Consider the following 72,089-nt stretch of genomic DNA (forward strand, 5'->3'; position numbering starts at 1 on the left):
TACGAGTATTCCACTGTAATCCCAATATACCAACATTGGTAGCGGTAAGTTAATCAGAAATAATGTCACGAATAAATGGGATTGAAGTTTGAGAGTAGTTGAAAGATTGAGATGAGAATGTCAATTAATCGAATCAAAAATATTAATAGAGTTCAAATGATCAGCTGTAACCTGCTGATGAGTTTACTTGTAGAGGTTACCAATTTGCTTGTAGAATGTTGTGAGTTCCGCAACAAAATCCACATTCGATCTTGGTCTCGGCACGAACATTATGTGGTGGGTGAGATATAGTTGCGTTGTATAGAGTAATAGACATCCATGAGACAAAGTCAGAACCCTAGTAACGATTGGCTGATTTGTAGATAACGTGGTTATTGTCTCCACGTCCGTCGGCGTCTAGTCGTTTTAACCCAGCAATTCGTTTACTGAGAAAATTTATAGTTTTTTTGTTATTGCAAAACCTAAGTATAAAGTCTAGTTTTTAGCGAGAGTCGTGGGTATTTCAGAATCGAGACACTTAATTTAAATTGCGGAGACGTTCATATGTTGTTACAGTGGTCAACAGACGATGGCTTGATAGAGGGTCCGTCATTAATGACACTGTTTATCTTACGTTGCGTGAAAATCATAAAATGGCTGTTGCTTCAACTTTGTACTGTGGAATGCAACATTTTATTTCAATTGTGGAAGGTTGAATTTGACGACTTAAATTAAGTTGGACCATAATAAAAAAACTAAATGTATCAAAGTTTAGGGTTGCATTTATTTGCAAAGGTCGTTACTGTTGGCTATTTTTGTGACCTAAAAAAACATAAATAGTTGTGGTGTTATGCAAAACGATGCTTGGTATGATAACGTGCACTAATTGCAGGCGAGGTGACCTGGCACTGCAAACCGTATTCAGTCATCAGTTTAGTTCACACGCTAATAATTTGCTGAAATTTACATTCGGAGTTGCTTGTGAATATTCAACATATCAGTTAATATATCAGTTTAGTAAATGCCTTCTGAATACGAGACTGTGAGGGCATTTTTAAATATCCACATGAGGAGAGGGATTAGAAGTTAGAGTTTGATTACCGCCGTTCCAATTTTCTAGACTGCTATGTCAAAAAAATAGTTTAAATACATGCACTCTTTGTTCTACAATATGAGCACATTTTTTTTATGGAGAGAGTCATATTTGTTGTTGACAAAATAGCTTTGACACATTGTACGTTACTTTTTTTGCGAGAGTTACTATAGGCTGATTTGCAGTACACTTGGTCACTGTCTCCATGTCCGTTGGCGTCAAGCTGTTTCTACCCAGCTTTTTGTTTTATAGGAAAATGTTTAGCATTTTGTTCAAAGACCTAAAAAAAGTCTTAGTTTTAGTTAATTTAAGTCAATTTGATCAAGGGACCGTCATTAATAACACTGTTTTATTACGTGGCGTGAAAATCAGAAAATGGCTATTGCTTCAACTTTATACTGACATATAACATAGTATAGTGTGACAATACTTTAGTGCAATTTTTGTTTGTGGTGTCTCATCTGAATATTTGTATTTTCTTGAATTGGCCAAATCTGTCTTTCCGCAGTACCATTTATACATTTTCACAATCCTTTCGATTTAATCGACTACATTTTTACCCTGACTGCCATGATTGTAGTAAATTAATTCAAATTCATACACTGTTTGTTCCATGATATAAGGAACATATTAGGAGAATTACACCTCCTCTCTGTTCGCAGAAATTGTCATAGATGTTGTTGTTAAAACAAATCACCATGGACACAATGTTATGTCACCTATTATGAGGGTTACGATTGGCTAATCTGTAGATAACGTGGTCATTGTGTCCTGGTTCGTTGGCGTCGAGTTGTTTCTACCCAGCATTATGTTTGCTGAGAAAACTTTAAGCATTTTTTGCCTAGTTTTCGCGAAAATGGTGAGTATTTCAGATTAGAGACATTTAAATTGCAGAAGATTTCATACGGCTGTTATCGGCATTAATGACACTGTTTATCTTACGTGGCGTGAAAATCAGAAAATGGTTGTTGCTTCAATTTTGTACTGACAAATAATTAAAGTTTAGTGTGATAATTCTTTAGTGCAAGTTTTGTTTGTGGTGTCTTATCTTATGTTTATACAATTTTACCATTCTTTCGATTTAATCGACTTTATTTTACCTATACTGCCATAATAGTAGTAAAGTAATTTATCTTCATACACTGTTTGTTTCATGATATAAGCAACATATTCGGAGAATTGCACCCCTCTCTGTTCGCAGAATTCGTCATGGTTGTTGTTTAAACAAATCACCATGGACACAATTGTACGTCACCTATTACGAGCGTTACGATTGGCTGATTTGTAGATAACGTAGTCATTGTCTCCAGGTCTGTTGGCGTCGAGTCATTTCTACCCAGCATTGTGTTTTCTGAGAGAATTGTTAGCATTTTTTTATAAGACTTAAGTAGGAAGTCTAATTTTCGCGAGAGTGGTGAGTATTTCAGAATAGAGACATTTACTTTAAATTGCGGAGAAGTTAATATGGTTGTTATAGTGAACTACAGACAATGGCTTGATTACGGGTCCGTCACCAATGGCACTGTTTAAATTACTTGGCGTGAAAATCAGAAAATGGCTGTTGTTTCAGCTTTGTACTGACATATAACAAAGACTAAAGTTTAGTGGGACAATTTTTTAGTGCAATTTTTGTTTGCAGTGTCTCATCTGAATATTGTTATTTTGTTATTGAATTGGACGAATTTTTTTATGCAGCACCGTTCATGCAATTTTACCGTCCTTTCGATTCAATTAACTACATTCTTAGCCATTCTTAGCATTTTTAAAAGACCAAACTTAGAAGTCTTAGTTGTCGTGAGTATTTGAGAATAGAGATAATTAATTTAAATTATGGAGTAGTTTATATAGATGTGACAGTGCACTACACAAAATGTTTTGATCAAGGGTTCGTCATTAATGGCACTGTTTATCTTACGTTTATCTTAACATCCTTTCAATTTAATCGACTGTAATCTTACCCAGACTGCCATGATAGTAGTAAAATAATTTATATTCATGCACTGTTTGTTTCATGATATAAAGAACATATTCGGAGAATTACACCTTCTCTCTATTCGGAGAATTTGTCATGGTAGTTGTTTAAACAAATCACTATTAACACAATTGTACGTCACCTATTACGAAGGTTACGATTGGCTAATTTGCAGATAACGTGATCATTGTCTTCAGGTCCGTCGACGTCGAATAGTTTCTACCCTGCATTATGTTTTCTGAGAGAATTTTTAGAATTTTCTTTACAGAACTCAAGTAGTAAGTCTAGTTTTTGCGAGAGTGGTGAGTATTTCAGAATAGAGACATTTAATTTAAATTGCTGAGAAGTTCATATGGTTGTTATAGTTGGCTACAAACAATGGCTTGATCAAGGGGCAGTCACTAATGGCACTGTTCAATTTACGTGGCGTGAAAATTAGAAAATGCCTATTGCTTCAACTTTGTCTTGACATATGACATAGACTAAAGTTTAATGTGGACATTCGTTTTCGCGATTTTTATTTGCGGTGTCTCGTGTTTTTCTTGAATACGCAAAATATATCTGAATATTTTAATTTTTTCTTGAATTACACAAATCTGTCTTTCCGCAGCACCATTTACGCAATTTTACCGTCGTTTCTATTCAATTGACTACATTCTTACCCAGACTGCCATATTAGTGGTAAACTAATTTATATTCATACACTGTTTGCTCCACGATATGAGGAACATATTCGGAGAATTGAACCTCTTCTTTGTTAAGAAGAATTTGTCATAGTTGTTGTTAAAAAACCCACCATGGACTCAATTGTACGTCACCAATTACGAGGGTTTCGATTGGCTGATTTGTAGATACTGTGGTCACTGTTTCTAGGTTCGTTGGCGTCGAGTCGTTTCTACCCAGTATTTTGTTTTCTGAGCGATGTTTTAGCAATTGTTTGACAAGACTTAATAAGGAAGTCTAGTTCTCGCGAGAGTGGTGAGTATTTCAGAATAGAGACATTTAATTTAAATTGCGTGAAAGTTCATATGGTTGTTATGGTGGACTATAGACAATGTATTGATCAAGGATACGGTCACTAATGGCACTGTTTAACTTACATGGCGTGAAAATTATCAGAAAATGGCTGTTGCTTCAACTTTGTTCTGTAGAATGGCGACATTTCGCCTAGGACACAAGAAGATAGATGACAGACTCGAGTCCGAATACCGCCGTTTCAACCTTCCAGACTGGTACGGCGAAGTTGAAAAACTGTAGTTGCATGCACTATTTTTTCTACGATATGAGTAAACTTCTGCTGCAATACGGGGGAGTATGTCATAATTAGTGTTAACTAAATGAACTTTGACATAATGTACGTCACTTATTACACACGTTATAATTGGCTGAACTGTAGATAACGTGATTTTTGTTTCCAGGCCCGTTGGCGTCGAGTCGTTTCTACTCAGCCGTGTTCTTAATAGAATTATTAGTAGCTTCCCTGTTACACTGAATAAGTGGACAAACAACAAGCAAGTATATTTCATTGTACACTGGTGAGTATTTGAGAATAGCGACATTTACTTCAGTTGTTGAAGGGAGAATTTTACCATTTAAATTAAGTTGGTCCACAATCAAAAAAACTAATTGTATCAAAGTTTAGGGTTGCATTATGTTTGCAAAGGTCGTCACTGTTGGCTATTTTTGTCACCTGAAACCATAAATAGTTGTGGTGTTATGCAAAAAAATGCCTGGTATGATAACATGCACTAATGCCAGACGAAGTGACCTGGAAGTACAAACTATAGTCAGTCATGAATTTAGTTCACCCGCTAATGATTTGCTCAAATTTGAGTTTGGAGTTGCTTGTGAAAATTAAAAATATCAGTGAATATAACAGTTCAGTAAATGCCTTCTGAATACGATACTATGAGGGCATTTTTAAATATCCACATGAGTAGAGGGATTAGAAGTTAGAGTTTGATTACCGCCGTTCCAATTTTCTAGACTGCTATGTCAAAAAAATAGTTTAAATACATGCACTCTTTGTTCTGCAATATGAGCACATTTTTTTATGGAGAGTGTCATATTTGTTGTTGAAAAAAATAGCTTTGACACATTGTACGTTACTTTTTTTGCGAGAGTTACTATAGGCTGATTTGCAGTACACTTGGTCACTGTCTCCATGTCCGTTGGCGTCAAGCTGTTTCTACCCAGCTTTTTGTTTTATAGGAAAATGTTTAGCATTTTTTTCAAAGACCTAAAAAAGTCTTAGTTTTAGTTAATTTAAGTCAATTTGATCAAGGGACCGTCATTAATAACACTGTTTTATTACGTGGCGTGAAAATCAGAAAATGGCTATTGCTTCAACTTTGTACTGACATATAACATAGTATAGTGTGACAATACTTTAGTGCAATTTTTGTTTGTGGTGTCTCATCTGAATATTTGTATTTTCTTGAATTGGCCAAATCTGTCTTTCCGCAGTACCATTTATACATTTTCACAATCCTTTCGATTTAATCGACTACATTTTTACCCTGACTGCCATGATTGTAGTAAATTAATTCAAATTCATACACTGTTTGTTCCATGATATAAGGAACATATTAGGAGAATTACACCTCCTCTCTGTTCGCAGAATTTGTCATAGATGTTGTTGTTAAAACAAATCACCATGGACACAATGTTATGTCACCTATTATGAGGGTTACGATTGGCTAATCTGTAGATAACGTGGTCATTGTGTCCTGGTTTCTTGGCGTCGAGTTGTTTCTACCCATCATTATGTTTGCTGAGAAAATTTTAAGCACTTTTTGCCTAGTTTTCGCGAAAGTGGTGAGTATTTCAGATTAGAGACATTTAAATTGCAGAAGATTTCATACGGCTGTTATCGGCATTAATGACACTGTTTATCTTACGTGGCGTGAAAATCAGAAAATGGCTGTTGCTTCAATTTTGTACTGACAAATAATTAAAGTTTAGTGTGATAATTCTTTAGTGCAAGTTTTGTTTGTGGTGTCTTATCTTATGTTTATACAATTTTACCATTCTTTCGATTTAATCGACTTTATTTTACCTATACTGCCATAATAGTAGTAAAGTAATTTATCTTCATACACTGTTTGTTTCATGATATAAGCAACATATTCGGAGAATTGCACCCCCTCTCTGTTCGCAGAATTCGTCATGGTTGTTGTTTAAACAAATCACCATGGACACAATTGTACGTCACCTATTACGAGCGTTACGATTGGCTGATTTGTAGATAACGTAGTCATTGTCTCCAGGTCTGTTGGCGTCGAGTCATTTCTACCCAGCATTGTGTTTTCTGAGAGAATTGTTAGCATTTTTTTATAAGACTTAAGTAGGAAGTCTAATTTTCGCGAGAGTGGTGAGTATTTCAGAATAGAGACATTTACTTTAAATTGCGGAGAAGTTAATATGGTTGTTATAGTGAACTACAGACAATGGCTTGATTACGGGTCCGTCACCAATGGCACTGTTTAATTTACTTGGCGTGAAAATCAGAAAATGGCTGTTGTTTCAGCTTTGTACTGACATATAACAAAGACTAAAGTTTAGTGGGACAATTTTTTAGTGCAATTTTTGTTTGCAGTGTCTCATCTGAATATTGTTATTTTGTTATTGAATTGGACGAATTTTTTTATGCAGCACCGTTCATGCAATTTTACCGTCCTTTCGATTCAATTAACTACATTCTTAGCCATTCTTAGCATTTTTAAAAGACCAAACTTAGAAGTCTTAGTTGTCGTGAGTATTTGAGAATAGAGATAATTAATTTAAATTATGGAGTAGTTTATATAGATGTGACAGTGCACTACACAAAATGTTTTGATCAAGGGTTCGTCATTAATGGCACTGTTTATCTTACGTTTATCTTAACATCCTTTCAATTTAATGGACTATAATCTTACCCAGACTGCCATGATAGTAGTAAAATAATTTATATTCATGCACTGTTTGTTTCATGATATAAAGAACATATTCGGAGAATTACACCTTCTCTCTATTCGGAGAATTTGTCATGGTAGTTGTTTAAACAAATCACTATTAACACAATTGTACGTCACCTATTACGAAGGTTACGATTGGCTAATTTGCAGATAACGTGATCATTGTCTTCAGGTCCGTCGACGTCGAATAGTTTCTACCCTGCATTATGTTTTCTGAGAGAATTTTTAGAATTTTCTTTACAGAACTCAAGTAGTAAGTCTAGTTTTTGCGAGAGTGGTGAGTATTTCAGAATAGAGACATTTAATTTAAATTGCTGAGAAGTTCATATGGTTGTTATAGTTGGCTACAAACAATGGCTTGATCAAGGGGCAGTCACTAATGGCACTGTTCAATTTACGTGGCGTGAAAATTAGAAAATGCCTATTGCTTCAACTTTGTCTTGACATATAACATAGACTAAAGTTTAATGTGGACATTCGTTTTCGCGATTTTTATTTGCGGTGTCTCGTGTTTTTCTTGAATACGCAAAATATATCTGAATATTTTATTTTTTTCTTGAATTACACAAATCTGTCTTTCCGCAGCACCATTTACGCAATTTTACCGTCGTTTCTATTCAATTGACTACATTCTTACCCAGACTGCCATATTAGTGGTAAACTAATTTATATTCATACACTGTTTGCTCCACGATATGAGGAACATATTCGGAGAATTGAACCTCTTCTTTGTTAAGAAGAATTTGTCATAGTTGTTGTTAAAAAACCCACCATGGACTCAATTGTACGTCACCAATTACGAGGGTTTCGATTGGCTGATTTGTAGATACTGCGGTCACTGTCTCTAGGTTCGTTGGCGTCGAGTCGTTTCTACCCAGTATTTTGTTTTCTGAGCGAAGTTTTAGCAATTGTTTGACAAGACTTAATAAGGAAGTCTAGTTCTCGCGAGAGTGGTGAGTATTTCAGAATAGAAACATTTAATTTAAATTGCGTGAAAGTTCATATGGTTGTTATGGTGGACTATAGACAATGTATTGATCAAGGATACGGTCACTAATGGCACTGTTTAACTTACATGGCGTGAAAATTATCAGAAAATGGCTGTTGCTTCAACTTTGTTCTGTAGAATGGCGACATTTCGCCTAGGACACAAGAAGATAGATGACAGACTCGAGTCCGAATACCGCCGTTTCAACCTTCCAGACTGGTACGGCGAAGTTGAAAAACTGTAGTTGCATGCACTATTTTTTCTATGATATGAGTAAACTTCTGCTGCAATACGGGGGAGTATGTCATAATTAGTGTTAACTAAATGAACTTTGACATAATGTCCGTCACTTATTACACACGTTATAATTGGCTGAACTGTAGATAACGTGATTTTTGTTTCCAGGCCCGTTGGCGTCGAGTCGTTTCTACTCAGCCGTGTTCTTAATAGAATTATTAGTAGCTTCCCTGTTACACTGAATAAGTGGACAAACAACAAGCAAGTATATTTCATTGTACAGTGGTGAGTATTTGAGAATAGCGACATTTACTTCAGTTGTTGAAGGGAGAATTTTACCATTTCAATTAAGTTGGTCCACAATCAAAAAAACTAATTGTATCAAAGTTTAGGGTTGCATTATGTTTGCAAAGGTCGTCACTGTTGGCTATTTTTGTCACCTGAAACCATAAATAGTTGTGGTGTTATGCAAAAAAAATGCCTGGTATGATAACATACACTAATGCCAGACGAAGTGACCTGGAAGTACAAACTATAGTCAGTCATGAATTTTGTTCACCCGCTAATGATTTGCTCAAATTTGAGTTTGGAGTTGCTTGTGAAAATTAAAAATATCAGTGAATATAACAGTTCAGTAAATGCCTTCTGAATACGATACTATGAGGGCATTTTTAAATATCCACATGAGTAGAGGGATTAGAAGTTAGAGTTTGATTACCGCCGTTCCAATTTTCTAGACTGCTATGTCAAAAAAATAGTTTAAATACATGCACTCTTTGTTCTGCAATATGAGCACATTTTTTTATGGAGAGTGTCATATTTGTTGTTGAAAAAATAGCTTTGACACATTGTACGTTACTTTTTTTGCGAGAGTTACTATAGGCTGATTTGCAGTACACTTGGTCACTGTCTCCATGTCCGTTGGCGTCAAGCTGTTTCTACCCAGCTTTTTGTTTTATAGGAAAATGTTTAGCATTTTTTTCAAAGACCTAGAAAAGTCTTAGTTTTAGTTAATTTAAGTCAATTTGATCAAGGGACCGTCATTAATAACACTGTTTTATTACGTGGCGTGAAAATCAGAAAATGGCTATTGCTTCAACTTTGTACTGACATATAACATAGTATAGTGTGACAATACTTTAGTGCAATTTTTGTTTGTGGTGTCTCATCTGAATATTTGTATTTTCTTGAATTGGCCAAATCTGTCTTTCCGCAGTACCATTTATACATTTTCACAATCCTTTCGATTTAATCGACTACATTTTTACCCTGACTGCCATGATTGTAGTAAATTAATTCAAATTCATACACTGTTTGTTCCATGATATAAGGAACATATTAGGAGAATTACACCTCCTCTCTGTTCGCAGAATTTGTCATAGATGTTGTTGTTAAAACAAATCACCATGGACACAATGTTATGTCACCTATTATGAGGGTTACGATTGGCTAATCTGTAGATAACGTGGTCATTGTGTCCTGGTTCGTTGGCGTCGAGTTGTTTCTACCCAGCATTATGTTTGCTGAGAAAATTTTAAGCATTTTTTGCCTAGTTTTCGCGAAAGTGGTGAGTATTTCAGATTAGAGACATTTAAATTGCAGAAGATTTCATACGGCTGTTATCGGCATTAATGACACTGTTTGTCTTACATGGCGTGAAAATCAGAAAATGGCTGTTGCTTCAATTTTGTACTGACAAATAAGTAAAGTTTAGTGTGATAATTCTTTAGTGCAAGTTTTGTTTGTGGTGTCTTAACTTATGTTTATACAATTTTACCATTCTTTCGATTTAATCGACTTTATTTTACCTATACTGCAATAATAGTAGTAAAGTAATTTATATTCATACACTGTTTGTTTCATGATAAAAGCAACATATTCGGAGAATTGCACCCCCTCTCTGTTCGCAGAATTCGTCATGGTTGTTGTTTAAACAAATCACCATGGACACAATTGTACGTCACCTATTACGAGGATTACGATTGGCTAATTTGTAGATAACGTAGTCATTGTGTACTGGTCCGTTGGCGTCGAGAATTTTTGTTACAGAACTTAAGTAGGAAGTCTTGTTTTCGCGGGAGTGGTGAGTATTTCAGAATAGAGACATTTAATTTAAATTGCGGAGAAGTTCATATGGTTTTTATCATTTCCAATGGCACTGTTTATCTTATGTGACGTGAATATCAGAAAATGGCTGTTGCCTCAACTTCTTACTGACATATAACTAAAGTTTAGTGTGATAATTCTTTAGTTCAATTTCTGTTTGTGGTGTCTTACCTTATGTTTATACAATTTTACCATCCTTTGGATTTAATCGGCTATATTCTTATCCAGACTGCCATGATGGTAGTAAACTAATTTATGTTCATGCTCTGTTTGTTTCATAATATAAGGAACATATTGTGCGAATTACACCCTCTCTCTGTTGGCAGAGTTCGTCATGGTTGTTATTCAAACAAATGACCATGGACACAGTTGTACGTCACCTATTATGAGGGTTACGATTGGCTAATCTGTAGATAACGTGGTCATTGTGTCCTGGTTCGTTGGCGTCGAGTTGTTTCTACCCAGCATTTTGTTTGCTGAAAAAAAATTAGAATTTTGTTTACAGAACTTAAGTAGGAAGTCTAGTTTTCGCGAGAGTGGTGAGTATTTCAGAATAGAGACATCTAATTTAAATTACGGATAATTTCATACGGTTGTTGTCATCATTAATGGCACTGTTTATCTTACGTGGCGTAAAAATCAGAGAATGGCTGTTGCTTCAACTTTGTACTGACATATAATTAAAGTTTAGTGTGATAATTCTTTAGTTCAATTTCTGTTTGCGGTGTCTTACCTTATGTTTATACAATTTTACCATCCTTTGGATTTAATCGGCTATATTCTTATCCAGACTGCCATGATGGTAGTAAACTAATTTATGTTCATGCTCTGTTTGTTTCATAATATAAGGAACATATTGTGCGAATTACACCCTCTCTCTGTTGGCAGAGTTCGTCATGGTTGTTATTCAAACAAATGACCATGGACACAGTTGTACGTCACCTATTACGAGGGTTACGATAAGCTAATTTGTTGATAACGTGGTCATTGTCTCCATGTTCGTTTGCATCAAGCCAATACTACCTAGCCTATTGTTTTATGAATAACTTTTGTAGCATCTTTTAAAAGACCTAACAGAGAAGTCTTTGTTTTCGCGTGTATTGGGAAATCGAGACACTTAATTTAAATTGCCGATAAGTTCAAACTGTTGTTATAGTGCACTACACAAAATGTTTTGATCAAGGGTCCGTCATTAATGACCTTGTTTATCTTACGTGGCGTGAAAATCAGAGAATGGCTCTTGCTTCAACTTTGTACTGACATATTACTTGCAGAATTCTTCATTGTTGTTGTTTAAACATATCACCATGGACACAATTGTACGTCACCTATTACGAGGATTACGATTGGCTAATTTGTAGATAACGTGGTCATTGTGTCGAGGTTCGTTGGCATCGAGTCGTTTCTACCCAGCATTTTGTTTTCTGAGAGAATTTGTAGCATTTCTTTTACATGACTTAAGTAGGATCTTGTTTACGCGAGAGTGGTGAGTATTTCAGATACGAGACATTTAATTTAAAATTGCGGAGAGTTTCATTCGGTTGTTATCATCATTAATGGCACTGTTTATCTAACAAGGCGTGAAAATCTGAAAATGGTTGTTGCTTCAACTTTGTACAGACATTTAACATAGCATAACGTTTAGCATTACAATTCATTAGTGAAAATTTTGTTTATGGCGTTTTATTGAATATTTTTCCTGAATTGGCCAAATTTGTCTTTTCCGCGGTTACCTTTATGAAATTTTACCTACGTTTCGATTTAATTGACTACATTCTTTTCCAGACTGCCTTGATAGGAGTAAACAAAATTATATTCATACACTTTTTGTTCACGATATACGTAACATATTTGGAGAATTACACCTCTTTTTTGTTACGGAGAATTTGTTATAGTTGTTGTTAAAAAATCGAAATGGATAAAATTGTATGTCACCTATTACGAGGTTTACGGTTAGCTGATTTGTAGATAGCGTGGTCCTTGTCTTCACGTTCTTTTGCATCGAGTCGTTTCTACCCGGCATTTTGTTTTCTGCGAGATCTTTTGGCATTTTTTAATAACGAGGAAATCTAGTTTTCGCAAAAGTGGTTAGTATTTGTGAATCGAGAAACTTAATTTGAATTGCGGAGAAGTTAATGTGGTTATTATAGTGCATTAGAGACTATGGTCTGATCAAGGTTCGTCACTAATGGCACTGTTTATCTTACGTGGCGTGACAATCATAAATTTGATGTTGCTTCAACTTTGTACTGACATATAACATAGAGCGTAGTTCAGCGTGACAATTCTTTAGTGTTGTTAAAACAAATCACCATGGACACAATTGTACGTCACATATCACGAGGTTTACAATTGGCTAATTTGTAGATAAGGTTGTCATTTTCTCTAGGTCCGTTGGCGTCTAGTAGTTTCTTCCCAGCTTCTTGTTTTCAAACAGAATTTGTAGCATTTGTTTACAAGAACCAAGTAGATAGTCTTGTTTTTCGCAAGAGCGGTGAGTATTTTGGAATCGAGACACTTAATTTAAATTGCGGAGATGTTCATATGGTTGTTATAATTGGCTACAGAAAACGGCGTGATCAAGGCTCCGCCAATAATGACACTGTTCAGTTTACGTGGCGTGAAAGTTAGAAAATGACTGTTGCTTCAAAATTGTACTGACATATAATGTAGACTAAAGTTTAGTGTGACAATTCGTTTGCGCATTTTTTATTTGCGGTGTCTCATCTGTATGTTTTTCTTGAATTGGCAAAATCTGTCTCTCTGCTTACTGCAGCATACTTCACGCATTTTTTCCCTCGCTTCAAATTAATCGAGTATATTCTCAACCTGACTGGCATGATAATATTAAACTAAATTATATTCATACACTTTTTTGTCCATGATATAAGTAACATATTGGGAGAATTACACCTCTTCTTTTTTACGTACAGTGTATCATAGTTGTTGTTAAAAATCACCATGGGCACAATTGTACGTCACCCATTACGAGAGTAACGATTGGCTGATTTGTAAATAACGTTGTCATTGTCTCTAGGTCCCTCGGTGTTGAGCCGTTTTAACCCAGCATTTTGTTTTCTAAGAATATGTTTAGCATTCTTACAAGACATAATTATGAGGTCCGGTTTTCGCGACAGTAGTGAGTATTTGAGGAGCGAGGCAGTTAATTTAAATTGCGGTTGAGTTCATATGTTGTTAAAGTGGACTAGAGACAATGGTTGATCGAGGGTTCGTCACTAACGGCACTGTTTATCTTACGTGGCGTAACAATCATAAATTGGGTGTTGCTTTAACTTTTTCCTGACATATAACATAGACTAAAGTTTAGTGTGACAATTCGTTAGTGCATTTTTTGTTTGTGGTGTCTTATCTGAATATTTTTTTTTTTGAATTGGCCAAATGTGTCTTTGTTTTTCGGCAACACCCGTAATGCAATTTCACAGTCGTTTAAATTTTCTCCACTACATTCTCACCCAGACTGGCATGATATAAAATTGCAGCTGTTACTTTAATTTTGTACTGACATAAAACATAGACTAAAGTTTATCCTGACAATACTTTAGTGAACTTCTTGTTTGCGGTGTCTTATCACAATATGTTAATTTTTCTTGAATTGTACAAATCTGTTTTTCCGCAGTACCATTTATGCAATTCTACCGTCGTTTCAATTTAATTGAATATTTTCTTACCCAGACCGCCATGTTAGTAGTAAAGTAATTTATATTCAGACACCGTTTGCTCCACGATATAAGGAATATATTCACCTCTTTTTGTTACGGAGGATTTGTCATAGTTATGGTTAAATAAATCACCATGGACTCAATTGTTCGTCACCTACTACGAGAGTTACGATTGGCTGATTTGTAGATAATGTGGTCATTGTCTCCACGTTCGTTGTCATCGAGTCGTTTTTACCCAGCATTATAGTGCATTAGAGACAATGGTCTGATCAAGGTCCTTTACTAATGGCACTGTTTATCTTACGTGGCGTGACAATCCTAAATTGGCTGTTGCTTCAACTTTGTTCTGACATAACATAGTCTAAAGTTTAGTGTCACAATTCTTTAGTGCATTTTTTATTTACGGTGTCTTATCTGAATATTTTTCTTGAATTGGCCAAATCTGTCTTTCTGCAGCACCGTTAATGCGATTTCATCGTCGTTTCGATTTAATCGACTACATTCTCACGCAAACTGGCATATATATTTGCAGTTGATGCTTTAATTTTGTACTGACATAAAACATTGACTAAGTTTATTGTGAAAATACTTTAGTGAACTTTTTGTTTGCGGTGTCACATCTGAATATTTTTTTTTTCTTGAATTGCACAAATCTGTCTTTCCGCAGCAGAGTTCGTGCCATTTTACCGTTGTTTCGATTCAATTGACTACATGCTTTCCCAGACTGCCTTCATAGACGTAAACAAATTTATATTGATACAATTTTTGTTCACGATATACGTAACATATTTGGAGAATTACACCTCTTCTTTGTTACGTAGAATTTGTCATAGTTGTTGTTAACAAATCGAAATGGACAAAATTGTATATCACTTATTACGAGGTTTACGGTTAGCTGATTTGTAGAAAATGTGGTCCTTATATTCGAGTTCGTTTGCATCGAGTCGTTTCTACCCAGTATTTTGTTTCCTGCGAGATATTTTGGCATTTTGTACAAGACATAACGAGGAAATCTAGTTTTCGCAATAGTGGTCAGTATTTGAGAATGGAGACACTTAATTTTAATTGCGGAGAAGTTAATATGGTTGTTATATTGCATTAGAGACAATTTTCTGATCAAGGTCCTTTACTAATGACACTGTTTATCTTACGTGGCGTGACAATCATAAATTGGATGTTGTTTCAACTTCGTACTGACATATAACATAGACGAAAGATTAGCGTGACCATTATTTAGTGTTGTTAAAACAAATCACCATGGACCCAATTGTAACGTCACCTATTACGAAGGTTATGATTGGCTAGTTTGTAGATGCCTTCTGAATACGAGACTATGAGGGCATTTTTACATATTCACATGAGGAGAGGGATTAGAAGTTAGAGTTTGATTACCGCCGTTCCAATTTTCTAGACTGCTATGTCAAAAGATAGTTTAAATACATGCACTCTTTGTTCTACAATATGAGCACATTTTTTATGGAGAGTGTCATATTTGTTGTTGAAAAAATAGCTTTGACACATTGTACGTTACTTTTTTTTCGAGAGTTACTATAGGCTGATTTGCAGTACACTTGGTCACTGTCTCCATGTCCGTTGGCGTCAAGCTGTTTCTACCCAGCTTTTTGTTTTATAGGAAAATGTTTAGCATTTTTTTCAAAGACCTAAAAAAGTCTTAGTTTTAGTTAATTTAAGTCAATTTGATCAAGGAACCGTCATTAATAACACTGTTGTATTACGTGGCGTAAAAATCAGAAAATGGCTATTGCTTCAACTTTGTACTGACATATAACATAGTATAGTATGACAATACTTTAGTGCAATTTTTGTTTGTGGTGTCTCATCTGAATATTTGTATTTACTTGAATTGGCCATATCTGTCTTTCCGCAGTACCATTTATACATTTTCACAATCCTTTCGATTTAATCGACTACATTTTTACCCTGACTGCCATGATTGTAGTAAATTAATTCAAATTCATACACTGTTTGTTCCATGATATAAGGAACATATTAGGAGAATTACACCTCCTCTCTGTTCGCAGAATTTGTCATAGATGTTGTTGTTAAAACAAATCACCATGGACACAATTTTATGTCACCTATTATGAGGGTTACGATTGGCTAATCTGTAGATAACGTGGTCATTGTGTCCTGGTTCGTTGGCGTCAAGTTGTTTCTACCCAGCATTTTGTTTGCTGAGAAAATTTTAAGCATTTTTTGCCTAGTTTTCGCGAAAGTGGTGAGTATTTCAGATTAGAGACATTTAAATTGCAGAAGATTTCATACGGTTGTTTTCGTCATTAATGACACTGTTTATCTTACGTGGCGTGAAAATCAGAAAATGGCTGTTGCTTCAATATTGTACTGACAAATAACTAACGTTTAGTGTGATAATTCTTTAGTGCAAGTTTTGTTTGTGGTGTCTTATCTTATGTTTATACAATTTTACCATTCTTTCGATTTAATCGACTATATTTTACTTATACTGCCATAATAGTAGTAAACTAATTTATATTCATACACTGTTTGTTTCATGATATAAGCAACATATTCGGAGAACTGCACCCCCTCTCTGTTCGCAGAATTCGTCATGGTTGTTGTTTAAACAAATCACCATGGACACAATTGTACGTCACCTATAACGAGGGTTACGATTGGCTAATTTGTAGATAACGTAGTCATTGTGTACTGGTCCTTTGGCGTCGAGCATTTTTGTTACAGAACTTAAGTAGGAAGTCTTGTTTTCGCGGGAGTGGTGAGTATTTCAGAATAGAGACATTTAATTTAAATTGCGGAGAAGTTCATATGGTTTTTATCGTTTCCAATGGCACTGTTTATCTTATGTGGCTTGAATATCAGACAATGGCTGTTGCCTCAACTTCTTACTGACATATAACTAAAGTTAAGTGTTATAGTTCTTTGGTAGAATATTTGTTTGTGGTGTTTTATCGTATGTTTATACAATTTTACCATACTTTCGATTTAATCGACTATATTCTTACCCATACTGCCATGATAGTAGTAAACTAATTTATATTCATACACTGTTTGTATCATGATATAAGGAACATATTCAGCGAATTGCACCCCTCTCTGTTCGCAGAATTCGTCATGGTTGTTGTTTAAACAAATCACCTTAGACACAATTGTACGTCACCTATTACGAGGTTTACGATTGGCTAATTTGTAGATAACGTGGTCATTGTGTACTGGTCCGTTGGCGTCGAGTCATTTCTACCCAGCATTTTGTTTGCTGAAAAAAAATTGAATTTTGTTTACAGAACTTAAGTAGGAAGTCTAGTTTTCGCGAGTGTGGTGAGTATTTCAGAATAGAGACATCTAATTTAAATTACGGATAATTTCATACGGTTGTTGTCATCATTAATGGCACTGTTTATCTTACGTGGCGTAAAAATCAGAGAATGGTTGTTGCTTCAACTTTGTACTGACATATAATTCAAGTTTAGTGTGATAATTCTTTAGTTCAATTTCTGTTTGTGGTGTCTTACCTTATGTTTATACAATTTTACCATCCTTTCGATTTAATCGGCTATATTCTTATCCAGACTGCCATGATAGTAGTAAACTAATTTATGTTCATGCTCTGTTTGTTTCATAATATAAGGAACATATTGTGCGAATTACACCCTCTCTCTGTTGGCAGAATTCGTCATGGTTGTTATTCAAACAAATGACCATGGACACAGTTGTACGTCACCTATTACGAGGGTTACGATAAACTAATTTGTAGATAACGTGGTCATTGTCTCCATGTTCGTTTGCATCAAGCCAATACTACCTAGCCTATTGTTTTATGAATAACTTTTTAGCATATTTTAAAAGACCTAACTAAGAAGTCTTATTTTCGCGTGTATTTGGAAATCGAGATACTTAATTTAAATTGCCGATACATTCATACAGTTGTTATAGTGCACTACACAAAATGTTTTGATCAAGGGTCCGTCATTAATGACATTGTTTATCTTACGTGGCGTTAAAATCAGAAAATGGTTGTTGCTTCAACTTTGTACTAACATATAACTAAAGTTTAGTGTGACAATTCTTTAGTAGAATTTGTGTTTGTGGTGTCTTATCTTATGTTTATACAATTTTACCATCCGCTCGATTTAATCGACTAGTCTTCCTCAGACTGCCATGATAGTACTAAACTAATTTGTGTTCATACACTGTTTGTTTCATGATATAAGGAACATATTCGCGAAATACACCTCCTCTCTGTTCGCAGAATTTGTCATGATTGTTGTTTAAACAAATCACCGTGAACACAATTTTACGTCATCTATCATGAGGGTTACGATTGGCTAATTTGTAGATAAAGTGGTTATTGTGTCCAGGTCCGTTGGCGTCAAATCGTTTCTACCCAGCATTTTGTTTTCTGAGGGAATATTTAGTATTTTTTTTACATGACTTAAGTAGGAAGTCTATTTTTCGCGATAGTGGTGAGTATTTCAGAATCAAGACATTTAATTTAAATTGTGGAGAAGTTCATATGATTGTTATATTGGACTACAGACAATTTAATTGATTATATTTTAACCCAGACTGGCATTATATAAAATGGCTGTTGCTTCAACTTTGTACTGACATATAACATAGCATAACGTGTAGTGTAACAATACTTCAGTAATTTTTGTTTGTGGCGTCGTATCTGAATATTTTTATTTTTTCTTGAAATGGCCAAATCTGTCTTTCCGCGGTATCTTTATGCAATTTTACAGACGTTTAGATTTAATCGACTACATTTGTAGATAACGTGGTAATTGTCATTAGGTCGAGTCGTTTTTACCGAGCATTTTTTAAAGCATTTTTAGTACATAAATAGGAAATCTAATTTTCGTGATAATGGTGAGTATTTTAGAGACATTTTATTTAAATTGCGGAAGAGTGAATTGAACCATATAAAGTTATTTGGTTCATATGGTTGTTATAGTGCTCTACATTCAATGGCTAGATCAAGTTTCCGTCACTATTGGCAAGGTTTGTCTTATATGGCGTGACAATCAGAAAATATGCTTCAATTTTGTATTGACTACTAGTATTTACATTGTTCAACGTTCAATGTGATAATTATTCAGCACTACGTTGTCATAGAGTTGTTTCTATCCATAAGTTGCCTAACAACGAGAAAGTCCAGTTTTCGCTATTATCTCTTTTGTTCTCATCGAACGTATTCAATGTACAATTTAAAGCGTCAACACACGCATAACTTTTTTCATAGTGCGCGATTTATTTTTATAATTTGCCACTACATAAGACATGATAATAGTATATAACCAGTCGTGATTGTACATGTAATTCAATACTATTGAATTAAGTGGGAATACAACACAAGAATACGATGTGGTGTTTACTGTTCACTTCTTCTATAATAAAAAAGTGACCTGAAAGAGTTGTATTATTTTTTAAATAATGTTTTTCCGCCAGGCGACAGTTACGGTCATTGAATATCAGTGTTGTTATTCTCGAGTTGTTTAAGTGCAAATAGCAAGGACTAGTGATGACATATGGTGCATTATTGCTACAGATGCCATATTCATGTTTGGAACTACAAGACAGGGCTAAACGGTCATCATTCTATCAAATTGCAATTTAATTTAGTGCAAACAAAATGATTCAAATGAAGATGTGCGAAATTTTAAGACAAATTTATTGCATAATACAAATATATCAGCTAATATATTAGTTTAGTAGAAGCCTTCAAAATTCAAGAATGTGCGCAAATGTTGAAGTATTACCACCGTTTCAATTTTACAGACTGTTACGGGAAAGTTGAAAAAAATAGTTACATGCACTGTTTATTCTACGATATGAGTCCCCCTTTTCTGCATTACGAGGAATATGTTTTAGTTATTGATAACTAAATTAACTAAATGTACGTCACTTATTACAAACGTTACGATTGGCTGAACTGTAGATATCGTGAACTTTGTTTCCAGACCCGTTGGCGTCGAGTCGTTTCTACCTGGCCGTGTTCTTAAGGGAATTGTTAGTAGCTTTTCTATTACATTACATAAGTGGACGAACAATAAGATCGTATATTTTATTGTACGTTGGTGAGTATTTGAAAATAGCGATATTTTAGTTCAATTGTGGAAGGGTAACTTTTACCATTTCAATTAAATTGCTTCATAATGCAAAAACTAAATGTATAGGGTTGCATTATTTCGTCACTGTTAGCTATTTTTGTCACCTGAAACCATAATTAGTTGTGGTGTTATTCGAAACGATGCTTGGTATGTTAACGTTCACTAATGCCAGACGAAGTGACCTAGCATTGCAAACCATAGTCAATCATAAATGTAGTCCACTTGCTAATGATTTGCTGAAATTTAAATTCGGAGTTTTTAGTGAATATTCAATATATTAGTGAATTCGAGACAATGAGGAAATTGTTAAATATCCACCTAAGACATGAGAAGAGAGATGCAAAGTTACAGTTTGATTACCGCCGTTTCGATTTGTTAGACTGTTATGTCAAAGTTAAAATAATTTAATTACATACACTGTTTGTTGAACGATATGAGTACCCCTCTTCTCCGTTAAGAGGGATATGTCATAGTTGTTGATCTTTGACACATTGTACATCGCTTATTACGAGAGTTACGATTGGCTAAATTGTGCATAACGTGTCCAGTGTTTCAAGGTCCGTTAGCGTCGAGTCGTTTGGTGGTTCATAATCATTGTACCTATCAGTCAAAACAGTTTATTTTAGGCAGTTTTTGTTTTGCTTCTGCATGGCTAAAGTTGTGATTCACTCCAGTAACAAGCGGCAGAACAAAGGTTGCCGTGACCTTCTGGAATTTTTCAATCAAACTTTTTAAGTCAAGGCTTAAAACGGGTCATAAATAGTCACGAGTACTGTTATAAATCGCTGCCTAAGTTTAACAGTACGTAGAAATTGGAGAATTCCTTGTTTCACATTCAGGATAACGCATTTCATTTTTTGCGATGAATACGCTGGAAGGTACATTTTTACGATGAAATGAAACTAGCTTGCCGGAGTCAAGAAAACAATTAGTTTTCTTTTCATGGTAAATATTGTATTTACTGACGCGCACTTAGACAAGGGTACAGACAAGTTTAGATAACACACAAGAGCAAAGCGGGTTATCTGCACACACACACGTTTTGTTTTGATTTTCTTTTGATATGGGGCAAGGGATTTGATACCTTAAGTAGGAATCGGTGTCACCGACCAGCTTACAGGGTTTCAAAGAGTTGTTTGTACTGTTAGTGATAGTCTTTTAAAATAAAAAAATGCATAAATTCAATATTAGTAACACAAATGATATTCGCAATGAGCTACATTTTAATAACCCTAATTCCCATAGAAAATGAACCTTTTGCGCTCAGCCACTCTATTGATGAGGGGATAACCATATAAGTATGTGATTTATTCACAGAAACGAATAAAACTTGTTGAAGGCCGATGATATGTCATAAAATTAAAAACCATTCTGAGCGTGAGCGTATTCTTCAACTCAGTACCAATATTATTCACCATTCTATGCCCAACGAATGAAAAGATACCACCAACATGGGAAGTTTAATCAACCACATTTACATCATAACTTTACTGAACTTTTCTGACGAATTTGCCACTATTTAATTTGAAAAGTTCTCAACCTGCTTAGTCTGTCCTAAAATCCTAAACCTAACTACAAGAATTGCTATGAAGCCTCAGCCACAGTCATTCCAAATGATGGGGATATACGGTGACGCATTTCCCGTTGTGCCTTTCCAATATAAATTGATGCCAACTATTCACCACCCTATCGTTCAAAATATTTTATTTTTACCCAGGCACAAGGTCTATTTTTCGTTTTTGCATATTTGGCTAAGGCTGCAATTCAAACAAGCCGTCGTAATAAGAGGCAAACAAAGACTCGAGTGATCCTCTGGAATTTGTTATTCACAGTATCAAGTCAAGGCATGAAACAGAAAACGAGTGTTCCTGTATCATGAACCAGTTGCCTGAATTTGAGATTATATGGACGGTAGAGGATGCACTATGTAAAATCCAGGATAACACACTTCGCATTCTACTGTAAATGTGGCATGTACGAATTATTGTGGAACAGTAGTACGCCTTGTCCTGTTGATAAACACCGATATAAACGAACACCAATTTTTCAGCTAATTTAGCACACGCACAGGAAACTCTCAGTGGGTTATCTTGGCATACACTTGCAGCAATGCGTAATTGTTTTATATTGATTGTATTGTGATTTTAATGTTTTAAATTACCCTTGCTATTTGGTAGGGGATAATACGCCCTTAAGTGCTAGCTGCTATCACAGGCCAGCATACATGTTTCAAGGCATATTTGTACTGTTACATGATCGTATTTTATTTTATTTTTCGCGTGAAGCAAAACCAGTGCGTACAATATAAACGGAATTTAAACATTCCCAAATTAGTTCAACTAATCTTAACCTGTACATATTTAAATGCAATATAAAAAATTTATTTCATTTTTCTCCTTTTTATTTTGTATTCTTAGATAGTCATAACATACATCATTTTTAAGTGACAAAAACAGACAATGGCAACTTCACCTTGTGACCCCTTCAAGGATTTTTTAAACACGTTGGCAGGCGATATTGGTAAAGATGGTAAGTGAACACATATTTCATAATCATTTTTATAATACTATAGAAAAAAGGTAGTTCTATCTTAATATTCTCCGCCAAAAAGTTGTTAATTTACATATAAGCAGGTATTTCACGCTTCGTAAATATATCCATAATACAGTTAGAAAGCATAAATCAATATAATTGATTATAGCTGAAAAGATATTTACGGAATTTAGTTTTGTATAATTTAACTTTTATTCAATAAATTTAATTATCTGCAATGAATTAATTTTGTTTTAGTGCATTTTATTGATGAACGGGTAGACCAATTTATGTTCATTTTGGCAGGAGTTCGTTTTTTTGTGCTCATAAATAATTACATGTATGCAAATAGAATAATTATTTTTTTGTGGTAACAATCCATCACTTCGGAAATTAGTAATAAGTATTAAATATCTTTAAACCGCCTTTCTATTTGACCGATTGCAAATTAAAATAAAATTTTAAGTTTATTTTAAGATGGCACTTCGAGATTATATTTTTGATTTTACATATATTATTAATATAAAGAAATACATTAGAAAACACTTATTGTTATCGTGATTTCATTTACAATGGCAGATAAATCAGATATTTAAGTTTTAGTAAGAACTGTACAAGTACCAAAAGATTATATATCCGATCTCCATATTTTTCAACGTCATGAGATAAATTTAATGAATAAATATTTTGCTTCTGTATTGAAAATTCCCGTTTGTCGTAAATAACTTTTGCATCTAATACTGTGTACACAAAAGCTTAACTTGCTCAAAGTGAAAACCTGACTATGTTATTTGACCCATAATTTTGAGTTAAACGTGTCACATTAAGGAAACCCTTTACGTGTTGGCATATATTGTATCATATTGATGAATATACACTACAATTGTAAGCTGGTTGTAGAATGATACAGACGTTAGAGAGACAGACATATTTTTGCAGTTAAACTACTGGTGACATGACTAATTACAGACACTTGAGTCAAAGTGATCAGCCGTATGTCAAATTTGCTACATGACTCGACACACGGATTCATCTATACTTTACTATTTTGATTTATTTAGCAACGTGACATAAGCTAAGTGTTCAAATTAACTATTTTATTAACTTTACAGTATTACATGTGTTCATAATATATGTACTTATTTGTTTTAACAGATCTCAAAACAATGGTTGACATGACTGGTGCATTGAATCCGCCTATTCAAAAGATAGCAAGAGAAACCCTAAAAGAAAATGGCAGACCATTTGACTTGTTTGAGAAGTTGATCGAAAAAGAACATCTAACAAGCAACAACCCATTTACACTAATCTACTTACTTCAGAAAGCAAATCGAGATGATTTAGTTAAAATAGTTGAATCAAAATGTGGTATGGCGGTGCCAGCCAGCACGTAAAAACTGAATTTTAATAAAGATATTCATAGTACAGTTAGAAAGCATAAACCAATATAGTTGCCAATTGCTGAAATGGTATTTACGGAATTTAGTTTTGCAAAATTGAATTTTTATTCAATAAAATGAATTATCTTTAATGATTTTTTAATTCATAACATTGATGAACGGGTAGACCAAATGATGTTCATTTTGGCAGGAGTTCGTTATGTGTGCTCGTAAATAATTACATGTATATAAATAGAACAATTATTTAGTTTTGGTAAAAATCCATCACTTCGGAAATCAGTATTGACTATTGAAGTTTTTAAACCGCCTTTCTATTTGATCGATGACAAATTAAAATCAAATTTTAAGTTGATTTTAAGATCGCGTTTCGAGATTATTTTTCGATTTTACTTATATTATTAATCTGAAAAAAATACATGGTTAAACATTTCTATTCTATTTAGCCCAATCATCCCAGGAAAAGAATACAATGCAAACTTCTGCCATGATAATTGACTGCTTCTGACACTACACAATATATTTTACTATGTTCTAAGGAAATAATAATATCAAACGCATGTGCTAATTCGAGTTGTAATGTTTTTGTTTACATTCAACTTCATGATTCATACCATATAGTATCATCATTTCTCCATATATTTGTACAATTCAGTTATTGGGTGGAGTATACAATGTGAATTAATACATTGTTTTATCTCCCTCCTCCTAAAACAAACTACATTTCCATGGTAGATTTGACATTGTGAGCACCCTTTCGAATGCCTCAATACCTCCATAATAGACTAGGATCGATCGACGTAAACTTATATTTAACCATTTAAATGGTTATTCCGTCTATCGTGGCTATAGTCTCGAGGCTGTATAACTTTTACAAATGACATTACTGATAGAACATTCTGGGTAATCTTACGTTAAAAAGTAGTCTTTCAGAATGGCGGACGTACGTCCGCGAAAGAGGCGTTTTGAACGAAGCTATTATTTTTTTTTCATAACGGCATAAAAACGGTCATCGCGTGACAGCGTTAGGTCAATAAATATATATTTGAATAATCAATCCAGGTAATTCGGGGCGATAGTCTTGCGTGTGCCAAGGCATGGTCGCTATTTTTGGCAGTCGAATACAAAACTATCGTGACTGATTAGGGCGGGATGTAAAGGCATTGTCCATTTTATTACCCGATAACACAGTGTAGGGCTAGCATGATTTGAGTACTTGTACTTGAGTACTTTGAGTATTTTGTGAACATTGAACTTTATTTTTATTTTCTATTTTATGGGTCGTTTCTCACAGAAACTAAAATGCAAATACATTATTAACTGTGTGTTTGTATATTTATTGGTAGTATACATCAACACATTGGCTATTTTTGGATATATCAAGAGTAATCGGTATGTGGCACTGATCGAATCATGTATTCTGTCATAGTTGATATAATTAATAAAAGCGATGTTCACACATAAAACTTTGAAAAATGTCTATGGTGAATGTATGCAACCTTGTCCCTTTGCGAAACAAATCAAGATTTGTTTTATTTTGAAATGAGCGTGAATTCATTTTACAATGCAGTGAATACACACAGATTGTATTGATGCCTGCACCTTCATATCCACATTCAACACCTGTAGACTCACAAATATATAACGAGATAAATGGCTTTAGAGTGATGGTGTGTTCAGCTTCCATGGTCGGTTGTGCAGCCTTGACCAATCCTGTAAATTTGCCTGGTTTGCTGCATTGGGACAATAGCGGACAGTCAGGTGGGGCTTCCAGTTCTGTTCTAAGGACACGTAACACTTCATAATATTTTCAAAACGTGATGACTCGAACACCAGACAGTAATTGGATTCATCCACTCACTGATCAACGTAATAAAAAATGTCATATATTTAAGAGTAGTGTGGGTTGGAATAATAGTCATTGTCAGCTAGAAACCCAATATTCTCAGTTACCCCGCATTCTCCAAATAGAACAAGTAGTCAATTTCCTCTTCACAAGGCTATATGGCCATGTTACGGTGTCACGTTTTGGTGGCGGCGTTTTAGGCTTGGTTAAACAGCACCTGGAGTGATGTAATATAATGTGATTGACCGAGCAGTAGACATCAGAGTCTGTATATTGACACGAATAAGGCGGGCATTTGGCTAGTCATATGCAAGGGAACCAGTAACGACTGAACACACTAAATATTGTGTGTGGAAAGTAGTAGTTTGTTGTGGTCGGCACACTGAGTGGTCGAAATATCGTAGTGTGTTAAATCTCTGGGTCTACGTTTTTCTAATTCAACTACTGTACGGCGAATGTACGAACGTGACGAGCAGATATCTAGATTCGATATTAGCAAGGTCAATACAGGAAACGGCGCACTGGTCGCCGTTTACTGTGTGGGACCACGCACATTGACCGCCCAGTGTGGAGTTTTGTAAGGGCTCATACCACTAAATGAATTTCCATGGACGACAATGTTAACATATGACGAGATTGCTATATGAAAATGATAAAGAAAGTTGAAAACATGGCTCGAAAATGGGAAATCAACATGCCAGTAATCAACCATATGAAAAAACTAACATGCTGGCCAGCTCAATCTCTTACAAATCTCAGGTAAACAAGACAAACCTACTGTATTTAGATTGCACCTAGAGAAAACACTGGAAAAACACCAAGATTAGAACATCCAAATACACACAGAATAAGCCCACAGGTACACAGCCACTAAGTAGTAAACAAGAGACCACCCAGGTGATTACGCCCGCAAACAGGAAGCACCTGAGAAAAAAAATATTTAAAAAATTTCATTGGTTCTTTCAAGGCATATAAATTGCTACGAGCAGCCATTGGTTAATTAGTGGCACGAGACGTTAAGTGTATCGGGTTTCTGTGTACTTTTATTGTTATTCGCAACTATGTATTTGTTATTGGTTACTTAGGTTAATTAGGATTGTAATGTGGGACTAAAAATTAATGTGAACTTAGTCAACTATTTATTTTGGCAAGTATTGGGAGTAAGGTTGTATTTATTTTCCAAATAATGTAATGTCTTGTCATATAAACCCTTATGCTGGCCTACGTGTTCCACGTTCGGCTTTCACTCAATGTTGACAGTACTGATGGCATATCATTGGTTGCATTATTCCATAAATGTTTTTTCAATAAACATTTGAACTACACATTACTGTCCTTGACAAGGTGTATTTTTTGTGTATTTACAATGTGATTAATTGTCTCCAAAAAGTGTTTAAACTGCTTTATTGTACCGATGAGTTGAATTGGAAAGCGTGTTTCGAACCATCAGTGTTTGTGCTAGACATTTGTGGTTTTCCCGTGTTTTCCAAACCATAATATGCTACTACTTCCTTTTTCATTGTGTTATTGTGAGTGTTGAATGACGTTTTCCTCGCCTGTCACGCCATGAGAAAGTTTCAACCACTCGGCCTTGTGACAACGAAGTGCATGACTTTGCGTGATCCCACAAACTATATGGTCGTTCTTTTCAATTGCGGTAGAACTTATTTATCACTATATTGTTCCACCTTATTGGTGTCTTATATATTATTATTGTAATCTGTGTACACCAATTCGTATATACCTAACAAACGACTTTGTTTGAAAGTCGTGTATTTTGCGACGTCACCAATTCGTGTGTGGTTACTTCTGAAATTGTGTCCACTCGTTATTCGTTAGTTTGAGACCTTCGGTTTATCGTTTTCGAGAAGCCATCACACTGTCTACTCCGTCATTGGTTCATATGTACAAAGGTCAGATTATGTGTACTGGACCTAATTCCGATCGGAAAGGTGAACAGTAAACATGACCATTTTTCTAATCTATAATCATTGCAATCAACTGAAATTCACTGTTTATAGCTTATTAAAACGTGTTCACGTATAAGTCGTTTTGATTAAGTGCTTTGTGGCACAAGATGTGGGTCAACAATTGCACTGTACTTCGTCCTTTTGCTAACTCGAATGACCCTTATTTACTCTCACCTGAAGAGAGTAAACCTTTTGACTGGTGTGAACATCTCAAAATCTTACTTTTATGTATCTAAAATCACGCACACGCAGTAGTTATCGCGTTATTAGCATAGTGTACCCTTGGTAGGCTGACCTATCGTAGCCACGTGTACATAAACCAGCCTGTCCATTATCTGCACCAACATCGGTTGCATACTAGTATCTGACCCATTGTTCTGATCGTAAGTGTATTCTCGGCTACAAGACTACGTGGGTAATGAGATAGACGCTAACTGTTGTTGCCGTCTAAAGACCGACATGGACTAAATATTGTGAGCTGATAAAATTTAGTATACCCATTAGGTCACTGACCACGAAATCCAACTAATTTACATATAGGACAAAAATAGAATGTCTGCCCAGCAACAGTCACTGTTGCTGAGCAACTAAGTTGTAATATACTTAGGTCAGGTTAGTGAGTTATGTTGAACACATACAGGCAACCAGAAAACACATGTATTTTGGATGGACACCAAGCAAAGGGATATAGGTTTTTTACGAATACGCCAGTGCTACTCATGACAACAGATTAACAACCTGTTTGAATGTGAACCAGGACAATGCAGCTAACAATGCAGCTAAGTAATGATATTATCTAGTGAAGTTGAGTTACATGTTATTCAGTTATTCTCATGTTTTGGTAAAAAAGACAATAAAGTTATGGAAATTGATGAACTGTCTTCAGATATTTGATCAAGCATAACAGCGATAACGACAACTGCTTCACGATTAGAATGCACTGGTAGTAAAGGCCATAAACCGGAGCTTGTGGTATTATTAGAAACTTAGTCACGTGAACGCAGAGACCCGTAGTGATCCATCACCTTGTTCAACCACGCAGTCTCGCGAGCGCGTCGGTAACACTAACCAAACGCAAAAATAAAAGAAAATGGAATATTCTGCTTTTCGTTGCATGGCCAGTGTGCATCGCCGGACGTGTATTATATTACATAAATAGAAAGGATGTACTATACACACTTTTTCAGTTCTCGTGAATAATTCAAAATATCATTTGGCGTTAAAATTAACCTTCTAATCCCTGTTTTTGCCCAAAAGCCTCAATCAGTAATTTAATTTGAGATTTGGCCATCTTTTCAAAAAGTTGAAAAAAAGTTCAGTGTCCTTGCCAATTCCATTCGTTGCATATTGACTAAAGCATCACAGTAACAAGTCTGATATACAATAGTAGTTTACAAAATTTTTACTAAATTTCACCGGTTTACAAGTTATCTACAGTTATTTGTAGAAATTAAATTCTGCATATAAATACAAGTTTACAATATGCATGAAAACAAACGTTTTAAAACCTAACTGCCAGAACCCAGTGCCAGTGTCGCATTGCTATGCTTGTAAAAATTGATCAAGGCCAGTCTCTCGTTACTCGTAAAGGTAAATTCACTCTCAGTCATGCTGAATCTGTCGCATCCATTTTATCTGTACGTGAAACAGTTTAGACAGCCATACAATGCTTTAAACACCTCATTAATTATAAAATAATTGCAACTTTAATTTCTCTCAATTCAAGCGTGTTTATAATATCGAATCATTAGTGGCACATCTACCTTTCTGTTTTACAGCAGTTATGAACTCAAAGAAGCCACATCATCCTCTGCGTACAGAAAGCGATTTGTTCATATCTCAGCAAGCCAAATAATACAGAGGCTGGATTTTAAAGAGTCGGATTCATTACTCGACGTTTGCTGTGGATCAGGGGAGTTAACAAAACTGGTGACTGAAAATGCTGTAGATATACTATATTTTTAGCTCCGCTGTCAAGTTTATTGAGTTCAAAAGTGGCTTGCAGCATCTGTGTATAAAGTACTTTACAACTTGCTTTCATAGTTTGGTCGTCACCATAGAAACAGATACTGAATGTCATAAAACCCATTTCTTAGCAACTGCCTAACCAAAATGATATGTTATTTAGTTTGTAGTATATATCAAAACCCATCAATATAGTCATGTTGTGGGTTTATTTTGAATTGAATATACACAGAGAAATCAAGATTGTCTAACTTCCCAATGCTATACACCGACTCATCAGAGCCAATTAAACTGTATGCACATAATACAGTATGGGGATCTTTTAAAAAACAACAAATGCGTTTGTATTGTTATTTAGTATATTTGTTTTGATTTGTAGATTATCATTAAGTCCCCCCCCCAAAAAAAAAACACACAACTACAGCCTTTGGGGTTCGGTGCCTGTCAAGTGACCAGTTCTCAAGTTCCAGTCTAACGAAAAGTGTCAAATAAATGTAAGTCGTCTAATAAAGGTCTGTTGAGGCGACGCCTGTATCTCCCGGAACCAGATTATATCCTCATACCTGACAAAGAATTATATTTCAAGATTCTACATGTACTTTTCATTTTGAATCTTCATTTGTTTTACTGGGAAGTTCAGATTTATAGCACACGAAGTTGGCCGCTATTTTTTACATGTCGTGTCTATCTTTCCAAGTGTATGTTTGTTTGTACATCCCAGCTAAAAGTATAAACTATAGATGGGAGGAGCTCAAATAATAATCCAATGGCTAATGGTCCCAATGAAGGTTTTTATTATTATTGCACAATGTGTATGAAACTAAAGCTGGGAAATATGCCAACATGCCAAGTGATACTATCTATATCTGGTAACAACTATTTCTCCGTAAATGCTGCTTCTATCATAAGACAGCTAAACATGATATAAAACCCAACAATACACTGTCAGATAATACTGTCAAAACTGTCAATATCTGTCCACGATTTGCGTGTTCACAAAGTGTGATGCGAGGACTGATTTCTGTTGTCGGTCACAGCTACAGTGCACTGGCCTATTACTGATCAATCAAAGCACGGTGAATGTTGTATACATGCATGAAACTGCTCACACACACAGTGATTCAATATGTAGATTGCGTTTTGTATCGGTACACAATGTTTCCAAAGTGACATCCACGAACTGAAATTATTATCAGGGTTACAGGCTCGTTACATGGACGTGCCTTATTGTTTGCATCATATACAAGGTCAATTGACGTTACACATCAATAGTTGTCAGCAGATGACGCCTTGTAGGTTTCAAATTTGATGTTCTCACCTCAACTGGGAATTCGTGGCTATCCCAGCCTGTTCTTCGTCATCAAGAACCCAAAATACACTGAAAGTCTCCCTGTGCCAGCAAGTCTGTGTATAGTATGCATGATAGAGACACATAGCCTGTAAACTAAAAGGGCCACATTTTGTGCATGCAGTCCTTTCTGCAGTTTTGATTCGAAATCTCTATTGAGTGTCAATTAACAGTTGTTTAAGTCTCAGATAGATACTCAGATTTTATATTACTATTAATTAAAAGTGTTGAACCCTTTATGTAGGTTTTAGTTGACACTTATCTAGCATTTGGATGCGAGTGAACAAACTAGCTCTTACCACTTAGTAAATATGCTTTCCCCTGACGATATTAACATGGTGAAGTAATACTTACCGCACACCTACCCGTCTCTAGTTGCTACAATTGTTTTCAGATTCTATGGTGACAAATTTAAAACTGATCACTTGGAGGTGCTTGGTTCCCAAGGCTGCCGCGTATTTCACTAACCTAGTTGATTATTTTTTGAATGGCAATGTCTAGTGGGTTTCAATTGATACTTGATTGGCGATGATCCCAAACTCAGTAAATGCTGCTTGTATGGGAACATTCCGATTGTTAGTGGTATTATACTTTTCTTGTACACTTTTCAGCAATGGATATCAACCAGAATATGATAAATGTAGCGAAGTCTACAAATAATGTTGACAATATCACGTATAATGTTGGTGATACCGAAGCCGAAATTGGGTTTCAAAATGGCATCTACACGAGTGCCTAAAGCCCGGCTTAGAGGGCTATTTAAACATTGAAGTGGATCGAAAGTCACACTTTTCCAGTGTGATACACGATGCTATCCATAAGCTACCGAAATGGCAAACATTTGTGCCAAGGCTTCCCTCTAGTAATGTTGTTCAGACAGCATAGATCTAAAACTTTGTTTTGTTATATGAGCAACTGTGATGTATACAATAATTATTACATATTGTTTTAACTGAGAACATATTTACGCAGTATTTGTTCTTCATGTGATATTCGTCGACTGTGCTGTTATTTAAGAAGTCGAAAATTATATGATAACAACCACACACACAGTGTAATCTCGGATTCTCGACAAAAATGGCCAATCATTTGAGTATTTGTATTGCATGAGTGTTTTAACCGATCAACTTGAAATTGTTCATGCGGCATGTATGGTCAATGCTTCAAAAACATATAATTTCATCATTCACATGCTTTTTCCACCATCTTTTAATATTGTAAATTGGACACATAAAAAATTGGTCAAGGAATACTTAATCCAATCAACTTGATGTCATATCAATATGTATAGAGAAAGCAAGAAGAATAAAATAATTTTGTTCGGTCATGTGATTTGGCCGCCGTCTTGGTTTTCCGGTATTATGATCACAATTTAGGACATTTGTTTATTATGAGCGCTTGAATCAATCAACTGGATATTTTGCTTCGAACACGTTTTGTGCAAAATTTTGTTCGAGTTGAATAAAAATAGGCTGGTCAGTGACGTAATTTTGGATATTATTCAAAAATGTTCAAATGTTTAGAATAATTTTTCTTGGAGACTTAAACTGATTAAATTTATTTGTTGCATGTAGAACGAACGTTTCTTATTACAAGAAAATTTAAATAATTTGGATTGCTCACATAGTTTTAGCCATCTTGAATTTCTCACATAATGGCCCCAAAATCATGCATTTGTTACGATCTGAAATGTAATCTATGGATTCTTTATGTGAAAAATAAAATAATATTTGACGGTCAGTGTGATTTTACCAAAACGTAATACTAAGAGTTTAATTGTTTTTTTTAAACTATTCTCATAACGTTGTTGTACAGGTTTTGTATGAAACAATAACATCAGAACATATTCAAAGATTAACTTTAAACTTTTTTCAGAAGCGATTTGACTTTTGTAACCAAGCACCAACAAACTGCTCAATTAATTACGTTTGTGATATACCTACAAAGCACAGCAATATGGTCATGTTCTGTAGTTTGTACAAATTGGATTGAATACATACAAAAACTACTTAAACATGCTCTAACTTCTAAATTTTCAGTTTTTACTCAAAACCGTTGGCTATATTTGTCCCAATCTTCTGAAGGAAATTTATAAACGAGACTTGTTTGTGAATTTGTAATGTGAAAAAGAAACTGGTAGCGAAAAAGTTAATCCTCTGATTAGTATTATTCGTACCTAACACAGACAACATATGAATTGAATATAGGACATCATTGAGAATAGAAGACATTGTTTATTACAACAATGATGACAACACTATAGCAGTCAATTTGAAACTGTAGTGTTTTCCGATACTATTCAACATAACTTAAATTCGTCACTGAATCATGTATTCATACCAAATTACCTTTCCATGATAGGGATTCCAGTATAAAAAGTATCCACTACAAGGCAATAAAGAAGATTTTGCTACAATTCTCCGAAAAGCTGGATTTGTAGATGTCAAAGTAGAACTTGATAATACGTTACCATACTTCATATTTGAAAATGATTTGCAGACAAAAGGTATGTAGAAAGAGAATTGAGAACACATCTGCCTGTCTCATTACTATTGCTAAGAAATTTGAAAACATTCTCTACAACCTTTACTGAATACCCATACCCAAGCATACTGACTTCAAACTTCTTCAAATCACAATCAACTGTCTACATTTAAAACATGCAAACAAGTTTGAGGGCTGCAATCGTTCAACAGAATGCCATATCACAGATGAATAAACAAACAAATAGTGGAAATTACAAGTCTCAGTATACGAAACTGACAATACACAAGCAAACCAAAACAGGTAGATGGATAAGGGGTCATTGTGTACACAGTAATCAATAGTTTTTATTTGCATATTACTTTGTTTGTGTTGTCCGAGATTTGGCGTATTATGTGAATTTTCGTTTGCCTGTGGTTATTTACATTACCTCAGCCGATTACTCTGGCGATGGATAGTGTCAAGAGGGCATTAACTATATTTCTCCAACATGCGTCAGGGCTCTTTACTATACGCACATTTGCAAGTTAAAATTAGGCAAGCTCTTGTTTGGGTTCTTTAAAAATATTACGAATTAAATTAAATCTTGTACAGGATTGGAATTAAACATTAAAAACACTTGACCAGCCTCAAGTAAAAAAGGACGCAAGTAAGAAGTTTCAAACAATATTCAATATAGCAAATAAATAATTACAAACGTGGTGAAATCCCGCTCGAACAATCTCGACCCGTCTCGGGCTGTACATAAACTGGTAAGGAATGAGGTGCACGGATACGAAGGCATGGGAGAATGTCGAGTAAAGGTGGGAGCGATCAGTCACCAAAATGTCAGGTTAAATAAATCAGACTAAACTCCAAAAATAGACAAACCAACCCAAGGCGCCAGCTTAAATACAGAGTCGTAGCAATGTCCTAAGACGAAGACTATAACAGTTGCAATCTTCGCACGATTTCTAGTTGTCTCGACAGATGGTAAATGTACTCCCGATTGTAATCACACTGCGATATATATAGCCAGTGGAAAATTAATTTACATATTAGGACTTTGCAACTTTCCAAGTACATTCGTGACAGTCACAAGCAGAACATTCTACAAACTGGCTACACAAAACATGTTTATGCATTTCATCCTCCCTGTCTGACAACTGCAGTTCTCCTAAAATTGGATAGTCCTACACCAGGAGTTATTGTCTGGCCTAATAGTGACAATTAATATGGATGGCCATTCACAAGTATGCCAACTGCAAGTGCGAGAGGGCGTTGTACACTTGTAACACTTCCTGGTGGTGGTCGCTGAATGTGCAGCAGATAATTTTGAGATTCGACCAAATTACAGGTTTAAAACATATCAAACCTACCAAGCTTTCATGTCCAATTCATTCATGTCCAAAATATTAGTGCCAGCATTGATGATTATAGACAACCTATAGACAAACTGAAATACAAAATTGACAATCCGTTGCATCTGTTTGTATCCTACACAGATTAAAGTTGAATATAACTGGCTTTCTAACAAGCAACTTTCTATATGTCCTTGAATCCAGTATTACGACGTCATTCGTTTTCCGTGCATGCGCGCACGTTTACTGTACATAACTAGGTCACTAAAGTGAGCAGGGTCACTTATCGGAGCTTTGACAAAACCAGAAGCCTGAGCGAAGCTGAACGAGTCAGTCGATCAAGGTAAGAAGTGATCAACACTTTATACCAGTTATTAGATTGTGGTACTGTGTTTTGAATACGTTCATGTTTTGTTCTTGCGAGAAATGTCGGATCTAGGCCAATAGAACATTCGTACAATACCCCTGTAATGGAACTGACCTGTAATTTATGTGTAGATCGAAATGTTTTCATAGCGAAGTGTGGCGACAACATAATCATTTATCATAGTATCATTGTGTTAGTTCATCATTACTAATTCATCTTGATATTGGAATGAGTGTAGACATGTTTTATTAATTTACATCATTACCGAGAGAGCAGCCATCTGAACATGACATCACGGGGAGGAACTATTAACTGTGTGTTCGTATAATTATGGGTAATATACATAAACACATTGGCAATATTTGGATAACTCAAGAGTAATCGGTATGTGGAACTTCAAGGAATCCGATTGTGTTCTGTCAAAATGCAGTTGGTAGAATTAATAAAAACGATGTTCACACATGTAATCTTGAAAAATGTCTATGGTGAATGTATGCAACCTTGTCATGTAGCGAAAAATCAAGATTTGTCTTTTTTCAAACAGTTTCAAAATGAGCGTGAATTTTACAATGTAAATGTTTTGACTGAACATGAAATCCCAGTTAAATATACACAGATCGTATATGCTCAATCCATTAAGTGTGTATGCCTGTAACTTCAACTTCACATCCACATTGTATTAGATATGATTCGACATCTGTAGACTCACAAATATATAAGAAGATAAATGCTTCAGGTTAATGGCGTGCTTAGCTTCCATGGTCGACTGCACAGTCAGTCATTAGAAAATTTTGCCAATTTGCCTGGTCTGCTGCATTGGGACAATAGCGGACAGTCAGATGGAATCTTCCGTTGTATTCTAAGGGCACTTAAAAAATATTGTATCTACAACGAGTAGCGGACCATCACGAGTTTACTCGTACTAAGACCCAGACAATTTTTGGATTCATCCACTGATCAACGTAATAAAATAATTGTCATCTATTTAGACATCCCAAGAGTGGTGTGTGTTCGAATAATAGTCGTGGTCAGCTAAACCATGATATGTTCTCAGTTAGCCTTCACACTTCTAATAAAACTGGCGCCGTGACACTAATTTAAGGAGGTTATTGGTGCATACGGGTGAAAGGGGAGACCCTGAGAAATATGGTTCTGTCCCGTGTAATCGTCCTAGGTGTAATACTTGTCCTTTTATTACAGACTATAATCGTATATTTGGTCCCAAAGGAGATGTTGATGTCAAATATCCGTTCAGTTGTATCACAATGAATGTTGTATATTGCATTTCATGTATTAAATGCGGGAAACTTTACATTGGTTCTACAGTTCGTCGACTGGGTGATCGGTTTGCTGAGCATCTGCGGCAAACTAGACAGAAAAATCGTTATTATCCGGTTTCACTTCAATTTAATTCTAGTGGACATAATATTACAGATATGTCTGTTTCTGGTGTGTGTGTTGTCAATGGCAATGAAAATCAGCTCAGGCGTGTCGAGGAGGAAACTATATTCCGCCTTGGAACTAAAGAACCCCATGGTATTAACAAACAGTTCAACTCATTTGTTGAGCTCACTACCTAAGACGCGTTATTTGTTCTATTGTGGAATTTTTTGTGATTCTACTTATAGTTCTTGCGCGTTCTTACGTTCCTATGTTCTACCTGTACGTTATTACACTTTCTTCTATGCTATCGATAAAGAGCCATTGCTCGAAACGTCTGGCTATTTTTAATAGTTATTTAGGACTACGATTACCAAATATTATTTTCTATATATCAAGTTACGAACTGAAACCTGTGCAAGTCTTGTGAAACCCATTGTATTGTATCTGACAAATAGCCTCGCTGAGGTGTGGTGGTCACCACACTGAGTGGTCGTAACAGCGTAGTGTCAAGTTCCTGCAAAATTTGCTGGGGCATGCTGCAGTCGGATCTACGTTTTGCTAGTTCAGCTACTGTACAGCGAACGTACGCACGTACCGAGCGGATATCTAGATTCGATATTAGCAAGGTCAATACAGTACACGTTGGAGAAAGACAACTATTTACGTCATATTAGTCGTCGCTAACTCTGTGGGACCACGCACATTGACAGTGCAGTCTTGTATGATCATTTATTTAGGCGTCGCCGGCCGGGCAATTGTTCAAATTGTATTAAATAATTTGGGTTGTAATGTGAGACTGAGTATTGATAATTAATGTAAACTTGAGCAACTTTTTAATTTGGCATGTATTTCAAAAGCAGACTGTAGAGTATTTGGGAGTTATGGTATTTAAATGAACAAGCTGCATATGGAACCCACAATTCAGAAATGTAAACGTTATGTACGCTAGTTCAGTTTTCTTGCTTTATGTATGTAAATATGATATAATGTGACCATAATGTGGGACTCCTCAAAGCACTACTGGGGTTCCAAGTTTTTTTTCAACTACCGTGCGACTCTTCATAGCACTACTGGGGTTCCAAGTGTCTTTTCAACTACCGTGCGACTCCTCATAGCACTACTGGGGTTCCAAGTGTCTTTTCAACTACCATGCGACTCTTCATAGCACTACTGGGGTTCCAAGTTTCTTTTCAACTACCGTGCGACTCTTCATAGCACTACTGGGGTTCCAAGTTTCTTTTCAACTACCGTGCGACTCTTCATAGCACTACTGGGGTTCCAAGTTTTTTTTCAACTACCGTGTGACTCCTTATAGCACTACTGGGGTTCCAAGTTTCTTTTCAACTACCATGCGATTCCTCATATCACTACTGGGGTACCAAGTGTCTTTTCAACTACCGTGCGACTCCTCCTGGCACTACTGGGGTTCCAAGTTTTTTTTCAACTACCGTGTGACTCCTTATAGCACTACTGGGGTACCAAGTGTCTTTTCAACTACCATGCGACTTTTCAAAGCACTACTGGGGTTCCAAGTGTCTTTTCAACTACCGTGTGACTCCTTATAGCACTACTGGGGTTCCAAGTGTCTTTTCAACTACCGTGTGACTCCTTATAGCACTATTGGGGTTCCAAGTTTCTTTTCAACTACCGTGTGACTCCTTATAGCACTACTGGCGTTCCAAGTTTCTTTTCAACTACCGTGTGACTCCTTATAGCTACTGGGGTTCCAAGTGTCTTTTCAACTACCGTGTGACTTCTTATAGCACTACTGGGGTTCCAAGTGTCTTTTCAACTACCGTGTGACTCCCTATAGCACTACTGGGGTTCCAAGTTTCTTTTCAACAACCGTGTGACTCCTCATAGCACTACTGGGGTTCCAAGTTTCTTTTCAACTACTGTGCGACTCTTTATGGCACTACTGGGGTTCCAAGTTTCTTTTCAACTACAGTGCGACTCCTCATATCACTACTGGGGTTCTAAGTTTCTTTTCAACTACCGTGTGACTCCTCAAAGCACTACTGGGGTTCCAAGATTCTTTTCAACTACCGTGCGACTCCTCATGGCACTACTGGGGTTCCAAGTTTCTTCTCAACTACAGTGCGACTTCTCAAAGCACTACTGGGGTTCCAAGATTCTTTTCAACTACCATGTGACTCCTCAAAATACTACTGGGGTTCCAAGATTCTTTTCAACTACCGTGCGACTCTTCATGGCACTACTGGGGTTCCAAGTTTCTTTTCTACTACAGTGCGAATCCTCATATCGCTACTGGGGTTCTAAGTTTATTTTCAACTACCGTGCGACTCTTCATGGCACTACTGGGGTTCCAAGATTCTTTTCAACTACCGTGTGACTCCTCATAGCACTACTGGGGTTCCAAGATTCTTTTCAACTACCGTGTGACTCCTCATAGCACTACTGGGGTTCCAAGTTTCTCTTCAACTACCGTGCGACTCGTTATGGCACTACTGGGGTTCCAAGTTTCTTTTCAACTACAGTGCGACTCCTCATAGCACTACTGGGGTTCCAAGTGTATTTTCAACTACCGTGTGACTCCTCATAGCACTACTGGGGTTCCAAGTTTCTTTTCAACTACCATGCGACTTTTCAAAGCACTACTGGGGTTCCAAGTGTCTTTTCAACTACCGTGTGACTCCTTATAGCACTACTGGGGTTCCAAGTGTCTTTTCAACTACCGTGTGACTCCTTATAGCACTACTGGGGTTCCAAGTGTCTTTTCAACTACCGTGCGACTCTTCATGGCACTACTGGGGTTCCAAGTGTCTTTTCAACTACCGTGTGACTCCCTATAGCACTACTGGGGTTCCAAGTTTCTTTTCAACTACCGTGTGACTCCTCATAGCACTACTGGGGTTCCAAGTTTCTCTTCAACTACCGTGCGACTCGTCATGGCACTACTGGGGTTCCAAGTTTCTTTTCAACTACAGTGCGACTCCTCATAGCACTACTGGGGTTCCAAGTTTCTTTTCAACTACCGTGTGTCTCCTTATAGCACTACTGGGGTTCCAAGTTTCTTTTCAACTACCGTGTGACTCCTTATATCACTACTGGGGTTCCAAGTTCTTTTCAACTACCGTGTGACTCCTTATAGCACTACTGGGGTTCCAAGTTTCTTTTCAACTACCGTGTGACTCCTTATAGCACTACTGGGGTTCCAAGTGTCTTTTCAACTACCGTGTGACTCCTTATAGCACTACTGGGGTTCCAAGTTTCTTTTCAACTACCGTGTGACTCCTCATAGCACTACTGGGGTTCCAAGTTACTTTTCAACTACCGTGTGACTCCTTATAGCACTACTGGGGTTCCAAGTTTCTTTTCAACTACCGTGTGACTCCTTATAGCACTACTGGGGTTCCAAGTTTCTTTTCAACAACCGTGTGACTCCTTATAGCACTACTGGGGTTCCAAGTTTCTTTTCAACAACCGTGTGACTCCTCATAGCACTACTGGGGTTCCAAGTTTCTTTTCAACTACTGTGCGACTTTTCAAAGCACTACTGAGGTTCCAAGTGTCTTTTCAACTACCGTGTGACTCCTTATAGCACTACTGGGGTACAAAGTGTCTTTTCAACTACCGTGTGACTCCTCAAAGCACTACTGGGGTTCCAAGATTCTTTTCAACTACTGTGCGACTCTTTATGGCACTACTGGGGTTCCAAGTTTCTTTTCAACTACAGTGCGACTCCTCATATCACTACTGGGGTTCTAAGTTTCTTTTCAACTACCGTGTGACTCCTCAAAGCACTACTGGAGTTCCAAGATTCTTTTCAACTACAGTGCGACTCTTCATGGCACTACTGGGGTTCCAAGTTTCTTCTCAACTACAGTGCGACTTCTCAAAGCACTACTGGGGTTCCAAGATTCTTTTCAACTACCGTGTGACTCCTCAAAATACTACTGGGGTTCCAAGATTCTTTTCAACTACCGTGCGACTCTTCATGGCACTACTGGGGTTCCAAGTTTCTTTTCTACTACAGTGCGACTCCTCATATCACTACTGGGGTTCTAAGTTTATTTTCAACTACCGTGTGACTCCTCATAGCACTACTTGGGTACCAAGTTTCTTTTCAACTACCGTGCGACTCCTTATGGCACTACTGGGGTTCCAAGATTCTTTTCAACTACCGTGCGACTCTTCATGGCACTACTGGGATTCCAAGTTTCTTTTCAACTACAGTGCGACTCCTCATATCACTACTGGGGTTCTAAGTTTCTTTTCAACTACCGTTTGACTCCTCATAGCACTACTGGGGTTCCAAGTGTCTTTTCAACTACCGTGCGTCTCGTCATGGCACTACTGGGGTTCCAAGTTTCTTTTCAACTACAGTGCGACTCCTCATAGCACTACTGGGGTTCCAAGTGTCTTTTCAACTACCGTGTGACTCCTCATAGCACTACTGGGGTTCCAAGTTTCTTTTCAACTACCGTGCGTCTCGTCATGGCACTACTGGGGTTCCAAGTTTCTTTTCAACTACAGTGCGACTCCTCATAGCACTACTGGGGTTCCAAGTGTCTTTTCAACTACCGTGTGACTCCTTATACCACTACTGGGGTTCCAAGTGTCTTTTCAACTACCGTGTGACTCCTTATAGCACTACTGGGGTTCCAAGTGTCTTTTCAACTACCGTGTGACTCCTTATAGCACTACTGGGGTTCCAAGTGTCTTTTCAACTACCGTGTGATTCCCTATAGCACTACTGGGGTTCCAAGTTTCTTTTCAACTACCGTGTGACTCCTTATAGCACTACTGGGGTTCCAAGTTTCTTTTCAACTACCGTGTGACTCCTTATAGCACTACTGGGGTTCCAAGTTTCGTTTCAACTACCGTGTGACTCCTTATAGCACTACTGGGGTTCCAAGTGTCTTTTCAACTACCATGTGACTCCTTATAGCACTACTGGGGTTCCAAGTTTCTCTTCAACTACCGTGTGACTCCTTATAGCACTACTGGGGTTCCAAGTTTCTCTTCAACTACCGTGCGACTCGTCATGGCACTACTGGGGTTCCAAGTTTCTTTTCAACTACAGTGCGACTCCTCATAGCACTACTGGGGTTCCAAGTGTTTTTTCAACTACCGTGTGACTCCTCATAGCACTACTGGGGTTCCAAGTTTCTTTTCAACTACCATGCGACTTTTCAAAGCACTACTGGGGTTCCAAGTGTCTTTTCAACTACCGTGTGACTCCTTATAGCACTACTGGGGTTTCAAGTGTCTTTTCAACTACCGTGTGACTCCTTATAGCACTAATGGGGTTCCAAGTGTCTTTTCAACTACCGTGTGACTCCTTATAGCACTACTGGGGTTCCAAGTGTCTTTTCAACTACCGTGTGATTCCCTATAGCACTACTGGGGTTCCAAGTTTCTTTTCAACTACCGTGTGACTCCTTATAGCACTACTGGGGTTCCAAGTTTCTTTTCAACTACCGTGTGACTCCTTATAGCACTACTGGGGTTCCAAGTTTCGTTTCAACTACCGTGTGACTCCTTATAGCACTACTGGGGTTCCAAGTGTCTTTTCAACTACCGTGTGACTCCTTATAGCACTACTGGGGTTCCAAGTTTCTCTTCAACTACCGTGTGACTCCTTATAGCACTACTGGGGTTCCAAGTTTCTCTTCAACTACCGTGCGACTCGTCATGGCACTACTGGGGTTCCAAGTTTCTTTTCAACTACAGTGCGACTCCTCATAGCACTACTGGGGTTCCAAGTGTCTTTTCAACTACCGTGTGACTCCTCATAGCACTACTGGGGTTCCAAGTTTCTTTTCAACTACCATGCGACTTTTCAAAGCACTACTGGGGTTCCAAGTGTCTTTTCAACTACCGTGTGACTCCTTATAGCACTACTGGGGTTCCAAGTGTCTCTTCAACTACCGTGTGACTCCCTATACCACTACTGGGGTTCCAAGTTTCTTTTCAACTACCGTGTGACTCCTTATAGCACTACTGGGGTTCCAAGTTTCTCTTCAACTACCGTGCGACTCGTCATGGCACTACTGGGGTTCCAAGTTTCTTTTCAACTACAGTGCGACTCCTCATAGCACTACTGGGGTTCCAAGTGTCTTTTCAACTACCGTGTGACTCCTCATAGCACTACTGGGGTTCCAAGTTTCTTTTCAACTACCATGCGACTTTTCAAAGCACTACTGGGATTCCAAGTGTCTTTTCAACTACCGTGTGACTCCTTATAGCACTACTGGGGTTCCAAGTGTCTTTTCAACTACCGTGTGACTCCTTATAGCACTACTGGGGTTCCAAGTGTCTTTTCAACTACCGTGTGACTCCCTATAGCACTACTGGGGTTCCAAGATTCTTTTCAACTACCGTGTGACTCCTTATAGCACTACTGGGGTTCCAAGTGTCTTTTCATCTACCGTGTGACTCCTTATAGCACTACTGGGGTTCCAAGTGTCTTTTCAACTACCGTGTGACTCCCTATAGCACTACTGGGGTTCCAAGATTCTTTTCAACTACCGTGTGACTCCTTATAGCACTACTGGGGTTCCAAGTTTCTTTTCAACTACCGTGTGACTCCTTATAGCACTACTGGGGTTCCAAGTTTCTTTTCTACTACAGTGCGAATCCTCATATCGCTACTGGGGTTCTAAGTTTATTTTCAACTACCGTGTGACTCCTCATAGCACTACTGGGGTTCCAAGTTTCTCTTCAACTACCGTGCGACTCGTTATGGCACTACTGGGGTTCCAAGTTTCTTTTCAACTACAGTGCGACTCCTCATAGCACTACTGGGGTTCCAAGTGTCTTTTCAACTACCGTGTGACTCCTCATAGCACTACTGGGGTTCCAAGTTTCTTTTCAACTACCATGCGACTTTTCAAAGCACTACTGGGGTTCCAAGTGTCTTTTCAACTACCGTGTGACTCCTTATAGCACTACTGGGGTTCCAAGTGTCTTTTCAACTACCGTGTGACTCCTTATAGCACTACTGGGGTTCCAAGTGTCTTTTCAACTACCGTGGGACTCTTCATGGCACTACTGGGGTTCCAAGTGTCTTTTCAACTACCGTGTGACTCCCTATAGCACTACTGGGGTTCCAAGTTTCTTTTCAACTACCGTGTGACTCCTCATAGCACTACTGGGGTTCCAAGTTTCTCTTCAACTACCGTGCGACTCGTCATGGCACTACTGGGGTTCCAAGTTTCTTTTCAACTACAGTGCGACTCCTCATAGCACTACTGGGGTTCCAAGTTTCTTTTCAACTACCGTGTGTCTCCTTATAGCACTACTGGGGTTCCAAGTTTCTTTTCAACTACCGTGTGACTCCTTATATCACTACTGGGGTTCCAAGTTCTTTTCAACTACCGTGTGACTCCTTATAGCACTACTGGGGTTCCAAGTTTCTTTTCAACTACCGTGTGACTCCTTATAGCACTACTGGGGTTCCAAGTGTCTTTTCAACTACCGTGTGACTCCTTATAGCACTACTGGGGTTCCAAGTTTCTTTTCAACTACCGTGTGACTCCTCATAGCACTACTGGGGTTCCAAGTTTCTTTTCAACTACCGTGTGACTCCTTATAGCACTACTGGGGTTCCAAGTTTCTTTTCAACTACCGTGTGACTCCTTATAGCACTACTGGGGTTCCAAGTTTCTTTTCAACAACCGTGTGACTCCTTATAGCACTACTGGGGTTCCAAGTTTCTTTTCAACAACCGTGTGACTCCTCATAGCACTACTGGGGTTCCAAGTTTCTTTTCAACTACTGTGCGACTTTTCAAAGCACTACTGAGGTTCCAAGTGTCTTTTCAACTACCGTGTGACTCCTTATAGCACTACTGGGGTACAAAGTGTCTTTTCAACTACCGTGTGACTCCTCAAAGCACTACTGGGGTTCCAAGATTCTTTTCAACTACCGTGCGACTCTTTATGGCACTACTGGGGTTCCAAGTTTCTTTTCAACTACAGTGCGACTTCTCATATCACTACTGGGGTTCTAAGTTTCTTTTCAACTACCGTGTGACTCCTCAAAGCACTACTGGGGTTCCAAGATTCTTTTCAACTACAGTGCGACTCCTCATGGCACTACTGGGGTTCCAAGTTTCTTCTCAACTACAGTGCGACTTCTCAAAGCACTACTGGGGTTCCAAGATTCTTTTCAACTACCGTGTGACTCCTCAAAATACTACTGGGGTTCCAAGATTCTTTTCAACTACCGTGCGACTCTTCATGGCACTACTGGGGTTCCAAGTTTCTTTTCTACTACAGTGCGACTCCTCATATCACTACTGGGGTTCTAAGTTTATTTTCAACTACCGTGTGACTCCTCATAGCACTACTTGGGTACCAAGTTTCTTTTCAACTACCGTGCGACTCCTTATGGCACTACTGGGGTTCCAAGATTCTTTTCAACTACCGTGCGACTCTTCATGGCACTACTGGGATTCCAAGTTTCTTTTCAACTACAGTGCGACTCCTCATATCACTACTGGGGTTCTAAGTTTCTTTTCAACTACCGTGTGACTCCTCATAGCACTACTGGGGTTCCAAGTTTCTTTTCAACTACCGTGCGTCTCGTCATGGCACTACTGGGGTTCCAAGTTTCTTTTCAACTACAGTGCGACTCCTCATAGCACTACTGGGGTTCCAAGTGTCTTTTCAACTACCGTGTGACTCCTCATAGCACTACTGGGGTTCCAAGTTTCTTTTCAACTACCGTGCGTTTCGTCATGGCACTACTGGGGTTCCAAGTTTCTTTTCAACTACAGTGCGACTCCTCATAGCACTACTGGGGTTCCAAGTGTCTTTTCAACTACCGTGTGACTCCTTATACCACTACTGGGGTTCCAAGTGTCTTTTCAACTACCGTGTGACTCCTTATAGCACTACTGGGGTTCCAAGTGTCTTTTCAACTACCGTGTGACTCCCTATAGCACTACTGGGGTTCCAAGTGTCTTTTCAACTACCGTGTGATTCCCTATAGCACTACTGGGGTTCCAAGTTTCTTTTCAACTACCGTGTGACTTTTCAAAGCACTACTGGGGTTCCAAGTGTCTTTTCAACTACCGTGTGACTCCTTATAGCACTACTGGGGTTCCAAGTGTCTTTTCAACTACCGTGTGACTCCTTATAGCACTAATGGGGTTCCAAGTGTCTTTTCAACTACCGTGTGACTCCTTATAGCACTACTGGGGTTCCAAGTGTCTTTTCAACTACCGTGTGATTCCCTATAGCACTACTGGGGTTCCAAGTTTCTTTTCAACTACCGTGTGACTCCTTATAGCACTACTGGGGTTCCAAGTTTCTTTTCAACTACCGTGTGACTCCTTATAGCACTACTGGGGTTCCAAGTTTCGTTTCAACTACCGTGTGACTCCTTATAGCACTACTGGGGTTCCAAGTGTCTTTTCAACTACCGTGTGACTCCTTATAGCACTACTGGGGTTCCAAGTTTCTCTTCAACTACCGTGTGACTCCTTATAGCACTACTGGGGTTCCAAGTTTCTCTTCAACTACCGTGCGACTCGTCATGGCACTACTGGGGTTCCAAGTTTCTTTTCAACTACAGTGCGACTCCTCATAGCACTACTGGGGTTCCAAGTGTCTTTTCAACTACCGTGTGACTCCTCATAGCACTACTGGGGTTCCAAGTTTCTTTTCAACTACCATGCGACTTTTCAAAGCACTACTGGGGTTCCAAGTGTCTTTTCAACTACCGTGTGACTCCTTGTAGCACTACTGGGGTTCCAAGTGTCTTTTCAACTACCGTGTGACTCCTTATAGCACTAATGGGGTTCCAAGTGTCTTTTCAACTACCGTGTGACTCCTTATAGCACTACTGGGGTTCCAAGTGTCTTTTCAACTACCGTGTGATTCCCTATAGCACTACTGGGGTTCCAAGTTTCTTTTCAACTACCGTGTGACTCCTTATAGCACTACTGGGGTTCCAAGTTTCTTTTCAACTACCGTGTGACTCCTTATAGCACTACTGGGGTTCCAAGTTTCGTTTCAACTACCGTGTGACTCCTTATAGCACTACTGGGGTTCCAAGTGTCTTTTCAACTACCGTGTGACTCCTTATAGCACTACTGGGGTTCCAAGTTTCTCTTCAACTACCGTGTGACTCCTTATAGCACTACTGGGGTTCCAAGTTTCTCTTCAACTACCGTGCGACTCGTCATGGCACTACTGGGGTTCCAAGTTTCTTTTCAACTACAGTGCGACTCCTCATAGCACTACTGGGGTTCCAAGTGTCTTTTCAACTACCGTGTGACTCCTCATAGCACTACTGGGGTTCCAAGATTCTTTTCAACTACCATGCGACTTTTCAAAGCACTACTGGGGTTCCAAGTGTCTTTTCAACTACCGTGTGACTCCTTATAGCACTACTGGGGTTCCAAGTGTCTCTTCAACTACCGTGTGACTCCCTATACCACTACTGGGGTTCCAAGTTTCTTTTCAACTACCGTGTGACTCCTTATAGCACTACTGGGGTTCCAAGTTTCTCTTCAACTACCGTGCGACTCGTCATGGCACTACTGGGGTTCCAAGTTTCTTTTCAACTACAGTGCGACTCCTCATAGCACTACTGGGGTTCCAAGTGTCTTTTCAACTACCGTGTGACTCCTCATAGCACTACTGGGGTTCCAAGTTTCTTTTCAACTACCATGCGACTTTTCAAAGCACTACTGGGGTTCCAAGTGTCTTTTCAACTACCGTGTGACTCCTTATAGCACTACTGGGGTTCCAAGTGTCTTTTCAACTACCGTGTGACTCCTTATAGCACTAATGGGGTTCCAAGTGTCTTTTCAACTACCGTGTGACTCCTTATAGCACTACTGGGGTTCCAAGTGTCTTTTCAACTACCGTGTGATTCCCTATAGCACTACTGGGGTTCCAAGTTTCTTTTCAACTACCGTGTGACTCCTTATAGCACTACTGGGGTTCCAAGTTTCTTTTCAACTACCGTGTGACTCCTTATAGCACTACTGGGGTTCCAAGTTTCGTTTCAACTACCGTGTGACTCCTTATAGCACTACTGGGGTTCCAAGTGTCTTTTCAACTACCGTGTGACTCCTTATAGCACTACTGGGGTTCCAAGTTTCTCTTCAACTACCGTGTGACTCCTTATAGCACTACTGGGGTTCCAAGTTTCTCTTCAACTACCGTGCGACTCGTCATGGCACTACTGGGGTTCCAAGTTTCTTTTCAACTACAGTGCGACTCCTCATAGCACTACTGGGGTTCCAAGTGTCTTTTCAACTACCGTGTGACTCCTCATAGCACTACTGGGGTTCCAAGTTTCTTTTCAACTACCATGCGACTTTTCAAAGCACTACTGGGGTTCCAAGTGTCTTTTCAACTACCGTGTGACTCCTTATAGCACTACTGGGGTTCCAAGTGTCTCTTCAACTACCGTGTGACTCCCTATACCACTACTGGCGTTCCAAGTTTCTTTTCAACTACCGTGTGACTCCTTATAGCACTACTGGGGTTCCAAGTTTCTCTTCAACTACCGTGCGACTCGTCATGGCACTACTGGGGTTCCAAGTTTCTTTTCAACTACAGTGCGACTCCTCATAGCACTACTGGGGTTCCAAGTGTCTTTTCAACTACCGTGTGACTCCTCATAGCACTACTGGGGTTCCAAGTTTCTTTTCAACTACCATGCGACTTTTCAAAGCACTACTGGGATTCCAAGTGTCTTTTCAACTACCGTGTGACTCCTTATAGCACTACTGGGATTCCAAGTGTCTTTTCAACTACCGTGTGACTCCTTATAGCACTACTGGGGTTCCAAGTGTCTTTTCAACTACCGTGTGACTCCCTATAGCACTACTGGGGTTCCAAGATTCTTTTCAACTACCGTGTGACTCCTTATAGCACTACTGGGGTTCCAAGTGTCTTTTCATCTACCGTGTGACTCCTTATAGCACTACTGGGGTTCCAAGTGTCTTTTCAACTACCGTGTGACTCCCTATAGCACTACTGGGGTTCCAAGATTCTTTTCAACTACCGTGTGACTCCTTATAGCACTACTGGGGTTCCAAGTTTCTTTTCAACTACCGTGTGACTCCTTATAGCACTACTGGGGTTCCAAGTTTCTTTTCAACTACCGTGTGACTCCTTATAGCACTACTGGGGTTCCAAGTGTCTTTTCAACTACCGTGTGACTCCTTATAGCACTACTGGGGTTCCAAGTTTCTTTTCAACTACCGTGTGACTCCTCATAGCACTACTGGGGTTCCAATTTTCTTTTCAACTACCGTGTGACTCCTTATAGCACTACTGGGGTTCCAAGTTTCTTTTCAACTACCGTGTGACTCCTTATAGCACTACTGGGGTTCCAAGTTTCTTTTCAACAACCGTGTGACTCCTTATAGCACTACTGGTGTTCCAAGTTTCTTTTCAACAACCGTGTGACTCCTCATAGCACTACTGGGGTTCCAAGTTTCTTTTCAACTACTGTGCGACTTTTCAAAGCACTACTGAGGTTCCAAGTGTCTTTTCAACTACCGTGTGACTCCTTATAGCACTACTGGGGTACAAAGTGTCTTTTCAACTACCGTGTGACTCCTCATAGCACTACTTGGGTACCAAGTTTCTTTTCAACTACCGTGCGACTCCTTATGGCACTACTGGGGTTCCAAGATTCTTTTCAACTACCGTGCGACTCTTCATGGCACTACTGGGATTCCAAGTTTCTTTTCAACTACAGTGCGACTCCTCATATCACTACTGGGGTTCTAAGTTTCTTTTCAACTACCGTGTGACTCCTCATAGCACTACTGGGGTTCCAAGTTTCTTTTCAACTACCGTGCGTCTCGTCATGGCACTACTGGGGTTCCAAGTTTCTTTTCAACTACAGTGCGACTCCTCATAGCACTACTGGGGTTCCAAGTGTCTTTTCAACTACCGTGTGACTCCTCATAGCACTACTGGGGTTCCAAGTTTCTTTTCAACTACCGTGCGTCTCGTCATGGCACTACTGGGGTTCCAAGTTTCTTTTCAACTACAGTGCGACTCCTCATAGCACTACTGGGGTTCCAAGTGTCTTTTCAACTACCGTATATTTTTAATTTACTGCCCGAATAAAAAATGTTACCATTAAACAAAACTAGATTATCTGGGTTTTGATTCGTGTTTCCTTATGATTCCTTACAAATTAACAAATACACAGTACATCGATTTTTTGCGGGGGGAGGGGGTAACTACAAGTATGATGGATTTCCTCCCTATTTTGCTGTTATTCTAAAATATTCCCAAGCATTCATCATGAAAAAAATCAGTGTGTTCCTAACTATTTTGTATACCTATTTTATAATAATGTGATACTATTTTTGTCAACTTCAAATTCTGCCTTCAAAAAAGCAATTATGAAAAACAAAGCCAGCTGACAGTCAGCATATGGGTTACGATTGAAAAGGCATTCAGCTTTGCAATTAAAAAATAAGCAGATCGATACGTCTAACTATTCTAAATACCTTAACTCGGGCGATCAAATCGACATTTTCCAACGTCAACCGAAAATATACGCCACCATCTTGTTCAAGAAGTATTTATTAACAAAACGTTGTTTCGTTGCACAAAACTAGTTTTCTCCAACGTTCCAGTACTGTAGGTTCATTTTTTTGGCCGCGAAAAAGGTATTTGTGATCGCTAGATTGGTTGATCGATGTTTTAGATAGTTACAATCATGAAAACTGCAGAACGGTTCTCCGCCATAAATCTGTAGGCGGGTGTCGAATCCTCAGGCTATACGACTTCTCAGGACTGTGGGGGCCGAATGATCAGCGGAAGAAGGCCAACCTACAGTACTCTACTCAGGGCTACTGGTCACCGTGATCTTCACCGACACTGGCGCACGTTTGTACACTGTCGCTGGACAAAATAGAATTTGGCGTCGGAATTTAGCAGGTTACTCGGCACGTCACTACACTGTTTTATTTCATCGATCGTCTGAGTAAAACTTTCAAAATTAAAATAAAAGAGAACATGTTTTGACATTCTAAACATTAGACTATAGTGAGGAACGACAAATTACAGTTACTAAATAAATGACAGTCGCGTGGGGACTTCAAGAAACAACCTCATCACAACAAGAGGAGTAATCCAAAGCCGAAGATACACCAGAAAGGCACATACAAAATCTATATGTATATCTATGTGTTCTACGATATTCACATTATTTTCTTGTACACATGGCACCAAACCATGTAACGGTAGGTCTCTTAGTTTAAAAGTTTACTAAGTTTTTTTTTTATTACCATGGAGACGGATTTACATAGATGCAACTATGATATCAAAATAATCAAAAGCTAGTGGCCAGTCTTGACCAAGCGTATCGTAACCCATATGCTGACTGTCAGCTGGCTTTGTTTTTCATAATTGCTTTTTTGAAGGCAGAATCTTAAGTTGACAAAAATAGTATCACATTATTATAAAATAGTTATACAAAATAGTTAGGAACACACTGATTTTTTTCATGATGAATGTTTGGGAATATTTTAGAATAACAGCAAAATAGGGAGGAAATCCATCATACTTGTAGTTACCCCCTCCCCCCGCAAAAAAATCGATGCACTGTGTATTTGTTAATTTGTACGGAATCATAAAGAAACACGAATCAAAACCCAGATAATCTAGTTTTGTTCAATGGTAACATTTTTTATTCGGGCAGTAAATTAAAAATATACTCTCAGGGTGGTAAATTTGTTTGATAGCAGATCATATTATTTGACTTGATTTGATTTACATATCTATGTCAGTCATGCCTAGTTTAGGTAATTTTAATGTTGCATTTTCTTTTTGTACACCAGTCACCGTAAAAAATAATTCGGCCATCTAGAGGAATGTTTAGTAAAACGCAAAATATATTATAAATGACAAATAGGTCTATTAGAACAGAATTGGCAACAAGTTACATATTATACCACTGATGCTTGTCAATATGTATGCCTTTTTTGCGTGATTGCAACAATTTACATTTGCATTAGTACCACAAGTCAAATTTGTTTTCGTATCACAAGCTATATTACATATTTGCAGCATTTGTGTACAGTCCTTTAATATCAATAATGCCTTTAATATGCATTATATACATTGCATGTGCCCAATATTTAACACACTCAACTAACAAGATGTACTAAATGTGGGTGTTATTGTTGAATCTTAGGAGCATTCTGGTAATTAATGATGAATGAAGTACAACAAAAGGAGGTGTGTCCAGTTTTCATCGCCATATATCTATCCTTGCTAAACAAGTGTTAAAGTGTATGTGACTGCACTAAAAGCAACAGACGAAGACAAAAAAGATGCTGAGAAGAACGGAATCAACTTGATTGTTGCTGATGAAAAGGGGCAAAACTCAAACCCAGAGTGTTTGGTCACCTATCGGAACATTCATTTCCCAACATTATATCAAATTTTAAATGTGTATTATTGGACACATTTCAATTACAGGAAATGAGACAACTAAGTTGAATGAAAATTGTTTTGATGAAGCCAAAGTTGTTTTGTTTTTGCACGTTATTCCAGAATAAAACATCTTTTCTAAAGAAGCGTACACTCTATTGCAGGTGGAAATGCAGCAACCATGATTTTGGAACAAGCAAATAAGTATGATGTCGTGTTTTCTGTTGGAGCAATGACGTATAACCACTATGACCAAGTATTCAAAACTACACTTGTTGATCACAAACAGTTTTTGCCCCTCCCAGAAGAAGATCTTTTGTCGTTAATATTATAAGGCCGGAAACGCACCACCCTAGGAATGTGCTTACAGTTGGTCGAGTGGAAGGTGTTGTAAATCTGAAAGCCTATGACATCGTGGCTGAGGCATTGAGTGCGAGTGTAGAGTTATATCATGAAATGGTTAAAACATAGCAGTATTCATGCTAACATGGATCTTCCGTGGGATATCCAAGAATGGAAGTGTTGACAAAAAATAAATTTTATAAAGTCATCCTACCTCGACATTTTTTCAGAGTCATGTGGTACAAAAGAACAAATAAGGAAATATCTTCACCGAAGTCACCTTTTCGTAATGCCAACTCGCAGTGAGCCTTTTTAATTAGTTGCTTTAGAAGCAATGGCCGCCAGTGTTTCTTTTCTTGTCATGCCATGTCAGGCAATGTTTATTAAGGAATACTTCCTCGAGTTTAGTAGTCAACTGATTGCAGATGTCGGAGTCAATGAAATGAAAAGACAGGATGAAATCGACGAATGGAAGACCAAAGTAAACAGTATTCTTTTTGATGATCACAGCATCGCGTTTGGGATAGCTCACCGGGTGAAGACTCGTTTGAAGAACGTGGAAACTATTAAAAACACGAAGAAAGAATGTTTACTGGAATAACGAATTTGATTCTCGTCATGTTGATGAAGATTTATATTTATATTGCCGACGGCTATCTTTACCCTACACATTTCTTTTTAATTTGAAACAAATGCAAGACATATTGGTTTTTAAATGTCATTGCACAAATGTCAATGTGATATCCGTATTTGAATTTCGATGTTGACTTGTACACGACGACAATATTAATAATGTATTTTCATTTTAGTTTCTGTGAGAAACGACCCATAAAATAGAAAATAAAAATAAAGTTCAATTTTCACAAAATACTCAAAGTACTCAAGTACAAGTACACAAATCATGCTAGCCCTACGCTGTGTTATCGGGTAATAAAATGGACAATGCCTTTACATCCCGCCCTAATCAGTCACGATAGTTTTGTATTCGACTGCCAAAAATAGCGACCATGCCTTGGCACACTCAAGACTATCGCCCCGAATTACCTGGATTGATTATTCAAATATATATTTATTGACCTAACGCTATCACGCGATGACCGTTTTTTGTGCCGTTATGAAAAAAAAATAATAGCTTCGTTCAAAACGCCTCTTTCGCTGACGTACGTCCGCCATTCTGAAAGACTACTTTTTAACGTAAGATTACCCAGAATGTTCTATCAGTAATGTCATTTGTAAAAGTTATACAGCCTCGAGACTATAGCCACGATAGACGGAATAACCATTTAAACGGTTAAATATAAGTTTATGTCGATCGATCTTAGTCTATTTATTATGGAGGTATTGAGGCATTCGAAAGAGGTGCTCACAATGTCAACTCTACCATGGAACTGTAGTTTGTTTTAGGAGGAGGGAGATAAAACAGTGTATTAATTCACATTGTATACTCCACCCAATAACTGAATTGTACAAATATATGGAGAAATGATGATACTATATGGTATGAATCATGAAGTTGAGTGTAAACAAAAAAATTACAACTCGATTTAGCACATGCGTTTGATATTATTATTTCCTTAGAACATAGTAAAATATATTGTGTAGTGTCAGAAGCAGTCAATTATCATGGCAGAAGTTTGCATTGTATTCTTTTCCTTGGATGATTGGGCTAAATAGAATGGAAATGTTTTACCATGTATTTTTTCAGATTAATAATATAAGTAAAATCAAAAAATAATCTCGAAACGCGATCTTAAAATCAACTTAAAATTTGATTTTAATTTGTCATCAATCAAATAGAAAGGCGGTTTAAAAACTTCAATAGTCAATACTGATTTCCGAAGTGATGGATTTTACCAAAACTAAATAATTGTTCTATTTATATACATGTAATTATTTACGAGCACACATAACGCACTCCTGCCAAAATGAACATCATTTCGTCTACCCGTTCATCAATGTTATGAATTAAAAAATCATTAAAGATAATTCATTTTATTGAATAAAAATTCAATTTTGCAAAACTAAATTCCGTAAATACCATTTCAGCACTTGGCAACTATATTGGTTTATGCTTTCTAACTGTACTATGAATACCTTTATTAAAATTCAGTTTTTACTTGTGTGGCTGGCACTGCAATGCCAAATTTTGATTCAACTATTTTAACTAAATCATCTCGATTTGCTTTCTGAAGTAAGTAGAGTAGTGTAAATGGGTTGTTGCTTGTTAGATGTTCTTTTTCGATCAACTTCTCAAACAAGTCAAATGGTCTGCCATTTTCTTTCAGGGTTTCTCTTGCATTCTTTTGAATAGGCGGATTCAATGCACCAGTCATATCAACCATTGTTTTGAGATCTATTAAAACAAATAAGTACATATATTATGAACACATGTAATACTGTAAAGTCAATAAAATAGTTAATTTGAACACTTAGCTTATATCATGTTGCTAAATAAATCAAAATAGTATAGTATAGCTGAATCCGTGTGTCGAGTCATGTAGCAAATTTGACATACGGCTGATCACTTTGACTCAAGTGTCTGTAATTAGTCATGTCACCAGTAGTTTAACTGCAAAAATATGTCTGCCAATCTAACGTCTGTATCATTCTACAACCAGCTTACAATTGTAGTGTATATTCATCAATATGATACAATATATGCCAACACGTAATGGGTTTCCTTATTGTGACACGCTTAACTCAAAATTATGGGTCAAATAACATAGTCAGGTTTTCACTTTGAGCAATTGAAGCTTTTGTGTACACAGTATTCGATGCAATAGTTATTAACGACAAACGGGAATTTTCAATACAGAAGCAAAATATTAATTCATTAAATTTATCTCATGACGGTGAAAAATATGGAGATCGGGTATATAATCTTTTGGTACTTGTACAGTTCTTCCTAAAACTTAAATATCTGATTTATCTGCCATTGTAAATGAAATCACGATAACAATAAGTGTTTTCTAATGTACTTCTTTATATTAATAATATATGTAAAATCAAAAATATAATCTCGAAGTGCCATCTTAAAATAAACTTAAAATTTTATTTTAATTTGCAATCGGTCAAATAGAAAGGCGGTTTAAAGATATTTAATATTTATTACTAATTTCCGAAGTGATGGATTGTTATAATCAATCAGCTATAATCAATTATATTGATTTATGCTTTCTAACTGTATTATGGATATATTTACAAAGCGTGAAATACCTGCTTATATGTAAATTAACAACTTTTTGGCGGAGAATATTAAGATAGAACTACCTTTTTTCTATAGTATTATAAAAATGATTATGAAATATGTGTTCACTTACCATCTTTACCAATATCGCCTGCCAACGTGTTTAAAAAATCCCTTAAGGGGTCACAAGGTGAAGTTGCCATTGTCTGTTTTTGTCACTTAAAATGATGTATGTTATGACTATCTAAGAATACAAAATAAAAAGGAGAAAAATGAAATCAATTTTTTATATTGCATTTAAATATGTACAGGTTAAGATTAATTGAACTAATTTGGGAATGTTTAAATTCCGTTTATATTGTACGCACTGGTTTTGCTTCACGCGAAAAATAAAATAAAATACGATCATGTAACAGTACAAATATGCCTTGAAACCTGTATGCTGGCCTGTGATAGCAGCTAGCACTTAAGGGCGTATTATCCCCTACCAAATAGCAAGGATAAATTAAAACATTAAAATCACATTACAATCAATATAAAACAATTACGCATTGCTGCAAGTCTATGCCAAGATAACCCACTGAGAGTTTCCTGTGCGTGTGCTAAATTAGCTGAAAAATTGGTGTTCGTTTATATCGGTGTTTATCAACAGGATAAGGCGTACTACTGTTCCACAATAATTCGTACATGCCACATTTACAGTAGAATGCGAAGTGTGTTATCCTGGATTTTACATAGTGCATCCTCTACCGTCCATATAATCTCAAATTCAGGCAACTGGTTCATGATCCAGGAACACCCGTATTCTGTTTCATGCCTTGACTGGATACTGCGAATAACAAATTCCAGAGGATCACTCGAGTCTTTGTTTGCCTCTTATTACGACGGCTTGTTTGAATTGCAGCCTTAGCCAAATATGCAAAAACGAAAAATATACATTGTGCCTGGGTAAAAATAAAATATTTTGAACGATAGGGTGGTGAATAGTTGGCATCAATTCATATTGGAAAGGCACAACGGGAAATGCGTCACCGTATATCCCCATCATTTGGAATGACTGTGGCTGAGGCTTCATAGCAATTCTTGTAGTTAGGTTTAGCATTTTAGGATAGACTAAGCAGATTGAAAACTTTTCAAATTAAATAGTGGCAAATTCGTCAGAAAAGTTCAGAAAAGTTATGATGTAAAAGTGGTTGATTAAACTTCCCATGTTGGTGGTATCTTTTCATTTGGTGGGCATAGAATGGTGAATAATATTGGTACTGAGTTGAAGAATACGCTCACGCTCAGAATGGTTTTTAATTTTATGACATATCATCGGCCTTCAACAAGTTTTATTCGTTTCTGTGAATAAATCACATACTTATATGGTTATCCCCTCATCAATAGAGTGGCTGAGCGCAAAAGGTTCATTTTCTATGGGAATTAGGGTTATTAAAATGTAGCTCATTGCGAATATCATTTGTGTTACTAATATTGAATTGATGCATTTTTTTTAATTTTAAAAGACTATCACTAACAGTACAAAAAACTGTTTGAAACCCTGTAAGCTGGTCGGTGACACCGATTCCTACTTAAGGTATCAAATCCCTTGCCCCATATCAAAAGAAAATCAAAACAAAACGTGTGTGTGTGCAGATAACCCACTTGGCTCTTGTGTGTTATCTAAATTTGTCTGTACCATTGTGTAAGTGCGCGTCAGTAAATACAATATTTACCATGTAAAGAAAATTAATTGTTTTCTTGACTCCGGCAAGCAAGTTTCATTTCATCGTAAAAATGTACCTTCCAGCGTATTCATCGCAAAAAATGTAATGCGTTATCCTGAATGTGAAACAAGGAATTCTCCAATTTCTACGTACTGTTAAACTTAGGCAGCGATTTATAACAGTACTCGTGACTATTTATGACCCGTTAAATTATACAAATGGACGACAAAACGTTATTACAGTGTTTACAACTGCAGAGAAAACAAAAAAAGCCGCACTGAGCCTGATAATAGGTTTTATTTCAGCCTTTTTTTCTTGTTGCCACGCAACGTATAACAAACATTACCAACAATGGTCCGTTGATATAGCCATTGTCTTCTGTGCAGTACTATATACATAATGCAACCCTCAACTTTTATACATTTTGTCTTTTGATTATTAACCAGCTTAATTTAAATGTTACAATTCACCTTTCACAATTGAATTTAAGGGTCGCGATTCTCAAATACTCATCAATGTCATAGACAAAATACTTTCTTGCTCTTCGTCTACTTATGTAATATAATAAGAAAATTGGTAACAATATCTTTAAGAAAACGGCTGGGTAGAAACGACTCGACGCTAACGGATCTTGAAACACTGGACACGTTATGCACAATTTAGCCAATCGTAACTCTCGTAATAAGCGATGTACAATGTGTCAAAGATCAACAACAACTATGACATATCCCTCTTAACGGAGAAGAGGGGTACTCATATCGTTCAACAAACAGTGTATGTAATTAAATTATTTTAACTTTGACATAACAGTCTAACAAATCGAAACGGCGGTAATCAAACTGTAACTTTGCATCTCTCTTCTCATGTCTTAGGTGGATATTTAAAAATTTCCTCATTGTCTCGAATTCACTAATATATTGAATATTCACTAGAAACTCCGAATTTAAATTTCAGCAAATCATTAGCAAGTGGACTACATTTATGATTGACTATGGTTTGCAATGCTAGGTCACTTCGTCTGGCATTAGTGAACGTTAACATACAAAGCATTGTTTCGCATAACACCACAACTAATTATGGTTTCAGGTGACAAAAATAGCTAACAGTGACGAAATAATGCAACCCTATACATTTAGTTTTTGCATTATGAAGCAATTTAATTGAAAAGGTAAAAGTTACCCTTCCACAATTGAACTAAAATATCGCTATTTTCAAATACTCACCAACGTACAATAAAATATACGATCTTATTGCTCGTCCACTTATGTAATGTAATAGAAAAGCTACTAACAATTCCCTTAAGAACACGGCCAGGTAGAAACGACTCGACGCCAACGGGTCTGGAAACAAAGTTCACGATATCTACAGTTCAGCCAATCGTAACGTTTGTAATAAGTGACGTACATTTAGTTAATTTAGTTATCAATAACTAAAACATATTCCTCGTAATGCAGAAAAGGGGGACTCATATCGTAGAATAAACAGTGCATGTAACTAATTTTTTTCAACTTTCCCGTAACAGTCTGTAAAATTGAAACGGTGGTAATACTTCAACATTTGCGCACATTCATGAATTTTGAAGGCTTCTACTAAACTAATATATTAGCTGATATATTGACTATTGTCAAATAAAATCCGAATTTTATTTTTACAAAATCAATAGGGCGTGAATTAAATATATGAGTGACTATAGTCAGCAGTTTCAGGTCACTTCACTTTGGCAATAGTCTACGTTATCATACCAAGCATCGTTTTGCATAACAACACAATATTTTATGGTCTCAAGTGAAGCTATCTCAACATCTGATTGACAAAATCAAATTCTGTGGCGATTTGTATTATGCAATAAATTTGTCTTAAAATTTCGCACATCTTCATTTGAATCATTTTGTGTGCACTAAATTAAATTGCAATTTGATAGAAAGATGACCGTTTAGCCCTGTCTAGTAGTTCCAAACATGAATATGGCATCTGTAGCAATAATGCACAATATGTCATCACTAGTCCTTGCTATTTGCACTTAAACAACTCGAGAATAACAACACTGATATTCAATGTCCGTAACTGTCGCCTGGCGGAAAGACATTATTTAAAAAATAATACAACTCTTTCAGGTCACTTTTTTTATTATAGAAGAAGTGAACAGTAAACACCGCATCGTATTCTTGTGTTGTATTCCCACTTAATTCAATAGTATTGAATTACATGTACAATCACGACTGGTTATATACTATTATCATGTCTAATGTTGTGGCAAATTATGAAAATAAATCGCGCATTATGAAAAAAGTTATGCGTGTGTTGACGCTTTAAATTGTACATTGAATACGTTCGATGAGAACAAAAGAGATAATAGCGAAAACTGGACTTTCTCGTTGTTAGGCAACTCATGGATAGAAACGACTCTATGCCAACGTAGTGCTGAATAATTATCACATTGAGCGTTGAACAATGTAAAGAGTCATTAAAAATTGAAGCATATTTTCTGATTGTCACGCCATATAAGACAAACATTGCCAATAGTGACGGAAACTTGATCTAGCCATTGAATGTAGAGCACTATAACAACCATATGAACCAAATAACTTTATATGGTTCAATTCACTCCTCCGCAATTTAAATAAAGTGTCTCTAAAATACTCACCACTATCATGAAAATTAGATTTCCTATTTATGTACTAAAAATGCTTTAAAAAAATGCTCAGTAAAAACGACTCGACCTAAAGACATTGTACCACGTTATCTACAAATGTAGTCGATTAAATCTAAACGTCTGTAAAATTGCATAAAGATACCGCGGAAAGACAGATTTGGCCAATTCAAGAAAAAAATAAAAATATTCAGATACGACGTCACAAACAAAAATTACTGAAGTATTGTTACACTAAACGTTAAGCTATGTTATATGTCAGTACAAAGTTGAAGCAACAGCCATTTTATATAATGCCAGTCTGAGTTAAAATGTAATCAATTAAATTGTCTGTAGTCCAATATAACAATCATATGAACTTCTCCACAATTTAAATTAAATGTCTTGATTCTGAAATACTCACCACTATCGCGCAAAAAAAGACTTCCTACTTAAGTCATGTAAAAAATACTAAATATTCCCTCAGAAAACAAAATGCTGGGTAGAAACGATTCGACGCCAACGGACCTGGACACAATAACCACTTTATCTACAAATTAACCAATCGTAATCCTCGTAAAATTGTGTTCACGGTGATTTGTTTAAACAACAACCATGACAAATTCCGCGAACAGAGAGGAGGTGTATTTCGCCGAATATGTTCCTTATATCATGAAACAAACAGTGTATGAACATAAATTAGTTTAGTACTATCATGGCAGTATGGGGAAGACTGTAGTCGATTAAATCGAGCGGATGGTAAAATTGTATAAACATAAAATAAGACACCACAAACACAAATTCTACTAAAGAATTATCACACTAAACTTTAGTTATATGTTAGTACAAAGTTGAAGCAATAACCATTTTCTGATTTTAACGCCACGTAAGATAAACAATGTCATTACTGACGGACCCTTGATCAAAACATTTTGTGTAGTGCACTATAACAACTGTTTGAATTTATCGGCAATTTAAATTAAGTGTCTCGATTTCCAAATACACGCTAAAACTAAGACTTCTTATTTAGGTCTTTTAAAAGATGCTAAACAGTTATTCATAAAACAATAGGCTAGGTAGAATTGGCTTGATGCAAACGAACATAGAGACAATGACCACTTTATCTACAAATTAACCAATCGTAACTATCGTAATAGGTGACGTACAATTGTGTTCAAGGTGATTTGTTTTAACAAAAATTGTGACAAATAAGAAGTGTAATTCTCTAAATATGTTTCTTAAATCGTGGAACGCACAGTGTATGAATATAAATTAGATTGATATTATCATGCCAGGCAGGGTGAGATTATTATCGATTAATTCTAAGGGGGGGTAAAAATGCGAGAAGTACGCTGCAGAAAGACAGATTTGAACAATTAAAGAAATACAATCAGATGAGACACACAATGTGCACTAAAAATGTCACACTAAACTTTAGTCTACGTTAGATGTCAGTTCAAAGTTGAAACAACAGCCATTTTCTAATTTTCACGCCATGTAAGTTAAACGGTACCATTAGTGACGGACCCTTGATCAAGCCACTGTCTGTAGTGCATTATAACAAACATATTAACTTCTCCGCAATTAAAATTAAGTGTCTCCATTCTCAAATACTGACCACTATTTCGAAAACTAGATTTCCTCGTTATGTCTTGTACAAAATGCCAAAATATCTCGCAGGAAACAAAATACTGGGTAGAAACGACTCGATGCAAACGAACTCGAAGATAAGAACCACATTATCTACAAATCAGCTAATCGTAAACCTCTTAATAGGTGACACAAAATTGTGTGCATTTCATTTTTTTAACAACAACTATGACAAATTCTCCGTAACAAAGAAGAGGTGTAATTCTCCGAATATGTTACGTATATCGTAAACTAATGTGTATGAATAATGTAGTTTACTACTATCATGGCAGTCTGGGTAAGAATGTAGTCAATTAAATCGAAACAACGGTAAAATTGCACAAACTATGCTGCGGAAAGACAGATTTGTGCAATTCAAGAAAAAAAAATATTCAGATATGACACCGCAAACAAAAAGTTCACTAAAGTATTGTCACAATAAACTTTAGTCAATGTTTTATGTCAGTACAAAATTAAAGCATCAACTGCAAATATATATGCCAGTCTGGGTGAGAATGTAGTCGATTTAATCAAAACGACGATGAAATCGCATTAACGGTGCTGCAGAACGACAGATTTGGCCAATTCAAGAAAAATATTCAGATATGACACCGCAAATAAAAAATGCACTAAAAAATTGTGACTATAGACTATGTTATATGTCAGAACAAAGTTGAAGCAACAGCCAATTTAGGATTGTCACGCCACGTAAGATAAACAGTGCCATTAGTAAAGGACCTTGATCAGACCATTGTGTCTAATGCACTATAATGCTGGGTAAAAACGACTCGATGACAACGAACGTGGAGACAAGGACCACGTTATCTACAAATCAGCCAATCGTAACTCTCGTAGGAGGTGACGAACAATTGAGTCCATGGTGATTTACTTAACAACAACTATGACAAATTCTTCATAACAAAAAGAGGTGAATATATTCCTTATATCGTGGAGCAAACGGTGTCTGAATATAAATTACTTTGCTACTAACATGGTGGTCTAGGTAAGAAAATATTCAATTAAATTGAAACGACGATAGAATTGCATAAAAGGTACTGCGGAAAAACAGATTTGTGCAATTAAAGAAAAATTAACATATTCTGATAAGACACCGCAAACAAGAAGTTCATTAAATTATTGTCACGATAAACTTTAGTCTATGTTTTATGTCAGTACAAAATTAAAGTAACAGCTGCAATTTTATATCATGCCAGTCTGGGTGAGAATGTAGTGGAGTAAATTGAAACGACGGTGAAATTGCGTTACGGGTGATGCCGAAAAACAAAGACATATTTGGCCAATTCAAAAAAAAATATTCAGATAAGACACCACAAACAAAAAAATGCACTAAAGAATTGTCACACTAAACTTTAGTTTATGTTATATGTCAGGAAAAAGTTAAAGCAACACCCAATTTATGATTGTTACGCCACATAATATAAACAGTGCCGTTAGTGACGAACCCTCGATCAACCATTGTCTCTAGTCCACTTTAATAACATATGAACTCAACCGCAATTTAAATTAACTGCCTCGCTCCTCAAATACTCACTACTGTCGCGAAAAACGGACCTCATAATTATGTCTTGTAAGAATGCTAAAAATATTCTCAGAAAACAAAATGCTGGGTTAAAACGACTCAACACCGAGGGACCTAGAGACAATGACAACGTTATTTACAAATCAGCCAATCGTTACTCTCGCAATGTGTGACATACAATTGTGCCCATGGTGATTTTTTAACAACAACTATGACACACTGTACGTAAAAAAGAAGAGGTGATATTCTCCCAATATGTTACTTATATCATGGACAAAAAAAGTTCATGAATATATTTTAGTATAATATTATCATGCCAGTCAGGTTGAGAATATACTCGATTAATTCGAAGCGAGGGTAAAAATGCGTGAAGTATGCTGCAGAAAGACAGATTTTGCCAATTCAAGAAAAACATACAGATGAGACACCGCAAATCAAAATTGCACAAACGAATTGTCACACTAAACTTTAGTCTATATTATATGTCAGTACAATTTTGAAGCAACAGCCACTTTCTAACTTTCACGCCACGTAAACTGAACAGTGTCATTATTGGCGGAGCCTTGATCACGCCATTTTCTGTAGCCAACTATAACAACCATATGAACATCTCCGTAATTTAAATTAAGTGTCTCGATTCTAAAATACTCACCTCTCTTGCGAAAACTAGACTAACTACTTGGGTCTTGTAAACAAATGCTACAAATTCTGTTAGAAAACAAAAAGCTGGGAAGAAACTACTTGACGCCAACGGACCTAGAGAAAATGACCACGTTAGCTACTACTATCGTAGGTAAAATTGCATAAAGGTTACCGCGGAAAAGACAAATGTGGCCAATTCAGGAAAAATATTCAATAAAACGCCACAAACAATTTTCACTAATGAATTGTAATGCTAAATGTTATGCTATGTTATATGTCAGTACAAAGTTGAAGCAACAACCATTTTCAGATTTTCACGCAACGTTAGATAAACAGTGCCATTAATGATGATAACAACCGAATGAACCTCTCCCCAATTTTAAATTAAATGTCTCGTATCTGAAATACTCACCACTCTCGCGAAAACAAGATCCTACTTAAGTCATGTAAAAGAAATGCTACAAATTCTCTCAGAAAACAAAATGCTGGGTAGAAACGACTCGATGCCAACGAACCTCGACACAATGACCACGTTATCTAAAAAATAGCCAATCGTAATCCTCGTAATAGGCGACGTACAATTGTGTCCATGGTGATTTGTTTAAACAACAACAATGAAGAATTCTGCAAGTAATATGTCAGTACAAAGTTGAAGCAACAGCCATTCTCTGATTTTCACGCCACGTAAGATAAACAAGGTCATTAATGACGGACCCTTGATCAAAACATTTTGTGTAGTGCACTATAACAACAGTATAAACTTATCGGCAATTTAAATTAAGTGTCTCGATTTCCAAATACACGCGAAAACTAAGACTTCTCAGTTAGGTCTTTTAAAAGATGCTACAAAAGTTATTCATAAAACAATAGGCTAGGTAGTATTGGCTTGATGCAAACGAACATGGATACCATGACCACGTTATCTACAAGTTAGCTTATCGTAACCCTCGTAATAGGTGATGTACAACTGTGTCCATGGTGATTTGTTTGAATAACAACCATGACGAATTCTGCCAACAGAGAGAGGGTCTAATTCGCACAATATGTTCCTTATATCATGAAACAAACAGAGCATGAACATAAATTAGTTTACAACTATCATGGCAGTCTGGATAAGAATATAGCCGATTAAATCGAAAGGATGGTAAAATTGTATAAACATAAGATAAGACACCACAAACGGAAATTGCACTAAAGAATTATCACACTAAACTTTAATTATTATTCAGTACAAAGTTGAAGCAACAGCCATTCTCTGATTTTTACGCCACGTAAGATAAACAGTGCCATTAATGATGACAACAACCGTATGAAATTATCCGTAATTTAAATTAGATGTCTCTATTCTGAAATTCTCACCACACTCGCGAAAACTAGACTTCCTACTTAAGTTCTGTAAACAAAATTCTAATTTTTTTTTCACCAAACAAAATGCTGGGTAGAAATGACTCGACGCCAACGGACCAGTACACAATGACCACGTTATCTACAAATTAGCCTATCGTAAACCTCGTAATAGGTGACGTACAATTGTGTCTATGGTGATTTGTTTAAATAACAACCATGACGGATTCTGCGAACAGAGAGGGGTGCAATTCGCTGAATATGTTCCTTATATCATGAAACAAACAGTGTATGAATATAAATTAGTTTACTACTATCATGGCAGTATGGGTAAGAATATAGTCGCTTAAATCGAAAGTATGGTAAAATTGTATAAACATACGATAAAACACCACAAACAAATATTCTACTAAAGAACTATAACACTAAACTTTAGTTATATGTCAGTAAGAAGTTGAGGCAACAGCCATTTTCTGATATTCACGCCACATAAGATAAACAGTGCCATTGGAAACGATAAAAACCATATGAACTTCTCCGCAATTTAAATTAAATGTCTCTATTCTGAAAAACTCACCACTCCCGCGAAAACAAGACTTCCTACTTAAGTTTGTAAAAAACAATGCTCGACGCCAACGGACCAGTACACAATGACTACGTTATCTACAAACTGGCCAATCGTAACTCTCGTAATAGGTGACGTACAATTGTGTCCATAGTGATTTGTTTAAACAACAACCATGACGAATTCTGCGAACAGAGAGGGGGTGCAATTCTCTGAATATGTTACTTATATCATGAAACAAACAGTGTATGAATATAAATTAGTTTACTACTATTATGGCAGTATAGGTAAAAATATAGTCGATTAAATCGAAAGAATGGTAAAATTGTATAAACATAAGATAAGACACCACAAACAAATCTTGAACTAAAGAATTATCACACTAAACTTTATTTATTTGTCAGTAAAAAATTGAAGCAACAGCCATTTTCTGATTTTCACGCCACGTAAGATAAACAGTGCCATTAATGACGATAACAACCGTATGAAATCTTCTGAAATTTAAATGTCTATAATCTGAAATACTCACCACTTTCGCGAAAACTAGGCAAAATATGCTTAAAATTTTCTCAGCAAACAAAATGCTGGGTAGAAACAACTCGACGCCAACGAACCAGGACACAATGACCACGTTATCTACAGATTAGCCAATCGTAACCCTCATAATAGGGGACATAAAATTGTTTCCATGGTGATTTGTTTTAACAACAACATCTATGACAAATTCTGCGAACAGAGAGGAGGTGTAATTCTCCTAATATGTTCCTTATATCATGGAACAAACAGTATTGTCACACTACACTATGTTACATGTCAGTACAAAGTTGAAGCAATAGCCATTTTCTGATTTTCACGCCACGTAATAAAACAGTGTTATTAATGACGGTCCCTTGATCAAATTGACTTAAATTAACTAAAACTAAGACTTTTTTTAGGTCTTTGAAAACAATGCTAAACATTTTCATATAAAACAAAAAGCTGGGTAGAAACAGCTTGATGCCAACGGACATGGAGACAGTGACCAAGTGTACTGCAAATCAGCCTATAGTGACTCTCGCAAAAAAAGTAACGTACAATGTGTCAAAGCTATTTTGTCAACAACAAATATGACACTCTCCATAAAAAAATGCGCTCATATTGTAGAACAAAGAGTGCATGTATTTAAACTATTTTTTTGACATAGCAGTCTAGAAAATTGGAACGGCGGTAATCAAACTCTAACTTCTAATCCCTCTCCTCATGTGGATATTTAAAAATGCCCTCATAGTCTCGTATTCAGAAGGCATTTACTGAACTGATATATTCACTGATATTTTTAATTTTCACAAGCAACTCCAAACTTAAATTTGAGCAAATCATTAGCGGGTGAACTAAATTCATGACTGACTATGGTTTGTACTGCCAGGTCACTTCGTCTGGCATTAGTGCATGTTATCATACCAGGCATTGTTTTGCATAACACCACAACTATTTATGGTTTCAGGTGACAAAAATAGCCAACAGTGACGACCTTTGCAAACATAATGCAACCCTAAACTTTGATACAATTATTTTTTTTTGATTGTGGACCAACGTAATTCAAATGGTAAAATTCTCCCTTCAACAACTGAAGTAAATGTCGCTATTCTCAAATACTCACCACTGTACAATGAAATATACTTGCTTGTTGTTTGTCCACTTATTCAGTGTAACAGGGAAGCTACTAATAATTCTATTAAGAACACGGCTGAGTAGAAACGACTCGACGCCAACGGGCCTGGAAACAAAAATCACGTTATCTACAGTTCAGCCAATTATAACGTGTGTAATAAGTGACGTACATTGAGTCAAAGTTTATTTAGTTAACACTAATTATGACATACTCCCGATAATGCAGCAGAAGTTTACTCATATCGTAGAAAAAATAGTGCATGCAACAACAGTTTTTCAACTTCGCCGTACCAGTCTGGAAGGTTGAAACGGCGGTATTCGGACTCGAGTCTGTCATCCATCTTCTTGTTTCCTAGGCGAAATGTCGCCATTCTACAGTACAAAGTTGAAGCAACAGCCATTTTCTGATAATTTTCACGCCATGTAAGTTAAACAGTGCCATTAGTGACCGCATCCTTGATTAATACATTGTCTATAGTCCACCATAACAACCATATGAACTTTCACGCAATTTAAATTAAATGTCTCTATTCTGAAATACTCACCACTCTCGCGAGAACTAGACTTCCTTATTAAGTCTTGTCAACAAATTGCTACAAAGTTCGCTCAGAAAACAAAATACTGGGTAGAAACGACTCGACGCCAACGAACCTAGAGACAGTGACCGCGGTATCTAAAAATCAGCCAATCGTAACCCTCGTAATTGGTGACGTACAATTGAGTCCATGGTGGGTTTTTTAACAACAACTATGACAAATTCTTCTTAACAAAGAAGAGGTTTAATTCTCCGAATATGTTCCTCAGATCGTGGAGCAAACAGTGTATGAATATAAATTAGTTTACCACTAATATGGCAGTCTGGGTAAGAATGTAGTCAATTGAATAGAAACGACGGTAAAATTGCGTAAATGGTGCTGCGGAAAGACAGATTTGTGCAATTCAAGAAAAAATTAAAATATTCAGATATATTTTGCGTATTCAAGAAAAACACGAGACACCGCAAATAAAAATCGCGAAAACGAATTTCCACATTAAACTTTAGTCTGTGTTATATGTCAAGACAAAGTTGAAGCAATAGGCATTTTCTAATTTTCACGCCACGTAAATTGAACAGTGCCATTAGTGACTGCCCCTTGATCAAGCCCTGGTTTGTAGCCAACTATAACAACCATATGAACTTCTCAGCAATTTAAATTAAATGTCTCTATTCTGAAATACTCACCACTCTCGCAAAAACTAGACTTACTACTTGAGTTCTGTAAAGAAAATTCTAAAAATTCTCTCAGAAAACATAATGCAGGGTAGAAACTATTCGACGTCGACGGACCTGAAGACAATGATCACGTTATCTGCAAATTAGCCAATCGTAACCTTCGTAATAGGTGACGTACAATTGTGTTAATAGTGATTTGTTTAAACAACTTCCATGACATATTCTCCGAATAGAGAGGAGGTGTAATTCTCCGAATATGTTCTTTATATCATGAATCAAACAGTGCATGAAGATAAATTATTTTACTACTATCATGGCAGTCTGGGTAAGATTACAGTCGATTAAATTGAAAGGATGGTAAGATAAACGTAAGATAAACAGTGCCATTAATGACGAACCCTTGATCAAAACATTTTGTGTAGTGCACTGTAACATCTATATAAACTACTCCGTAATTTAAATTAATTGTCTCTATTCTCAAATACTCACGACAACTAAGATTTCTAAGTTTGGTCTTTTAAAAATGCTAAGAATGGCTAAGAATGTAGTTAATTGAATCGAAAGGACGGTAAAATTGCATGAACGGTGCTGCATAAAACAAATCGTCCAATTCAATAAAAAAATAACAATATTCAGATGAGACACTGCAAACAAAAATTGCACTAAAGAATTGTCCCACTAAACTTTAGTCTTTGTTATATGTCAGTACAAAGCTGAAACAACAGCCATTTTCTGATTTTCACGCCAAGTAATTTAAACAGTGCCATTGGTGACGGACCCGTAATCAAGCCATTGTCTGTAGTTCACTATAACAACCATATTACTTCTTCTTTAAAGTAAATGTCTGTATTCTGAAATACTCACCACTCTCGCGAAAATTAGACTTCCTACTTAAGTCTTATAAAAAAATGCTAAAAATTCTCTCAGAAAACACAATGCTGGGTAGAAATGACTCGACGCCAACAGACCTGGAGACAATGACTACGTTATCTACAAATCAGCCAATCGTAACCCTCGTAATATGTGACGTACAATTGTGTCCATGGTGATTTGTTTAAACAACAACCATGACGAATTTTCCAAACAGAGAGAAGGTGTAATTCTCAGAATATGTTCCTTATATCATGGAACAAACAGTGTATTAATATAAATTAGTTTACTACTATCATGGCAGTATGGGAAAGAATATAGTCGATTAAATCGAAAGGATGGAAAAATGTTGTAAACATAAGATAAGACACCACAAAGAAAAATTGCACTAAAGAATTATCACACTGAACTTTAATTATATGTCAGTACAACTTTGAAGCAACAGCCATTTTCTGATGTTCACGCCACGTAAGATAAACAGTGTTAATAATGACGGACCCTTGATCAAATTGACCTGAATTATTTAAACATTTTCTCATAAAACAAAAAAGCTGGGTAGAAACGGCTTGACGCCAACGGACATGGAGACAGTGACCACGTTTTCAACAAATCAGACAATAGTAACTCTTGTAAAAAAAGTAACGTACAATGTGTCAAAGCAAATATGACACTCTCCATAACGGAGAAAAATGTAATCAAACTCTAACTTCTAATCCCTCTCCTCATGTCATAGGTTGATATTTAAAAATGTCCTCATAGTATCGACTTCAGAAGGCATTTACTAAACTGATATATTCACTGATATATTTAATATTCACAAGCAACTCCAAATTTAAATTTGAGCAAATCATTAGCGGGTGAACTAAATTTATGACTGACTATTATTTGCAGTGCCAGGTCCCTTCGTCTGGCTTTAGTGCATGTTATCATACCAAACATCGTTTTGTACAACACAACAACTATTTATGGTTTCAGGTGACAAACATAGCCAACAGTGAAGACCTTTGCAAACATAATGCAACCCTAAACTTTGATACATTTAGTTTTTTGACTAGGACCAACGTAATTTAAATGGTAAAATTCACCCTTCCACAAGTGTACTAAAATGTCGCTATTCTCAAATACTCACCTCTGTACAATGAAGTATACTTGCTTGTTGTTTGTCCACTTATTCAGTGTAACAGAGAAGCTACTAACAATTCTCCTAAGAACACGGCTTGTTAGAAACGACTCAACGCCAATGGGCCCGAAAACAATGATCACGTTATCTACAGTTCAGCCAATTGTAACGTTTGTAATAAGTGACGTACATTGTGTCAAAGTTTATATAGTTATCAATAAGTATGACATACTCCCGTAAAGCAGAGGCGGTCTACTCATATCGTAGAAAAAATAATGCATGTAACTAAAGTTGTTCAACTTCGCCGTACCAGTCTGGAAAATTGAAACGGAGGTAACCGGTCTCGAGCCTGTCATCCATCTTCTTGTGTCCTAGGTGAATACTTAAAAAAATCGTATGTTCTTGAATTTAGAAGGCATTTACTAAACTGATATATTCAGATATATATTGAATAATCTCAAGTAAAATCCGATTTTTTTTGGAAAATCAATAGGGTATAGATTAAATATATGAGTGACTATAGACAGCAGTGTCTGCTAACTTGTCTGGCAATTTTGCGCTTTATCAAACCAATCATCGTTTTGCACAACATCACAACTATTTATGGATTAGGGTGATACTACCTCAACATAGGATTGATAAAATCAAACTCTGTGTCGATTTGTATTATGTGATAAATTTGTCGTCAATTTTCACACATCTACATATGTATCAGTTTTTGTGCACTAAAATCATATTGCCATTTGATAGTGACAGGGTTGTTTATCCCTGTCTTGTAGTCCCAAACATGAATTATGCAAGTCTGGGTTAAAATGTAATCGATTAAATCAAAACATCGGTAAAATTGCATAAAGGGTCATGCGGAAACAGAGATTTGGCCGATTCAAGAAACATATTCAGAGATAACGCCGCAAACAAAAAAATGCACTTAAGAATTGTCACGCTAAACTTTCATCAATATTATATATCAGTACAAAGTTGAAGCAAAATCCAATTTCTGATTGTCTAGCCACGGAAAATAAATAGTGTCGTAAAAGACGGATCATTGATCAAAACATTTTGTGTAGTGCACTGTAACAACTATATTAACTTCTCCGCAATTTAAATTAAGTGTCTCGATTCTCAAATACACCTTTAGAAACATAATGTAACCCTGAACTTTGATACATTATTTTTTTTGATTATGGACCAACTTAATTTAATTGGTAAAATTCACATTCTACAAATGAACTAAAATGTCGCTATTCTACAGTTCAAAGATGAAACAACAGCCATTTTCAGGATTTCACGCAACGTTAGATAAGCAGTGGTATTAATGACGGACCCTTGATCAAGCCATAGTCTGTAGGCCACTGAAACAACATATATATTCACAAGCAACTCCGAATGTAAATTTCAGCAAATTATTAGCGTGTGAACTAAACTGATGACTGAATACGGTTTGCAGTGCCAGGTCACCTCGACTGCTATTAGTGCACGTTATCATACCAAGCATCGTTTTGCATAA

General features: G+C 36.7%; 2 protein-coding genes and 1 long non-coding RNA gene across 4 annotated transcripts; 2 read left to right on the forward strand and 1 right to left on the reverse strand.

The window, feature by feature from the left end:
• Positions 1-11,731: 11,731 nt before the first annotated feature.
• Positions 11,732-24,615, forward strand: LOC146735496 (uncharacterized). 2 transcript variants are annotated; one of them, XM_085506114.1, is made up of 3 exons: positions 11,732-11,817; positions 22,536-22,647; positions 23,806-24,615. In XM_085506114.1, exons 2-3 carry the CDS (start codon positions 22,578-22,580, stop codon positions 24,042-24,044), a joined length of 309 nt encoding a protein of 102 aa, XP_085362240.1. In that variant the 5' UTR covers positions 11,732-11,817; positions 22,536-22,577; the 3' UTR covers positions 24,045-24,615. The 2 variants fall into 2 exon arrangements, with proteins under 2 accessions (XP_085362240.1, XP_085362239.1); XM_085506113.1 differs by lacking the exon at positions 11,732-11,817 and adding an exon at positions 16,702-16,766.
• Positions 24,616-29,264: 4,649 nt separating this feature from the next.
• On the forward strand, positions 29,265-35,337 carry LOC146735497 (uncharacterized). The gene is made up of 3 exons (XR_014931090.1): positions 29,265-29,792; positions 33,538-33,682; positions 35,145-35,337. It is a non-coding gene; the product is annotated as an uncharacterized LOC146735497 (long non-coding RNA).
• Positions 35,338-54,027: 18,690 nt separating this feature from the next.
• On the reverse strand, positions 54,028-65,807 carry LOC146735498 (uncharacterized). Its single transcript, XM_085506115.1, has 3 exons — positions 65,742-65,807; positions 55,805-55,915; positions 54,028-54,837 (listed from the first exon to the last, which is right to left on the reverse strand). The coding sequence occupies exons 2-3, from the start codon at positions 55,872-55,874 to the stop codon at positions 54,584-54,586; spliced, it is 324 nt and encodes a 107-aa protein (XP_085362241.1). The 5' UTR covers positions 55,875-55,915; positions 65,742-65,807; the 3' UTR covers positions 54,028-54,583.
• Positions 65,808-72,089: the final 6,282 nt, after the last annotated feature.

Source organism: Saccoglossus kowalevskii, chromosome 12, assembly GCF_978046115.1.
Source record: "Saccoglossus kowalevskii chromosome 12, keSacKowa6.1, whole genome shotgun sequence".
NCBI classification, from domain to species: domain Eukaryota; kingdom Metazoa; phylum Hemichordata; class Enteropneusta; family Harrimaniidae; genus Saccoglossus; species Saccoglossus kowalevskii.

Coding starts and splice junctions, on each gene's coding strand:
- LOC146735498 (XM_085506115.1), bottom strand. CDS start 55,874: ATGGCAACTTCACCTTGTGACCCCTTAAGGGATTTTTTAAACACGTTG. Junction 54,838..55,804: donor AGGCGATATTGGTAAAGATG/GTAAGTGAACAC, acceptor TTGTTTTAATAG/ATCTCAAAACAATGGTTGAT.
- LOC146735496 (XM_085506114.1), top strand. CDS start 22,578: ATGGCAACTTCACCTTGTGACCCCTTCAAGGATTTTTTAAACACGTTG. Junction 22,648..23,805: donor AGGCGATATTGGTAAAGATG/GTAAGTGAACAC, acceptor TTGTTTTAACAG/ATCTCAAAACAATGGTTGAC.